The sequence below is a fragment of the Macaca nemestrina genome, chromosome 7, assembly GCF_043159975.1.
Source record: "Macaca nemestrina isolate mMacNem1 chromosome 7, mMacNem.hap1, whole genome shotgun sequence".
Taxonomy (NCBI): Eukaryota; Metazoa; Chordata; class Mammalia; order Primates; family Cercopithecidae; genus Macaca; species Macaca nemestrina.
In genome coordinates, this window is record NC_092131.1 from 128,828,087 (window position 1) to 128,894,823 (window position 66,737).

At 45.4% G+C, this 66,737-nt stretch overlaps 1 long non-coding RNA gene across 1 annotated transcript; it reads right to left on the reverse strand.

The window, feature by feature from the left end:
- Positions 1–9,564: 9,564 nt before the first annotated feature.
- LOC139364428 (uncharacterized) lies at positions 9,565–33,993 on the reverse strand. Its single transcript, XR_011626381.1, has 3 exons — positions 33,629–33,993; positions 9,881–9,982; positions 9,565–9,746 (listed from the first exon to the last, which is right to left on the reverse strand). It is a non-coding gene; the product is annotated as an uncharacterized lncRNA (long non-coding RNA).
- Positions 33,994–66,737: the final 32,744 nt, after the last annotated feature.

Genomic DNA, 66,737 nt, shown 5'->3' on the forward strand with positions numbered 1-66,737 from the left:
TTGGTAAACTCAATCACACCTGCAAAGTCAAGTGTGAAAGTTCAGCAGAGAAAGGCTCTCAGCTTTTAAGAGCTCAGGTGATTAGACTGGGCCACCCAGGTGACTGGGAGCCTTTCCCTGCTTAACTCACAGAGATGCAACGAAAGAAAAGGCAGGAGAAATGTAAACTGTGAGAGGACTCTACCCACCATTGGTGGCTTGGAAGATGGAGGAAGGGGACCACCAATCAAGGAATGCTGGCAACCTGTAGAAGCTGAATGTGACCCTGTGACCCTTAGATGGCAGCCAACAAAGAACCCTCAGTCCCACAACCACCTGGAGCTGAATTCTGCCAACAACTTGAATGAGCAAAAGCATGGATCCTCCCTTGAGCCTCCAGCAAGGAATGCAGCCTGCACACACCTCAGTTTTGGCCCAGGGAGACCCATATTGGACTTCCGCCCAGCAAAATTATAAGCTAAGAAGCAGATGTCATTTTAAGCTGCTGAATGTGTGATCATTTATTACAGCAACAATAGAAAAACTAATACACCCCTAACACACTCTTATCCCTACCAGAGATCAGGAGGTCAATGGGTGCTGGGAACCAAGCAGGAACCAGCCTGGGCTTTGTGGGCTCATACCTGACTGAAGTAGGTTGGGTGAAAATCTATACCCATGAAGGGGTTGGCTTCCTAGACTCCAGAAAGTGGGGATTTAGGCAAGATGAGAGTAGAATCAAAAGATGATCACCACCTTTACTTTCTATCCTTCTATCCAAATAGAGGGTGGAAGGGGTTCAGGAATGCTCCCTGATTCCATGGATGGTCAAGTGGTCTTTCTCCTCCTCACTGGTTTGAGTGCATCCTTTAGGGCTGCAATGATCCCAACTACACAGCTTCTCTCTCAGCTCTGGAAGCAGCCCATGCTGGGATGGGGGATTAAGATTCATGATCCACTGAAGAAGCAGGGAGGCTTGGAAAGGGTGCACCCCAGAATCCTTCCCCAGGCTCAGCATTCCTCCCATCCGCTCCGGGCAGGGAGGTTTTGATCCACCCCCAGAGATGAGAAAGGTTCTCATTCACTTGTTTCCAAGGGTGGGGGTAGGGTGGGCAGGGGAGGGAATCCCACAATGGGACTGTGACTAAGACTAAATACAGATCAAAGCTCAATTTATGTCTCCAGGCTGAGCACAAACAGTGCTGAGTACCAGGATGGTGCAGAACTAGCATCTTGGGCCCACGGGAGCAGCTGCAAAGCACCTTGGGAAGCTCCTTCTCCCCAGCCATGGCTGGGAGAAGCCAGAGGTCTGCTTCAGCCAGGTCTGCTGATGGCAGTTCTCTCCTTCCTTGAGTGTGTGCTAATGGCCTAAGCAAGAAGGACTGTTCCCAGGAGACACCAGGGGCCAAGCTCTCAGGAGACAGTGAGTCCATGAGCCAGGGGCAACCCCGTGGCCTAGAGTGCACACTCTCCCTGAGCCAGCGTAGGCTCCCATGACTCCTCCAGAGTGGCCAGCACTGGGCAGTTGCTTATCAAGCAGGGTGAAGGTGCTGTACAGTCACCTGAGGTCAGGTGGGGATGTCAGGACTTCTCCATCCTTTCCTCAGCTCCCAGAAAGTTGCACATTCAAGAACTTTCTCGCCCTTGCCCCAACCTCCCTCCTGGCCACTCCTTTGCCACGCTTGATTACTTCCGCCAATGTACCGTGAACACTAGGCCTCTCTGACTCCGCTTATGCCAGACCTTGTATAGAATGCCTTCCCTGTCTTGCCAAAATAAATGTGGTCTTCAAAGTCCAGTCCAACCATCACCCTCCCTGGGGAGCTTTCTCCAACTTCTCCTCATTTCCTACTCCAATTTAAGTAGAATTATTTCTTTGCTATTAAGAGTATTTATATTACTTGGCACAGACTTTATGGGTACATTTGTGGCAGACTAAGATTTTGAAATATTAACCAATGAATTCTACCCCTCTCCCCATATTTTCCTTCAGCCTGGATTTCTCTCCTGGTCCGAACCAGGTGAGTCATCACTCATTGCCTTAGGCAAAGGTTGACGCTGCAGAAGATGAAATCAATTCTCAGCCTTTGAGTTTCAAAAGCCTTGTCATAAAGAATTATGGAAACAATTTGGTTGCTAGAGGGATTTGGGAGAATGCACAATTCACAGAATTCAAAGCTTTCTGCCATTCCCTTCACTCCCTTCGGAGACTAGACCAGAGGCTGAACCAGGGCCACAGCTTAACCATGTCACAGTCTATGACAATGGTGCCTCCTAGAATTGTGCAACACACAACGTACATGACTATACACAGTGACCTTAGAACCAGGCCCTTATTTCCACCCATTCTCCTTAGCATCAAGTCCTTTATCACTGATCATTGATCATTCTTGCAGCCACATAGTTGCGGGACAGCTGTTGTACCCATTGGCTTTACAGTCCTGTTCCTGGTGGAAAGGAGAGAGAAAGGCAGAGAGCCCTTAGTGAGGACTTTTATTCAGGAAAGGATATCCTCTCTAGGGACTTCTGCCTTGATCTCATTGGCCACAACTGTGTGTCCTCTACAAGGAAACCTGAGTCTTCGTTTTCCAATCTCTATAATAGGAAGGCAAGGGAGAAGATTGTGAGCAGTCAGTTTGCTTTGTCTACACAAGGGGAGAACATTCCAGGCAGGAGGTAGAGCATGAGCAAAGGCTGGAGAGCAAGAGCATCACTGCTGGGATTGCAATGCCTGCCACTGCAGGGCATAGCAGGCACTCACCAGACACTAGCTGGAGGAGTGAACGGATAGATAAAATGAGATCATAGCATGGTACAAAGGCTACAAAAAGTTTAGCCTAGCTGTATTGTAGCACTTAAGACAAGAAGTGGCAAGACAAGAGGCAAGGTATTACATGGCAGCCAGAGCACCAGGGGCCTTGTGTTTGAGTCTTTATACAAAGAATAACAAAGAGCCTTGGAAGAAATGTCTATAGGGTGTAACTTGATTAGATTGTGTTTGGGAAGATCATGCTGCCTGTAGGGAGGGGTACATTTTGGAGGTGAATGAGACAAAAGGTAAGGAGTGCATCTGGAGCCTATTGCAATATCCAAGGTAGAAAAGAAGATAGCCTGGAAGAATATGTGGTAATGGGGACAGAAAGTGGTCAGAGTCAAGAGATATTTTGGAGGCAGAACTGACTGCATTTGGCAAAGGATTGAACATAGGTGAAAAGAGAAAAGTCAAAGACAACTCTGAATTTCTGGCTCAAGTTACTGAGTCTCTGGTGCTATCAATCATTGAATCAGGAAGCACAGAAAGAGCAAGTTTGTATTTGGAGTAGAGGGATGACGAATGCACTTTGGATGTTATACTAGGCCTTGTTATATACACACCCCAAGATTTGCTCATCTCCATCTACCCCACAGGTCTTAATCACTGGTCAATAAGGATCTCCAGCTGCAATCACGAGTGTACCCTCATCTCATCCCATGTCAAGCTGAACTTGGAGCAGTGCCATTTGGCTATTTGAACTGCTTATCATGCAGCCATAACAAGGACACTGCTTCTCATGTAGTAGACAGGAGGTGGACTTGGGTAGCAATGCCACCAGCACATTCTCCACATGTTCCATGGGCAGCTGCCACAAATGCTTAATTCTTTTCCAGCCCAGGTCCTGCAGCTCATCCACCAGGTTCCTAGGCAAAGCTGCATCTCTAGTTCTTTGTATACCATGATGTACTACAGCTTTTCTGCCTCATCCCACTCTGTCTGCATCAACAGCTCTTTCAAGCTCCAGTCGTCCCTGGGCTTGGCTGAACCCGTTGGAGACTACGGCTTCTCTGATCACTTTTTGGTTCAACTGAAGCACCAGACTGAAAGCTTGCGGTCTGGTTTCTCCAGTGGATCCCTGGTGGGGCCAATTAACACAACCCAGAAATGGGTGGGAGTTAACCATGAAGCAGACCTGGCCTATATGTACAGAAAGAAGCCACCAGATAAATCTTTTTCTCTCTACCCGCAACCCCAAAGAAGTGTTCCAAGGCATGGTTCTTCTGTTAGTTCTGTTTATAAAACATTCCACGTGACAAAGCAACAGGCCGCATTTTTATTTATTTTTATTTTTTGAGACAGGATCTTACCATGTTGCCCAGGCTGGAATGCAGTGGTGTGATCATGGCTCACTGCAGCCTCAAACTCCTGGGATCAAATGATCCTCCCACCTCAGCCTCCAGCCTCCAAAGTAGCTGGGACTACAGGCAAGCACCACCATGCCCTGCTAATTTTTTTTTTTTTTTTGTAGAGATGGAGATCTCACTATGTTGCCCAAGCTGGTCTTGAACTCCTGTCCTCAAGTAGTCCTCCTACCTCAGCCTCCCAAAGTTGCCTGCATTTTTAATGAAGTTGTGGCTAGTTTGGTGCAGTCACTTCCTAGCGCTGCCATAACGAAGTACCACAAACTGGGTAGCTTGAAACAACAGAAATTTATTCTTTCACAGTTCTGGAGGCCAGAAGTCGGAAATCAAGATGCTGGCAGGACCATGCTACTTCTGAGGGCTCTAGGGGAGAATCCTTTCTTGCCTTTTACAGCATATGGGGGCCCCCGGGTGTTCCTTGGCTTATGGAAGCTTTATTCCATCTCTGTCTCTGTCTTCACATGGCCTCCTCCCCTCTGCATGCCCTTTCCTCTTCTTATAAGGACACCAGTTATATCCCGTCTAATCCAGCTAGCCTTCCTCTTAATATAATTAACCACATCTTCAAAGACCCTATTTCCAAATAAGGGCACATTTGCAGTGCTAGGAGTTAGTACTTCAACATATCTTACTGAGGACACAACTCAACCCCAAACACTCAGTAACACACCATCTCATGTTTGCTTCCCTCCTCCTCTGCCCCATGTGCCTACTTCTCTTACACTTTGCTGCCCTGAATTTGTACCACCCAATATGGCCTTATCATAGGCACTTTGTCTAGGGATTTATTTTCTAGGAAATTTGTGTAAAGAAAGACTTGCTGAGTTTGCAACATCCAAATGAAGATATCTATAATTCTGAAATGCAGGGTAAAGGTCTGGACAGGAAAACATAAATAGGAGCTTTTATGGTAAATATCTGCTTTGTGCATCCTGTATTCCTCTCCCTTCTTCTGGCAGTAGTACTTTTTTCCTTTAGGGATCTCTTCTTCCACAATTCCATGTGGTCCGGAGGGGCTGGCAATTCTTACCACCGCAAATTCATTCAGCTCCTTTGAGTCAGCATGTAATTTCAGTTGAATCAACCACTGTCCTTTCCCAGGAATTGGGAGAAGTTCTGTCTTTCCTCCAGAGTAGTTATCTAGGATGCTAAAAGCCCTGAGTCATTTATGATCACTGCTGTGCCCTCCCCCAACTCCATGAGGAATCCTGTGCAATAGAAAGAATGAGACCAAGACAATGATAGAGACAGGGCTGGAGATGGAAATGGTGGGAGAGGGATATGTTTTGGCTGTCCCCCCACCCCCCCGCAAATATCACCCTGAATTGTAATAATCCCCACATGTCAAGGGCGGGCCCAGGTGGTGATAATTGAATCATGGCGGTGGTTTCCCCCATACTGGTCTCATGGTAGTGAATAAGTCTCACAATATCTGATGGTTTTATAAATGAGAATTCCCTTGCACAAGCTATCTTGCCTGCTGCCATGTAAGATGTGACTTTGCTCCTCATTCGCCTTCTGCCATGATTGTGAGGCCTTGTCAGCTATGTGGAACTGTGAGTCAATTAAACCTCTTTCCTTTATAAATTACCCACTCTAGGGTTTGTCTTTATTAGCAGTGCGAGAACAAACTAATACAGAGAGAAAGAGGCCTGACAACATCATTTGAGTCCTTAGATCCAGACATGCGAGTTTCACTCTACTTCTAAACTAGCCTATTATGCTAGCCAAACATTTCTCTTTAGTTTTGCTTGAGCTAGTGTGAATTGGGTTGCTGTCATTTGCAACCCAAAGTCCTGACTATATAGATGTCATCGTGGTTAGATGCTGACAGAGCCTGGTCAAAGTATGAAGGCTGACAAGAGCAGAGGGCCTAAGGAAGAATCCCAAAGGGCAGGAACATTCAAGCAGCATTCAGCAAAAGCATTAAAGAAGACGAAAAATTAGTGACCAGAGAGATGGGAAGAAAACAGGGAGAGTGATAGAAGACAAAGGAGGTGAGACTCGGAAGAAGGGAATTGTCCACAGTGCCAAGTGCAGCTGGTGGGTCACACAAACAAGAAATGGAAATGCCCATTGGATATAGCAGCAGCATGTCCCAGTGATTTTGAGGAAATCAATCTCAATGGACAGGAGGGGACAGAAATTTAATGACCAAGTATTGAAGTACTCCTGGAAGGAAGTGAGACCGTGAGGGCAGAAAACACTCAGGAAATGTGGTTGCAAAAGGAAGAAAGGAGATGACAAAGGGGGAAAGATGGAAAGTAAAGGAGAAAACTTGAGAGTTTTTCTTAAGATAATAAAGACTTGAACACATTGAAATGTTGATGGGAAGAGACCAGTAGAGAGGTAAAGCTTACAGATATAAGCAAGGGAGGGAAGAGTGGTCCCTGAAAAATGAAAGAAGGGCTCAGATTTATCCATGGTGTCAGGAGAGAGGAGGAAAATAAAGGTGCAATTTCAGAGAGGTTTAGGTTTGATGGCAGGAAGTTGGGGGATTTGCAAGGTTATTGCTGACAGTGACAAGGGCTGCAGGGTAGCAGGCAGGGGAATGGCAGGGTTGGAGTGTGAGAGAAGAATTGGAATGGCCTATGTGAAGAACAGGAAACAGAGGTCATTAGAGACATAGAAAGATTACTAGTCATGGAGGGAACCGTTGGAGACCATGAAGTTACAATGGCTCCAATGCACATGGCCATGGGAGGCTTCGGGGTAGTGCTCAGCTGTGTCAATATAGGCACAAAGACAGCAAATGGCTGGAGTATGACAGAACTGCAGGACAAGGAGTAGAGGCTCTTGGAAAGCTGAGTAAAGATGGAAGGGAAAACAGAAGGCAGCCCAGAGAGGCTCGAAGTAGAAGGTCTAGGACTCGAATAAAAGAGGGGACTCATACCTGGTAAGTTCCCATATTTTGCCTGGGATGCTGAAGAACAGGTGAGAAGGGCATGTGTCTGGGCTCAGATCACTCATGCAGACCCTGTCTGACATGGACCAGAGACTCACTGCCTGTCCCACTGCCGCCCGCACTGAGTCTGTCTTCACAATCTGTCCCTGATTTGACAACTTCTCCCCCCACACTCTGCACATGATCAGCTGTCTCCTTCCCTCCTCAGCCTACATTCCTCATCCTTACTGCCTCTGGGCCCTTCTTCATGGCCTCTCCATCCCAGCCCCCTGTATAACTTCTCCATACACACAAACACACACATACTTTTTGCCCATTCAAATTCCCTCTTACCCTCCAAGGCCCCGATCAATACTCTCTCCTTAATGAAGCTTTTATCAGCTATTCTGACTTCCTTTTCTGAATCCCTGGGGCATTTATAAACGGTATCTCAGCATAACTTCATAACAGTCTCATGGTATCTATTAATTGTCTCATTTGTGATTTTGGTCTTTGTAACTAGATTATGAGTTCCTTGATATACCGAGCTACTTGGCCACTGAAGATAGATGATGGATGGATAGATAGATAGATAGATAGATAGATAGATAGATAGATAGATAGATTGATTGATTTTTATTAGGGATTAGATAGGTAGATAGATGACAGATGATTTGCCTTATGGAAAATTTTCAATTTCTTTACCTATGGGGGGAATTGCCAGGTAGGAGTCCCCACTTTTATCGCCTTTATAGATGGGCCCCAACTTATGATGGTTGGACTTGAGATTTTTCGACCTTAGATAGGTTTATCAGGGTATTAAGTGCATTTTCAACTTACAATATTTTTGAATTACAATGGGGTTGATAGGAACATGACCGCATCATAAGTCAAGGAGCGTCTGTACACACAAACACACATAGACAAGTGAACATACAATGCGCTGGGTACAGGGCTCAGGGACGCAGAGACAGAGGCCATGTGAGGATTCAGCCCTGATTATTCTAAAGCCATCCCAACTCTGCTTTTCAAACAAGACTCCAGCCCCACCTGGTCCCCTCCCCAGTGAATGTCTGTGACTGCTAGTGCCAATAAGAACTTTCCAGACCTGCTCCCCGAGCTCTTGGGACGGAAGCAGTGGCTCCACAGAGGTGACAGGCAATGAACAACAGCCTTGGACCTGCCTATGGGAAGTGTCCAAGAGACAATCTTTCTAGACGACTGGCCTGTGCTGCTCATTTCCACAAAGGAGGGTCATGGGGCCTGATGGAAGAGCACCAATCTTCCCCATATTTTGCCTATAGAGAGCAGATTTAAGAGAACAAGGTCTGAGAAAGCAAGCTGTCCCTCAATTGTCCTTCCCAGGGAAGCCAGCTCTGGACTCCGAATAGCTTCATTAGGCCCAGGGCAAGGCAGGCCCTCTGGGTCAATGATAGGGAGAGAGGAGAAGAAATGCAGACTTTCTGGACTTTGACTTGTCAACGCCCTTCACTCCCCTCCCCACCCCTCAATAAAGGATACTGTGCTGCTGCTGGCAAATCTGCCTGGCTTACAGCCTCTAAAAATCAGCCAGTCTCCACACCAGAAATGTGAGCCTCTTCTGTTACAGTTTAAGTGGTGGTCCTACTTATAGAAACAACCCCCAGGGAGCCTGTGAGCCCTGGGCCAGCAGAGGCTCCCCTCCAGAGCCTGGGGAGGCTGGGACAGGGCAAGTGAGGCAACAGGGGAGGGGTGTGCACTGCCACCGCCCAATGCTGCCCTAGTGGAAGCTCCAGGCCGAGAACAGTTCTCTTTTATTTCCTCCACGCTGGCCAGGCCAGGCCTGCAGCTGACAGCAGGAGAGGGGCTGAGCCACAGAAGCACAGGCGGTCTTGTGTGGGGCAGACCTGGGCGGCTGGGGGGTGCTCGAGGGACAACTTCCCCTGCAATTGCCCACTCCTTGCTGCAGCTCCTTAGCCTTGACACTGAGTCACTGCACAGTTGGTAACTCTGGCCTCAGTGGTGACACAGAAATGGACAGGAGGGCCCATGAGGATGATGGGCTCAGCGACAGGCCAGGGGGTGGTTTCCAAGTGGGCCTGGCACTCTGGCCTGACACAGTGAGATTTTTGGGTGATATCCACCTGAGTGGGGTAGTAAGGTAACAAAAATAGAGAAAGGGAGAGCACCTTTCAGAATGTGTGTGTATGTGTGTGGGCGTGTGTGTGTGTGTGTGTGTGTGTGTGTGTATGTATGTATCGCTCCTGTATGCTTAAATGGTCGAGCTGTGTGGAGGGGCAGATCTGAATGTATTCAGTTACATGATGATGACAGGCTTCAGTGCATGATGGGCTGTCGGTGGTTGTGTTTCTCAGTCATCCATTTGTTGTAATAGTCATCTATTGCTGCATAACAAATGACCCCAATTTAGTGGCTTAAATGAACAACAGTTATCATTTTGTAGTGTCTGTGGGTCAGGAATCCGGCACAACTTACGTGGTCCTCTGGCTCTGATCCTCTCACAAAGCTCCAATCAAGGGGCTGGCCTGGTCTGCAGTCATCTCAAAGTTTGACTCATGGGTCATTGCATGAGTTCCTCATGGGTTAGTGGACTGAGGGTCTCAGGTCCTTACTGGCTGTCACCTGGAGGCTACTCCCAGTTCCTTGCCACACAGGCCTCTCCATAGAGCAGTTTACACATGGAAGCCAGCTGCATCAGGGCAAGCAACTTGAGGAGAGAGAGAGAGGACAGCATGGGAACCTGATCGCAGAGGCAACACTTATCCCCATTTGTCTTAGTCCATTTAGGCTGCTGTTGCAAAGTACCAGAGACTGAGTGACTTATAAACAATAGAAACTTACTCTCACAGTTCTGGAGACTGGAAACCTGAGATCAGGGTGCCAGCATGGTCAGGTTCTGGTGAGGGTTCTCTTCTGGGTTGCAGACTGTCATCTTCTCAAATCCTATATGGCAGAGAGGGCAAGAGAGCTCTCTGGGGTTCCTTTTACAAGGACACTAATTCCATTCGTGAGGACCCTACCCTTATGACCTAATCACCTCCCCAGGGTCCCACCTCCCAATACCACCCCAGCAGGAGTTAGGGTTTCAATATATAAATGTTTGGGGGAAACATTCCGTCCACTGTACCTTTGCTGTCTTCCATTCATTAGAAGTGAGTCATTCAAGGGAAGGGGATTACACAAGGGCATGAATGTCAGGAGGCAAAGAGCACTGACTGCTGTTTTAGAAGTTGTCTATCACATCCATTAATTCATTTGGCAATTATTTCATGAGGACCTGCTATGTACAAGACAACATGCTAAAGGTGGAAGATAGAACAAAACTGTCCTTGTCACTTGTAGGTTACGACCTGGGAGGTGAGGCATGTGTCAATTAAATATACAAATAAATATCAAATTCCAAGTACAGAAAACGCCTCAAAAGAGGGAGGCACATAGTGCCATGAGAGCCTTTAACCAGGGGACTGGGCCTGGGGGGCTCCCTGAGGATGACGATTGAAAAGTGTGCCAAGGCATGAGAGAGGACCAGGAGGTAGCCGGGCAGTATGGAGGGGAGGGGACAGAGAGGCAGCACTCCTGGCCCAAAGAACAGCATCATAGGTATATGATGGTGATGGATGACAGCCCAGAGCACGTGTGCATGTTCGTGTGCCTTCTGTGTCTGGGTGAACTTGTGTGTTTACACCGTGTGAGTGAATTTCTTAGTCGCACAACGCTACTGGTGCACTTAAGGACTCTAGAAAAGGAACAGGAAGGTGGCAGAGAGAACCAAACCTGAGCAGCCTCTCCGCACTTTCAGAATCATGTTCCTTCACTCTGCTTTCCAGTCTCCCACTTTCCCGATCCACTCTCTGTTAAGGTTTCTTTGGGGAGTCATATATGTCCTCATAAAAAGCAAAAATCTGCTGATGCCACCTAATGTAATATCCGGAAAGGCAGAGCTGTCTGCAAGGGCTGGCTCTGCACCCAGCCCAGCTTTGGAGGCTCCATTCTACAAACCAGCATCTCCCTTGTTAAAAAGATGGTCTATTGATTGAGGCTAAAGTAACTTTTTATGGGGCCTTCAGTCCAGAGACAGGAAAGAGACTGGGAGGAGACTGCAAGGCAGGAGCCCCTGGTGGAAGGAGGTGGGGAGAAGCCCTACAGCCAATGGGAAGGGCAGAGGGGGGTGGGAAGGGAGCTGGGAAAGCCCCTAGCCAGGACAGGACCCCTCTAGGTGTTAGGGGAGCCAAGTTTTGAGAGGGCTGAGGCTGGACACAGTGTGACATGTGGCCCAGCCCCATACACCTGTGTCTGAGGCTGACGAATCCCATGCAAGACCCAGTCATGTACAGACAAGCCCAGACCTGCTCAAATCAGCAAACATGTGTGGGTCGTGTCTTCAAGGCACCCAAGGAGGGGGCTTTCCTCCTTCCAGTAGCACCTTGATGAACTACGCAAGCCGACCCAGGACCTGGGATTCTAGCTCCACTCAGCCAATGACTAACGGCATGACTCCCACTCATTCCTCTCTTTGTTTATTAAAATAATTATCCATGCCCCTGTGCCAGGCACTGCATTAGCCTCTGGGAGCACAGGCATGGTCCTAGCACTCATGGGCCTAACAGTTTAGATAGAAAAGAATCATTAAGCAATATTCACATCACCATAGGATGACAGTTACGAGAGTTACATGAACGAAAAACACAGATCTAACATGGTTCGGAAGACATTATGGAGCCGGCGGGTGCTGAGCGCTGTAGAGGTGACTAGGCCTGTCTGAGTGTCAGCCTTGGCTCCCCCCTCCATTCCAGCAACAGTGTCCATTGCTGCATTTTCTCAGCAGATTAAGTGTATGATGGGCTACTTTCCTCTAACCCACCACCCAGTTTTGCAGTCATGGACCTAGTCAGTCCTCTGAGACTGAGCCTGTCTCTATCCTGCACGGGCCTGGAGCTGTCCTTCCCACTGTCTCTTGGGTTTCCTTGCCCCACAACACAGTGGGCCCCAACATCAGCCACTTGTGTGACCCCTCCCTGGTGCCCAGGAACATTTCCTCACTCCCTTCACACACTGCTGGAAGGGAAAGGGCCTCAGGGTGAGATGGACTGAGAGGATGCTTCAGGTCCTCCCTGCTTCAGTGTTCCCCCATTGATATTCATGGATTCTGGATGAAATGAGACAGCCTCCTCCACCTTTACATCCCAGCCCACCCCTAGTCTGAACCATGACATGGGGACTGAGGTGCCAGCCTCCTCCATGTCCTCACTGGTCCTCGTCTCTTGCCACCCAGCAGTACTTGTATCTCCATCTGTGTCATGCTCTGCTTTCTTCCCTTTTCAGACACCCATCGAAGGCCAGTCACCTAAACTTAGGATGTTCGGAGCCCGCACATGCTTTTTTCCACCCCCACAAAGCCTGGCTTTTACAAATTAAAGTCTAGCTTTTCTGACCATTGTCATTTCTATCACTTTAAAGCAGTGGTTCTTAACCTTGGCTTAACTTTTGTAGGGACCTGAAAAATTTCCATTCCCAGAACTTCTGATTTAATTGATCAATTGATCTTAAAGTTCAGTGGACTTAATTGATTATGAAATCGATTGTAATCAATTCTGCAAGGCAGGACTGATGATTCCACCTTGCAGCCAGGGCCGAGAACCGCTGCTTTAAAGAGTTTCATTTAAGAAGAGCAATGACTTCTTTGTTGCTGCAGATCCTGCCTTCCCTCCCCATGAAGGAAGCGAAGCCTCAGCAGGATGCACTGATTCAACACATATTAGTTGAGCCCCTTCTATGTGCCAGGCACTGTTCTAGGTGCTTGGGACACAGCAGTGAACAAAACAGACAAAAATCTCTGCCCTTATAGAGCTGTCATTCTAGCCAGGAGAGAGACAGGCAATGAGCAATAACAATAGCAAATCATAAAATTCACAGTATATTTATAGGTGATATGCACAAAAGGGAAGATTTTTTTAACAGTGTAATGGGTATCAGGTTGCCATTTAAAAAAGGGTGGTCAGTCAGACGAGACCTTGTATAGAAGGTGACATTTGAGAAAAGACTTGAAGGAGACGAGACAGCGAGACCACTCAAAATTCCCAGAATAAAAACCGTAGCAGGGCTGGGCGCAGTGACTCATGCCTGTAATCCCAGAACTTTAGGAGGCTGAGGTGGGTGGATTACCTGAGGTCAGGAGTTCAAGACCAGCCTGGCCAATATGGTGAAACCTCATCTCTACTAAAAATACAAAAAATTAGCCAGGCATGGTGGCGGGCGCCTGTAATCCCAGCTACTCCGGAGGCTAAGGCGGAAGAATCACTTGAACCCAGGAGGTGGAGGTTGCAGTGAACCAAGGTAGCACCGCTGCACTCCTGCCTGGGTGACACAAGTGAAACTGTCTCAAAAAGAAAACAAACCATAGCAGATAATTCAAAATATTATCCTGCTACACTTATTTAGGAGGGAGAATCAATAGGACTTGGTGATTAGAAGTTGAGACCAGGGAGGGATGAAAAAAAAGGCTCCATCAAGGGTGACTCTTGGTTTCTTGCGCAGCAGCTATGAGTATAAAGGGTCTTTGACGTAGCTGTGGACACTGAAATCTGGAGGTGTAAGTCCAGGGTGACATTTTAGCCATGCTGGTGTGCAACGTCTACAAAACATCCCAGTGAACCGACACACAGATGAAGGGACAACAAACTACAGCCTGTGGGTCACTTCTGGCTTGTCATCTGGTTTTTACATTTTTTAATTATTGAAAATAATCAAAAGGAGGATAATATTTCCTGATGTGTGAAAATTATATAAAATTATATAAAATTCAAGTTATATAAAATTCAAATTTTTTAATGGTTGAAAAAATCAAAAGATGAGTACTATTTTCTAACACATGAAATTTATGTAAAATTCTAATTTCAATGCCCGTAAACAAATTTCTTTGGAGCACAGCCATGCTCATTTGTTCTTTTAGTGTCTATGGTTGAGTTTGCACTAGAATGGCAGAGTTGAATAGTTGCAGAAGACACCATTTAGCATAAAATATTTACTATCTGGTCTATAACAGAAAAAAATTTGCCAACCCCTCTGTCGACAGTTGGATACATGGATCTGGAGCTCAGGGGGATCATGCAGGCTGGAGACATAAATGTGGAGGCATGTAAGCCATGGAAATGGGTGGGATTGGAAAGCAAGTATGGAAAGAGAAGGGCAGAGGTTCAGGCCAGGCCTTGAAAAACTTGGACATTTGAAGCTTGGATGGAGGAGAAAGAGCCCAAAAATAAGATGGAGAAAGAGTAGGCAAGAGGATGGAGGAAAATCCAAAGAGTATGTTGTCAAGAAAGAAAAGGAAAATAAGTTATCACGAGGGACCGAGAGGTTAACAGATCAATGCTGCTGAGAAATCAAATACTATGAGAATGGAAAGTGTCTAATGAATTCAACAATGAAAGGGTAACTAGTGGCCCTGGTGGGGCAGTTGCAGTAGAGCAGTGAGAGAGGAAGCCAGTTTGGAATGGGATGAAAAGAGGATGGGGAGGAAGTGGGGATGAGACATTAGGATAACTTTTTTCGAGTAGCTCAACTGAGAATAGGAGTTCATCAGCCCATAAAGAGAAAATGATGGTTAGAAGTAGATGAAGGTCAAGGAGGTTTCATTTTTGTCATTGTTGTTTGTTTTAGCTTCAGAATGATTGGAGGGTGTTTGATTGGAAAAGGGAACGAATGAAGAGGTAGGAGAGAGAATAGCCAGCAAAGCGACCTGACCCTATGAAAGCTCACTGACAGAAGCCCAAGAGCTCCTAGTTCCTGTGTGGCCCTTCCTCCACTGCTGTGAGCCCTTAGAAGTTGGGGAAAGCAGTTGGGGCATTGTGGCTCGCACCTGTAATCCCAGCACTTTGGGAGGCCAAGGCAGGCAGATCTCCTGAGGTCAGGAGTTCGAGACCAGCCTGACCAACATGGACATGGAGAAACCCTGTCTCTATTTAAAAAATACAAAGTTAGACAGGTGTGATGGTGCATGCCTGTAATCCCAGCTACTCGGGAGGTTGAGGCAGGAGAATCGCTTGAACCCAGGAGGTGGAGGTTGCAGTGAGCCGAGATCACACCATTGCACTCTATCCTGGGAAACAAGAGCAAAACTCCGTCTCAAAAAAAAAAAAAAAAAAGAAGAAGAAGAGGAAGAAGTGGAAGAGGAGGAAGAGTAAGAGGAAGAAGAGGATGACAAGAGGAAGAAGAAAGAAGAAGAAGAAAGAAGAGGATGAAGAATAAGAGGAGGAAGATGAAGAAGAAGAGGTAGAGGAAGAAGAGGAGGAGGAAGAAGAGGAGGAGGAAGAAGAGGAAGAGGAGGAGGAAGAAGAAGAGGAGGAGGAGGAAGAAGAGGAAAAGGAGGAGGAAGAAGAAGAGGAGGAGGAGGAAGAAGAAGAAAAGGAAAAAGAAGAAGAAGAAGGAGAAAGCCAACCCAGCCAGAGAAGCCTGCACCTTACCTTTCTCCTGTGGCAGGTGTGGTGGAAAAGGGCGACCCTCTGGAGCCAAACAATGCAGCTTAAAAATCCTGTCTCTGCCTCTTCCTGCCTCAAAGTGATCTTTGCAAGTGACTATCTCCAGAGTCTCAGTGTCCTTATCTGTGAAGTGGGGGACAAGCCTCTCTTGTTCACAAGACTTGTGAGGATCAGATGCAATGACCTTCACACAGCAGCCACAATGTCTAACACATCAGAGACACTCGACTAATGTTAGATTTCCTCCTCCTTGTCCCAAACCATCCCCAGCCCAGCTACTTCCAGACTTTGTCTTGGAAAAAGAGAAAAGAATCTCAGATAAAAACTTGACCTACATTTAGTGCCAAGTCTCTCGTCTTTCAGGAAGGGAAGAGATGCAATTCCAAGGATGCATTCAGCCAGCTGGCCTGGACTCAGCCAGATGCACTGCTTTGGAAACTCCCTGCTAAGGAAGGACTCTGAGATTCCTTCTTCCAATCAGATCTTGGCACGACCCCTCTGGCTATCTGAACTCTGGAAGCTTTTGTCAAAACAAGAATTTCTAGCCTGTTTTGCCAGGGTCCTAGTTTTATAGAAGGTTCTGTAGCATTATAGTGTTTGGAGCTTGCCTGGAATTGTCACCAGGCCACCAAACTTTCACCTCAGGAGATGATGTTTCTTTGTTTGTTTGTTTTGAGACAGAGTCTTGCTCTGTCACCCAGGCTGGAGTGCAGTGGTGCGATCTCGGCTCACTGCAACCTCTGCCTCCTGGGTTCAAGCAATTCTCATGCCTTAGCCCCCGAGTAGCTGGGATTACAGGTGTGCACCACCATGCTTGGCTAATTTTTGTATTTTTAGTAGAGACTGGGTTTTACCATGTTGGCAAGGCTGGTCTCAAACTCCTGACCTCAAGTGATCTGCCCACCTGGGCCTTCCAAAGTGTGGGGATTACAGGCGTGAGCCACCACACCCTGCCTAGGAGATGGTTTTTCTTTCAACTCCTGAGAGCCCACAGAGATCAACGGTTCCCAGCACAAAGGAGGGTGTGGCCAAGATCAGGAGACACGGCCAATGTAGGGTGAGGGACAGTGTGGGGTAGTGTCCACTGCTACCATGCTTGTGGGGGTCATCTGCACAGAGCACCTGCCTCCTCTCAGGCTGCAACCCAGAGCATCCTGTTCTAAGCCTCATCTCCCCAACCTGTTGTTTAGAAAACACAAAATGGATAGATTTTCCTGGCATTTCCTTGTCAAGCCTAGCAACATGACTTCAGCCTTGGCTTTACACTCAGTCAGGAAAGCGTTTCATCATTTTCTAGGACAAAAATCCTGTGAAGGGGACAAACCAGGTTGGTCTTTCATCATGAGAGACCAGCTCAGCAGGCCAGGGAGGGAGAGAAGCCATTTGTTCTGGGAAGCAAATCAAAGTATCAAAGATGCCTCCTGCAAGTATTTAAATTAAATATTATGTTTCACTGAATGTAAGATATATAATTAATAAAGGTTCCCCACCTTCTTTATAGTCCTACTGAGCTGCAGAGAGATCATTACCAAACAAACCTCTCCACAGTGCCCAGAATGATGGGTGTGTGCGTATGTTTGCATGTGTGAGTGACAATGTGTGCCTGAGTATTTCTGACAACCTGTGCCTCAGAAGTCATTTGACTACAAAAAGCCCACCCAAGCCAACTTATGTAAAAGAGAATTTGTTATAAGGAAGTGGGAACATCTCACTGTAACAGACAAGTTGAGTAATGCTCCTACTCTGTCAGTGTCTACACCTTCCGATGGGACCAAACCACTCCCCTCACCAACACCCACAGCTCACTGGACCGGGACGTCCAACCCATGCTGCCTCAGTTGGCTTCTGACTCCCAGAAATTTGAAACTGAGACCCAGACGTTCAAATTAGTTGGTGGTGCTGTGACTAGGAGGGCGTGTCTCAAAGGTGTGTGTCAGTGTTTGAATTATGTGCCTCCTTAGCACAATGGTTCTCAAACTTCTGCATGTCAAAGGAGCACCTAGGGCATTTGTTAAAAATGGAGTTTCTTTGGCTCCATCCCGGGAGATTCAGGGCTCTAAATTTTTAATAAATGCTTCTAGTGATTTGAATGTAGGTATTTCAGCAAGACAGAAGAGAGAAAGAAAAAAGAGAAGCAGATGACCGATGGAAAACCTTGCTGCCCCAGAATGTTTTTTAAAAAAAGAGAGAGAGAGAGAGAGAAACTAACTACCTCGGTTGAAGGTGGCTTCCAGTTTTCAGTTAAAGTCCCTCGTAAGACCCTTCCATCATTTCTGCCCTTGTGTTCTCTGGATACCTCTGATTCCTAAGAAACTCTAAGTTGGTTTCTGCTTCCTGCCACCAAAGAACTCCTAAAAGCACTGGTGCTTATGGAGCCAAGGGCAAGTAACCATCTGGTCCAATTAGAGGTGGCGGGTGGGAGCAGAGGCAGGACCGCTTTCTATAAACACAGCTACTTCCTCTGCCTCTCTCACAGGTACAGTGGCAGGTCCTCGCATCTACTACAGTGGACGTTTCTGAGCGTGTAAGGGCCCCTGAGTGTTTGTGTGCCTGTGTGTGCGTGCAGGTGCACAACTCTGGGTCTGCTGCCTGTGAGGTACCTGGGTATGGTGTTTTCTCAGAGAACAAGATTATAATTGTGAGTGGGTGTGTGTTACTGAATCTGTCTGTGCACATGAGTGGGAGAGAACCAAGCCAAGCTGCATTCTAGGTTATAATTGTCTACATTAGAGACTCATTAACTGTATCGCTGCATCTACCCATAATACGCCAGGATTATATTTCGAAATTAGCTTCTTAAAGAGAGAGAGCAGAGAGCCCCCTGTTATATGGGAGAGGGGAGTTCCAGACCATTTGGAAAAGGAAAGGTGACCAGTGTTGCACTCAGAATGACCTGGGGACTAGGCAGAGACAGACACTAAAGGTCTGCAGGGTCAACCCCAGACAGCCTGAGAAGGCACCAGGTTCCGTTGCCATGGTGTGGGAAGCAAAGTTAGAGCAGAGGGAACATGGCCCCAGAGCCAGGAGAAAACAAGGACACAACGTGCCTGGGCCAAAGTCCCCAGGGCGTTAAGAACCCAGTCAGTGATCAGAGGAAGCGATTTCCTCCCACCTCAGCCTCCCAAGTAACTGGGACTACAGGCACACACCACCACACGCAGCTACTTTTTTTTTTTTTTTTTTGGTAGAGGTGGGGTTTCACCAGGTTGCCCAGGCTGGCCTCTAACTCCTAGGCTCAAACGAATTGCCTGCCTTGGCCTCCCAGAGTGCCAGGATTATAGGTGTGAGCCACCATGCCTGACCTTGTACAGCATCTTAAGGGCACTTCTACATCTATGACAGTCACTACAGCAAAATTCTCATCACAAACCAGAGCGGAGAAGCAAGCTCTCTTTCCCATACAGCACCCCCACCTGTGGCACTTTATCTATCTCTCTCTGAGATCGTGTATTGCTTTCTGCCTCCTGCTTTATCGCATGCTGTACGGGAAGGAGAGGTTGCTTCTCCGCTCTGGTTTGTGATGAGAATTTTGCTGTAGTGACGGTCATAGATGTAGAAGTGCCCTTAAGATGCCCTCCTTGCCTTGTGTGTCTGTGCTCGGCCCATTCTCCTTCATCTTTCTTCTGCTCTGCAGGGCTGCATTTCTCAGGTTTCTCTATCATCTGGTTTTTTATTGTGTTTGGCCACTGGGGAGCATTGGCAGGAAATTGGGTGCCGGGCTCTTTCTCACTCTGCCTCTGCATTAAGAGGATCTCAGACAGTTGCTGTATGTTTTCCATTCCTACAGATGCTGCCAGACAAGCCCACTGTGGTTCCAGCTCTTGCTGGGTGACCCTGCAGCCTGGGGGAGACAGTGCTTCCTGCTGCTATTAACCTTGAATTGTCTCACTGTCCTCTGTTTAACTTCTCGGCTGGGCTCATTGTTCACATCTATTACCTGGCTATTACCTGTTTAACAAATTCCCTGCATTAAAGTCCCTCTGTTTATAGAGGATCACTGACAGAGGTGGAGGATAAAACCAGACAGCAGTGAAGGATAAAGCCATGGGAGTGGCAAGACTGATCACACAGAGGGTAGGAAGCTCACTAACTCACAAAGCAACCCATCCCAAATTAGTAAAAACTACTGTTTAAAATGAATTGGAATCCGCCTCACTGTAAGGTGCACCAACTGTTACTGCAGATCAAATCTGATTTTTTCCACATGCCTGTCCTTCGGGTTTTCAGTGAGGCATATCTTGCTCTCTTCCACATCTTCCGCTAAGATGACATCTCTGAATCTTCAGGCATTTCCTGGCAAGGCAGGGTTCCTGAGGTCCTTGCTCCCCTGCCCTGGTGACTCGCCTCTGGACATGATCCCATTTAGCCGTGCTCCTTACAAATAGGCTCCTATGGGGAAACACTGGTCTCTAGATGTCATCTCAACTTCCTTGCTTCAGAAGGAAGACACGAAACCTCTACAGAGGCATCCAAGGCTGAATTCCAGCCAGGCACAGTGGCTCACGCCTGTCATCCCAGCACTTTGAGAGGCCGAGGCAGGAGGGTTGCTTGAGTCCAGAAGTTCATGAGCAGCCTGGGCAACATGGCAAAACCCAGTCTCTCCAAGAAAAAAAAAAGCAAAAATTAACCGGGCATGGTGGCATGTACCTGTGGTCCCAGCTACTCAGGAGGCTGAGGCAGGAGGATCTCCACCCCAGGATGTAAAGGCTGCAGTAAACCGTGATCATGCCCCAGCCTGGACAACAGAGTGAGACCCCATCTCGAAAACAAACAAACAAACTGAGTTCCATTTTGGAGTTGTAATCCCAACGACCGGTTTCCTGTGGATTTGCAGACAGGTCACAGAATGGGAAAAAAGATAGGTCTTCTATTTAAGATAAACTCACCCCCTCCTGTCTGTGGTAGTTGGTTGGATAACTCAACATGCATTCTAATCTCCTTTGCCTGCCTCCACTCCAGAGACTGGGAAGATGAAATACTTTCTTTCCCAGCTTTCCCTAAAGCTGGGGGTGACAGGCCTATAACATAGTTCTGGCCAATTAAATCTGAATGTAAATCTGTTGGGGCTTCTGAGAAAGTTTTGCCTTCCTAATAAGAGACAAGTATCTCTGCAGCGAGCCCTTCCTGGTCCTACCTGCCTTTGACATAGTCATAATGTGACTGTGAGGGAAATGCCTGGAGAATCTCAGAAAAGCTGGCCCTGACACAGGGGACCATGGAGCCAGTGTGGACAGTCCCCACCTCTGGACTTCTTGCGTTAGGGAAAAAATCTGAACCAACACACTGAGGAAAAATAGTTTCAACTTCTATTACAAGGAGTTAATATTCCCGATATTTTAACAAAGTTCCTAAAATAGAAAAGACCTCAACTAGTTAGAAAAATAGGCAAGGCAGATGAACAGACCATTAATGGAAAAGAAATGCAAATCTCTCTTGACCATACGGGTTGCTCTTAATAAGAGAAACGTAAATGAAAACTGAGATCTCATACTCACCTATTACTGGTAAAAATTCAAAGCTTTGACAACATAATTCTGTTACTGCAGCTCTGGAGAATAGACACTCTCATACTTCGGTGGCAGGAATGCAAAATTATTATACAATCACCATGGAAAGAATTTGGCAAAATTATCTCTGTTTTCACTCTTTGTCTCAGCAATCTCACTTCTAGAAATATCTCCCAAATATGACCAAAAAAAAAAAAAAAAAAAAAAACGCAACACATGTGCAAGCTTATTCATTACAGAGTTATTTGTAAACGCAAAAGCTGTCCACACTGACCCACCCAACGATGGGGATTGTTGAATAAACTATGGTACATCAAAATCCAAAATGCTCCAAAATTCAAAACATTTTGAGCATGAACATGACACCACAAGTGGAAAATTCCACACATGACCTCATGTGACAGATGCAGTCAAAAGCAGTCAAAACTTAGTTTCATGTGCAAAATTATTACAAATATTATAGAAACTTACTTTTAGTCTCTGTGTTTAAGGTGTATATGAAACAAATGAATTTCATACTTAGATTCGGGTTCCATCCCCAAGATATCTCGTTATATATATGCAAATATTCCAAACCACCCCGCAACCCCCAACCCCCCGCCAAAAAAATCCAAAATCTAAAACACTTCTGGTCCCAAGCATCTTGGAAAAGGGGCACTCAGCTTATATAGCTATATGATGGAATTATATGCAGCTGTAAAAAGGAATGAGAACCATTTCTGTACATGACTAAAGAGGAGTTTCCAACACATGTAAGTACATAAAGTAAGATGGCAAACGTGTGTATAGTATGCTACCACTTATCCAAAAAGGGGAAGGATACAATTATATTTTTAATGGAAGGTTTTTTTATTATTAAAACATGGCTACTAAAGAGGCAAGAAAGAGACCAGGCGCAGTGGCTCACGCCTGTAATCCCAGCACCCTGGGAGGCCGCGGCAGGCGGATCACTTGAGGTCAGGAGTTAGAGACCAGTCTGGCCAACATGGCGAAATCCCAACGCTACTAAAAAAAAAAAAAAAAAAAAAAAAAAAAAAAAAAATTAGCCCGGTGTGGTGGCGCATGCCTGAAATCCCAGCTACTCGGGAGGTTGAGGCAGGAGAATCGCTTGAAAGCAGAAGGTGGAGGTGGCAGTGAGCCGAGATCGCGCCACTGCACTCCAGCCTGGGTGACAGAGTGAGTTGTGATCTCAAAAAAAAAAAAAAAAAAAAGAAAGAAAGAAAGAAAGAAAGAAAAAAGGGCAGGAAAGAAAGAAAAATAGTGGCAAGGGCAGGGACGGAGCTGGACTTCTTAGACTGCCCCTGGTTTTATAGATTTGACTTTGGAACCATGTAAACATACTCCATAATGATAAAATTTAATGTTAAAAATGATATCTAAAACTCAAAACTAAAATGAAACAAGTAAAACAAAAATGAATCTCTATTTCAGTAAGAAAAATTCTAATATTAAGTCAATCTTGCATTCCTAGGATAAATCTGATTTGATCATGATGTATTATCTTTTTTACCAGTGTGGAGTTCTGTTTACTGCTGTTTCGTTTGGGATTTCCACTTTGTTACCCACTCAAAATTACCCTATAATTTTCCTTTCTCATACTATCCTCTCTGTTTTTTTTTTTTTCTTTAATCAAGCCTGCACAAGTCTCCTAAAAGTTGTTTAAAGGTATGCTATCGTGTTCTATATGCTGGCAGAATTTACATGGCATTGAAATTATTGTTCTTTCACTGTTCGGTAGAATTTAGCCACATGAGGCCGGGCGTTGTGGCTTACGCCTGTAATCCGAGTACTTGGGAGGCCAAGACAGGTGGATCACTTGAGGTCAAGAGTTGGAGATCAGCCTGGCCAACATGGTGAAACCCCTGTCTTTACTAAAAATACAAAAATTAGCTGGGCGTGGTGGCAGGCACCTGTAGTCCCAGCTACTAAGGAGGCTGAGGCAGGAGAATCGCTTGATCCTGGGAGGTGGAGGTTACAGTGAGTTGAGATGGTTCCACTGCACTGCCAGCCTGGGTGACAGAGAGAGACTCTGTCTCAAAAAACAGAAAAGAATTCAGCAACATGAAACAACCATGTGAAACAATGGTTTTCAAGGCACTGGATATCAAGCAATGAAAGACAGGTCTCTCTCAGAGACAGGAAATAAATAGGGTCAGCCATCCTCTTACCCCAACTTCCTGCTGCAAGGGAATTTCCAGACTCAAAACAGGGATGGGTCTCAGGCAGAGCCTGATAGACACCCCAGCTGGAGGAGATGGAGATGATAGTCTAAGAACATCAAAAGTCTTTTGAACTGAATGAAAATGAAAACATATCAACATACCAAAATTTGTGGCTATAGCTAAAGCAGTACTTAAAGAGAAATTTAAGCAGTAAACACCTATATTAGAAAAGAAAGGCTGACATAGAACTGTAGTTTTGAGGAAAAAAAAAGAAATGATTACAGCTTCCACCTTAAGACACTAGTAAAAGAAGAGCATATAAAACGCAAAGTAAGCCAACAGACATGAAAAAATGCTCATCAACACTGGTCATCAGAGAAATGCAATCAAAACTACAATGCGATACCATCTCATGTCAGTTAGAATGGCAATCATTAAAAAGTCAGGAAAAAACAGATACTGGAGAGGATGTGGAGAAATAGGAACGCTTTTACACTGTTGGTAGGAGTGTAAATTAGTTCAACCATTGTGAAAGACAGTGTGGCGATTCCTCAAGGATCTAGAACTAGAAATACCATTTGGCCCAGTGATCCCATTACTGGGTATATACCCAAAGGATTATAAATTATGCTATTTAAGGACGCATGCACATATATATTTATTGCAGCACTATTCACAATAGCAAAGACTTTGAACCAACCCAAATGTCCATCAATGATAGACTGGATTAAAAAATGTGGAACATATACACCATGGAATACTATGCAGTCATAAAAAAGGATGAGTTCATGTCCTTTGTAGGGACATGGATGCAGCTGGAAACCATCATTCTCAGCAAACCGTCACAAGGACAGAAAACCAAACACTGCATGTTCTCACTCATAGGTGGGAATTGAACAATGAGAACACTTGGACACAGGGCAGGGAACATCACACACCAGGGCCTGGCAGGGGGCCGGCGGCTGGGGGAAAGATAGCATTAGGAGAAATACCTAATGTAAATGACCAGTTGATGGGTGCAGCAAACTAACATGGCACATGTATACCTATGTAACAAACCTGCACGTTGTGCACCTGTACCCCAGAACTTAAAGTATAATAATTTTTTTAAATGCAAAGTAAGCAGAAGAAAGAAAAAAATAAAAATCAGAAGACCAATGGATGAAATGGAAAACAATAGAAAAAAAATCAACGAAAGCAAAAGCGATTTTTTTGAGAAGATAATAAAACTGATAAACCTCTAGCTGGGCTTCTAAGGAAAAAAAGAAAAAAGACAAAAATTACCAATATCAGGAATGAGAGATATGATATCACTACAGATTCTACAGATAAAGCAAGGATAATAAGAGAGTATTATAACAAACTAATATTATGACACCTTAGATAAAAATGAAAAAATTCTTTAAAAGACACTAATTACCAAAACTCCCTCAAGAAGAATAATCTGAATAGCCATACATCTATTAAAGACATTTAATTTGTTAATTAAAAATTCACACACAGAGGCTGACAACAGCAGCTCATGCCTGTAATCCCAGCACTTTGGGAGGTCGAGGTAAGAAGATTGCTTAAGACCAGGAGTTTGAGACCTGCCTGGGCAATATAGCAAGACCCCTTCTCTACAAAAAATTTAAAAATTAGCCAGTTGTGGTGGCATGTACCTGTAGTCCTAGCTACTCAAGAGGCTGAGGCGGGAGGATCACTTGAGCCCAGGAGTTAGGATTCAACGTCACCGTGAGCTATGATTGCACCACTGCACTCCACCCTAGGTGACAGAGCAATACCTTGTCTCTGAAAAAATCAAATTTAACTAAAAAATTTAAAAGTCACACAAAGAAAACTCCAGCCCAGGTGGTTTCACCAAATATTATAGGAGGAAAATTTCCTTCAAACATTATGCCACAGATTAAGGAGAAAAATTATCAATTCTGCACAAATTCTTTCAAAACATTGAAGAGCAGGGCATATTTCCCAACTTATTCCATGAGACTAGCATTACCCTGATACCAAAACCAGACAAAGACTTCAGAGGAAAAAAAAAATGGTAGACCAATATTCTTCATGAATATAAACACGTAAGTTCTAAACAAAATTTTAGCAAATCAAATTCAACAATATGTAAGAAAGGATAATACATCATGACCAAGTGGAGTTTATCCAAGGAAAAGAAAAAAAGGCACCAGTCTTTATTGGCAGGTGACATGATCCCCTATGTAGAAAATGTGATGGAATTTACAAAAATAGCTACTACAATTCATAAGTAAGTTAGCGTAGTTGCAGGACACAAGATCAATATATAATAAATCAATTCTACTTCTAAATACCAGCAATGAACAATCAGAAGTTGAAATTTCTAAAACACCATTTACAATAGCATAAATAAATATGAAATACTTGGGAGAAAGATATGAAAGATCTGAGCACTGAAAAATATAAAATATTGCTGAGAAAAACTAATGACAACCTAAATAAATGGATATCATGTTCGTGGGTTGAAAGACTCAAGATGTTTGTTCTCCCCAAATTTATGTATAGATTCCAGTGAAAATTCCAGCAGGCTTTTTTGGTAGAAATTGACAAGCTAATTCTAAAATTTGTGTTGAAACACAAAAGACCTAGAAAAGCAAAACAACTCTTTGTGAAAGAACAAAGTTGGAGGACTAACACGGCCTGATCTTAATAATTATTTTAAACCTACAATTATCAATATAATTATTGCTGTAAAGACAAAAAAATAGATCAGTGAAACAAAAAATAGAATTTAGAAATAGATACACAATTTCCTTTGCAATGGTGCAAAGGAAATTCAATGGAGAAAAGATAATATTTTCAGCAAATGATGTAGGAACAACTGGACCATCCACAGCCAGGAAAATGAACTTCAATCCAACAACTTGCACCGTTTACAAAAATTAACTAAAAATGATCCTAGATTTAAATGTAAACACTAAAATTATAAAAAACTTTAGAAAAAAGTATAGAAGAAAATCTCTGTGACCTTGACTGAGGCAAGGATTTCTTAGGTATAACACCAAAAGTACAATCTGTAAAAGAAAAATTGATAAATTGAACTTCATCAAAATTGAAACATTATGTTCTTTGAAAGACACCATTAGAGAATAAAAGACAAGCTACAGACCAAAAGAAAATGGTTATAAACTGTATGCCTGCCAAAGGACATGTATCCAGAATATACAAAGAATTTTCAAAACCAAATAACCTGTTAAAAATGGTCTAAAGATAGACACTTTACCAAAGAAGATATGTGAATAGCAAATAAGCATGGACAGATTTTTAACATCATTAATCATTGAGGAAATGCAGATTAAAACCATAACAAAATAGAGCTACACAGCCACAAGAATGGCTAAAATAAAAAAGCCTGACTATATCAAGTGTTAACAAGGAAATAGAGAAACTGAATCTCTCATGCACTGCCTGTGGGAATGTAAAATGGTTCAGTCACTTTGGAAAATGGTTTGTCAGTTTTTTTAAAAAGGTGAATATATACCTACCATATGCTCTAACCTTTCCACTTCTAAATATTTACACAAGAAAAATGAAAGCATACGTCCATACAAAGACTTATAGATGGAGGTCCACAGTAGATTTATTTGTAATAGCCCAAAACTATTAATAAATGGCTCAAATGTCCATCAACAGGTGAATGAATAAAAAAATCCTGGTGTATCCATACAAATACTATTCAGCAATAGAAAGAATGAACTCTTGATAAATGCAACAGCATAAATGAATCTCAAAATAATTATGCTGAGCCTAAGAAGATAGACAAAAAAGACTACATACCGTATGATTCCACTTATGTAAAACTCAAAAAATGCAAACTAATCTGTAGTAACAGAAAGCAGATCAATAGTTGCCTATTGTGGTGGGTAACCTCTAAAATGTCTCCCTGCGACATCCACCCCCTGGCACTCACACCCTTGTGTAACTCCTTCCCCTTGAGAGCGGGCAGGACCTTGCAACCCACTTCTAATGAATAGAATATGGCAAAAATGATGAGATGTCGCTTTTGAGATTAGGTTTCAAAGAGGTGGTGACTTCTGTCTTGCCTATAAAATGAAATCACAGCCCTGGCGGATCCCATGGTTACAACCTTGGGAGAGACCCTGAGGCAGAGTCACCCAGGTAAGTTGTGCCCCACACTCCTGGCCCACAGAATATGAGAGATGATGAACATTTGCAGTTTTCAGCTGATAAATGTTGGGGTTATTTGTTATACAGCAATAGATAAGTAATACATCTGTAGACTGGGTATTACTATTAATTACTATTACTATTAATAGTAATTAATAATACATAATACTTATATAATAAATAGATTATATTATATGGATTGCATATAATAAAAATATAAATTATATATAATAAATAGATCCAATTTTATAAATAGATAAATAATACATCTGTAGATTAATATTATTAATTACTACTACTATTAGGTATTGCTATTAATACTCAGGTATGATAATTGGGGGGAACACAGGTGTGAGAGGCAGAAGAGAGGGGTTGCAAATGGGCATGAAGAAAGTTTTGGAGGTGAAGGATAGAGTCATTACCTTGATGACCATGATGGTTTCATGAGTGTATGCATATGTTGAAACTTACTAACTTCTACGCTTTAAATATGTGTAGTTTGTTATATGTAAATGGTATCTCAAAAAAAGTTGTGTTTTAGAAAGGTGCTGTGAGGTCCAAGAGAGAACTAAGAATTTATCAATGGGCCACGCACGGTGGTTCATACCTGTAATGCCAGCACTTTAGGAGGCTGAAGTGGAAAGATCACTTGAACCCAGGAGTTTGAGACGAGCCTGGGTAACATAGGGAGACCCCAGCTCTACAAAAAATAAAAAATTACCTGTGTGCAGTGTCGTGTGCCTATAGTCCCAGCTACTCAGTAGGCTGAGGTGGAAGAATCACTTGAGTCCGGGAGGCAGAGGTTGCAGTGAGCCGAGATCATGTCACCGCACTGCAGCCTAGGTGACAGAGTGAGACCCTGTCTCATATATATATATTTATGGATGCAGCAATGTGGAAGTCATTGATCTAGGGTGACCTCCAGTCTGGATTTGCCCAGGACTGTGGTGGTTCCTGGAACACAAGAGTTTCCATTTTAAAGCCTGGAAATGTCCCAGGCAATCAGGATGAGCTGGTTATTCTGCTGCTGATGCTGACGGGATGAGAGGGGCATCTGTCGTGGAAGTCAGTGGCAACCTTGACAAAGGCTGTTTCAGTGAGACTCTGAGGACAAAAACCTTTTGGAATAGTTCAAGACAGAATGGGAGAAGAATTGGGGATGCTGAATATAGACAACTCTTTCGAGAATTTTTGTTGCAGCAGCAAGGAGAGAATTGTGGCAGTAACTAGGCAGGCGCGGTGGGTATGCTGTCCAGCAAGTTAAGTTTTAAGATGGGCGTGATTACAGCTTGTGTGTGTGCGAATGGAAATAATCCAGTGGGGAGAAAGTTTTTGATAATGCTGCACCATACAGACAGAGATCACTGCAGGAGAAAAGCCTCCAGCAGCCGACCTACTTGTCAAAGCAGAGTTCCCACATGTGGTCTGTAGCTCCCTGCCAAGCCACAGGAGCTCCCACAATGGGTCACAGTGACCCCTCAAGTCTCTTCTTCACTTCTTACAGGCAAGTGACTCCTGCTTCTATAGACACTCATAGTTTTGGCTTAGAAGGGTTACTTACTAGTAACCTAATAAGTGAGTCATGAAAAGTTACTGAAATGTGCTATCCATAAACTAAAATTACCTAGGACTCTGGCTGTGTCCTTTGCTAAAAAACCTGGCTGCCACACAACACTTGGCAACATTGTCAAGCTCCTGCCCTGCAGCACACTTGCAGATGGTTAGAATTTCACAACTTTCCAGAAGGGCTCATGGCTACGACTTCATCAGTGTTGCCCACTGGCTGTGGTTTTGTTTCGTTACCGATAGCCTTGCTATTTTTATTATAAAAGCTTCTTTTAGTTTAGCTTTAATGTTACCATTCACCTTTTTGTGGGTTGCTAGGTTTATTTCACAGTCTACAAAAATCCACATTGGCATCGATAATACTTAACCTGCAATTTTCCTATATTTCATCAAGGCCATCTAAGTTTGGTGTCCAACCCTTAATCACTCATATCCCTATGATGGGCTGTTTGCAAATATCAGCTACTTTCATAAGTAAAACAAAACTATTGAGAGTTATTTTTAAGTTTTTAGGAAATTGTTTTATAGTACAAAAATGCTTTAGTATGTTCATATTCTTTTTTTTTTTTTTTTTTTTTTTTAGATTGTCCAGGCTGGAGTGCAGTGGCACGATCTTGGCTCAATGCAACCTCCACCTCCCAGATTCAAGCAATTCTCCTGCCTCAGCCTCCTGAGTAGCTGGGATTGCAGGTGCCTGCCATCACGCCCAGCTAATTTTTTGTAATTTTAGTAGAGACAGGGTTTCACCATGTTGGCCAGGTTGGTCGCGAACTCCTGACCTCAAATGATCCACCCACCTTGGCCTTCCAAAGTGCTGGGATTACAAGTGTGAGCCACCGTGCCCAGTCTAATATGTTCATATTCTAAAGAAACTACTAAGTGAATCATTTATATATTGCTAGCAGCATGACAAATCCAATGTGTTTTATTTTTTTTCTATTCATTATAATCCTTGAGTTCTTTCCTGAGTGGAAATTTGAGGGGAGGGGAGAGCACGAAGTCTTATACCCTGCCTATGAATGCCACAATCAAAAGGTTCAGGGGCCCCAATTCTACAATTCTAAAAGGAGTTTTAGGGCTTTTTAGGAAAGACCTTCGTGCCAGCGCAGGCAGAGTCTATAGCTCTCCAAATCCTGTGAGCAGCAGTTTTCCTAACTCCAGCCTGGCTCCCACAAGTGCCCACAGCCATTCCTTCCTTCTTCTTAAGAGCCAGCCCAGAGTAGGCTGTGGCTGTGCGTGACAGGGAATAACATCCCATTTTTCTGGTCTGCATCTTTCATTTTTTTCTTGTCTCCTTTGGCTTCTCTCTTCTCCTTGCCACAAGATTTAGACTTACTGCTCTAAATATAGCTTCCAACAGGTGTGCAGCCAGGGCGGGGAGGCTGTGGTCCAGCTGTCCCCAGACACATGGATTCTCTCCAACCGCCTTGCTGGGTCACAGCATTGGGAGGGACAAAAGGAGGCACAGCTTCTCATTCCCAGAGCAAAGCTAAGCCCAAGAGAGTGTGCAAGCTACCTCCAGACTAGGGAGAACTACTCCGGGTCAGCACGGAATCAGGAATTAGGTCCTATGTTCCCATTCATGGCAGACACTGCCAGATGTCTACTCAATATACGCGTCCTCCTTTCTTGTTAGTATAAACCCCATTTGGCAGGAAGATGGGAGTAGAGAAAGGGATCAACAGAACTAAGAGTCCCAGCTAAAGACAAAACGAAATTAAACAGACCAAGCACAGTGGCTCATGCCTGTAATCCCAGCACTTTGGTAAGCTGAAGCGGGCAGATCACTTGAGGTCAAGAGTTCAAGACCAGCATGGCCAACATGGTGAAACCCTGTCTAGATGTGGTGGCGTGTGCCTGTAATCCCAGCTACTTGGGAGGCTGAGGCAGGAGGACTGCTTGAACCCAGGAGGTGGAGGTTGCAGTGAGCAGAGATTGCGCCATTGTACTCCAGCCTGGGCAACAGAGCAAGACTCCGTCTCAAAAAAAAAAAAAAAAAAAGACTAAATTTAACATTATATTTTCTAGCCTAGCTCTGGCCAATAAGACATACATACATTAAAGGTTTCTAAGAAAGACTTGCTTTCCTCTCTTCCTGCCCATGTCCTGATGACTGGAGCTGCAGCAGCCATCTTGTGACTACGAGGAAAAGGCCAAGAGAAACAGAGACTGCAGACCCAAATCTTTGAACCACTAAAACACCACCACTACTTATCTATCTTTCTTGTGTGGGGTAAAAAAATAATAATAATACATCCTTAAGGTTTAAATTCCATCTCTCGACCGAATGCAAGTCCTAATGGATAAACCATCTGATATGGTATGGTCTGGCTCTGTGGCCCCACCCAAATCTCATCTTGAATTGTAATCCCCACAAGTTGAGGGAGGGACCTGGTGGGAAGTGATTGAATCATGGACACGGTGAGGGAGTTCTTATGAGATCGCATCGTTTACAAGCATGGCATGTCCTCCATGTGCTGTCTCTCCTGCCACCTTGTGAAGAAAGTGCCTGCTTCCCCTTCGCTTTCCACCATGATTGTAAGTTTCCTGAGGCCTCCCCAGCCATGCGGAACTGTGAGTCAATTAAACCTCTTTTCTTTATAAATTACCAGTCTCAGGTAGTATCTTTATAGCAGTGTGAACATGGACTAATGCACTATCTTTCACCCAGGGCATGGGGCTGGGCAGGTAACTGAGGACACGCCTGTTTGATATCATCCTTCCTTCCTCCCCTGCTCCTTTTCCCCCTCCTCCCATATCTCCTCCCTTTCCCCCTTCCCCACTGAGTCTGTACTCTGCACCAAGCTCTGGGCCATGCCCTGAGAGAAAGTAGTGAAGCTTCAGGTAGCCCTGGGGAGAGCCTGCCACCTGCTCTACAGGGCTGATCTTCTCCCGAGATAAGCTTGAGTCTCCTAGGTGATTTCTATGGCTTCTCCCTCTGCATATGGTTTCTTTCTCTTCTTAGGGGGGCAGGTGGTAGAGAGGGAAGAGCATAAATCTCTGTGTCACAGCCCTGTGTTTGAATCCCAGCTCTGCCCCTGTTGGCTGTGAGATCCAGGTGAGTCACTGAGTACAGTTTAAGGGTGAGCTCCTCTGAAAAATGAACTGCCCTAAGGATTAAATGACACAGCAAGAGTTTACCCTTAGTGGGTGCCTACTCTGGGCCAGATGACTTTTAGACATGATTTTTGATCTTCAGAGCCAGTGCTTTTTAAATTTGAATGTGCAAAGAATCACAAGGATCACAGGGAATCTGCAAGGATCTTGTTTAAAGGCAAATTTGATTCAGGAGGCCTGGGGTGAGGCCCGAGATTCTGTACTTCTAACAAGCTCTCAGGATGCAGCTGGTCTACAGACCACTCTCTGAGTATCCAGGCTTACGTATAAATACACGAGGCAGGTCAGAGGTCAAATAGTTCCAGGGGGCCAGCAGCAAAACTCACTCTGAGCAAGAGGTGCTGGTGGGACCATGGCAAACTGAAGCAGGGATAGCTTGTCTGAAGGAGGTAGCCGTCTGCAACCTCCAAGAAGGTGGGCTCAGCACTGCTAAATATTTCCCTTCTTTTCTCCCAAAGAAACCAACATTCCAGCGTTCCTGATTGTAAAAACAAATTCAACTTTTTGTTTTTTTGGTTTTTTGGTTTTTTTTTTTTACAAATGCAACTTTTAACAGCTTCATTGAGGTATAACTGACATATAACACACTCCAGGCCGGGCGTGGTGGCTCACGCCTGTAATCCCAGCACTTTGGGAGGCCGAGGCGGGCGGATCACAAGGTCAGGAGATCGAGACCACGGTGAAACCCCGTCTCTACTAAAAATAGAAAAAATTAGCCGGGCGCAGGGGCGGGTGCCTGTAGTCCCAGCTACTCGGGAGGCTGAGGCAGGAGAATGGCGTGAACCCGGGAGGCGGAGCTTGCAGTGAGCCGAGATTGCGCCACTGCACTCCAGCCTGGGCGACAGAGCGAGACTCCGTCTCAAAAAAAAAAAAAAAAAAAACACACTCCAGATATTTGAAGTTTACAAGTTGGTAAGTTTTGATATTTGTAAACACCCATGAATAAACTCAATTTTTTCAAAAAACCACTCCAGTCAGCTGACTAAACATAGTTGCAGATTAGATACAGGCTATAAACCTCCAGTTGCATCCTCTGAAATAGGACTAGTACTTCCACTTTAAGATGTGGTCATTGAGGACCAGAAAGGTGAGGTGACCATCGTAAGGTCACACAGCCTGCAAGGAAGGTGTCAAGGTTCAATCCTGGATCTGACTCCACCGTTCATGCCCTCCTCCTTCATCCTCTGCCACCAAGGAAAGTCTCTCATGTCTCCTGTCTCTGGGACTATAACAAATGAAGGATGACTCCCTGCCCCCTTCTCCACTTCTCACGCTCAGGAAATGATCTCTAAAGTACAAAGGCTCAGCTCACACATGTAACCCCAGGAGAAATAATAAAATAGGTTCTGCTGAAATCATGAACCCTCCTAGAGAATGGATCCAACTCTGGAAGTCTCTGCTCTGACGCCCAAAGCACAGCTCTGGGGGCTCTCTGCAGCCTAACGACTCCTGGGGGAGAGCCCAGGTCCCCAGAACACACGTAGAGGGCAGGAACTGACCAAAGCACTCAGGGAGCAGATTCCAAATCAGGGAGAATATTACTTCAGCTACAAGTAACAGAACACCTCAACTCAAAGTATCTTAGCACGTAAGGGGGTTTATTACCTGATAGATCAAGAAACCCAGAGTTGGGAAGACAGGATTCCAGACAGGCTACTTCAGCACTCAGACTCTCTTCTCAGTGGTTTTCTGAGAGTTGCCCCACGCTGGGTATTGACTGGAAGCAAGGTGGCCACAGAAATTCCCAGGCATCACAGCTGGATAAAGAAGAAAAACCATTTTTCTTGAGCTATTTATTAGAAGCGAGGAAACCTTTCTCAAAAGTCCCCCTGCAGACTTCCCCTCATGTCTCCTGTAGTCTTTCCATGGTCTGAGCTTCCTCACACCATGGAGATTAGGTTCCAAGGGCAAGCACTGAGAGGGAGAGAGAGAGAATAAATATGCAAGTGGGACAGACATCACATCTCCTTTCATGACCTAGCCTCAAAGTCATGCAGTGTCACTTGTGCCACATTCAGTTCATCAAGGCAGTCACAAAGGGCCACCCAGCTTCAAGGAGAGGAGACACAGAATGCACATCTTGATGGAGCAGTGGCAAGTTCTCAAAAAACAGGAAACAGATTGTGGCCACTTTGGGAAAATATAATCTTCCACATAAAGGGATCTCATCCCTGTTTGCACAGCCGCCCTCACACAGCTCACTCCCATATCCAAGTCTTACTGGGCAGGATGGAGACCATCTGCAGAACCCTCCTGCAGGGGTTCCCTTGTCAACACCCACATTTCCCTGGAATGAATGGCTGGTTTCCCTCAGGACTAAAGTTCCAACCATGGCTGATGTTGAGAAAATCTTACGTGTAAATCTCCTGAAACAAGGGGCTAATATTGACCATGGCACTGGAATTTAACACTTCTGTCTTGAACTAGACTCTGTTGTCTATTCTTCTCAGTCTCTGTATTGTACCTGGGAATGAACGTTCTCATCTCAGAGGCCAGAGTCTCCAATTTGGTTCGTTTAGTGCCAAGTTTGTCCAGATACTGTTGATACTAGTCTGTTTCAGAATTTTACACTTATTTTAACATTTACTTACTTTTACTAATCTCTACTGCTAAACTCTGAGCAGTTAATACTCTACGTAATATCTAGGTACCAAGGTGAGCTTTGTCTTGTAATGATTACAGAGGATTTATGAAAGAAGGCTTTTCCTCTCTAGCTGGCTAACAAGATATATATGTGCAAAGGGGAAGTATAAAACACACTGCTTCTTTTTCAAAGTCCTTGTCACAATTGTAAATAATTATTTGGAATAATTATGTGTTTAAGACGGTCGTGCATAGATTCTAAAATCCCTATCTGTCTCGTTCAAGTCTAGTTTGGCTGGAACATGGAAGGTGTTCAATAGATGTTTGCTGAATATCACAGGATAGAATGAAGCAGTAGAAATTAGGAAGGTAGCAGACCCTGTTGGTCACTTCCCTGTCAGTTATTCCTTCTTTCTTAGCTGTGGCAGGCACTGTAAGCCTGTGTGGGATAACCACACAGGGCTCCATCAGTAGCTAAAGCAAGTGCTGGGTTGATGACATTGTAATATACATTAAATCATATGTTATTTCCTCAATTAATAGAATGAAGGTAGGGGAATAAACAGCACAGCCTCACACCCATTCTCTTCCTCTCTGATGTTTCCTTCTTAAGAAACAAACACATGGCTTCATTACCAACAAGCTCAGGATAAATTAATAGGAGCTGAAATCCGTGAAATTAGATTCACTTTTCTAATTAGCTGGAGAGTTCACAGATACCAGGGCGGTCTTTATCACGGGCTCTCTTCTTGGGATGGGGATAGCCATTTGTGATCTCAGAAAATTAAACCCTCCCCTCTTACATTCTACAAAAAAATATCTGATTGAAGTGTAAATGTGAATTTCCTTTGGCCACCTGGAAGATCATTTTGAAGTTGTGACTCTTGAGCAAATTGCTCATTAATTCCACCCTGTGGTTGGGAGATTGTGTGATACAGCAATTTCCATTTTCAAAGGAATTGTCTTTTACTAATAATGTCCTCAGATTAGTTGGCACCCTCCATGGAGTTCAAAGTGATTTTGAGACTTTTTGTCTTTAATTCCCACATGCCAAAGAGAGAAAACAGGGGGCCAGGAGAGAAAGTAACTGCTTTCCAGATAGCCAAGTGAAGGAGGCTGAGGTCAGAGAGCCAGGGGCCAGGAGAGACAGAACAAAGTTGTCAACATGACCCAGTGGGTCAGCGGCAGCCCCAGAGAATCCCAACTCTTATTTTATTTCCTCCTCCAGCCAACCAACCACCCCAATTATTTCCTAAGATTCTGAAACTGTCCAACAGACCCATAAGGCTCAAAGCAAGGACTCTGGAGGCCTTGCTCTGCCTCTTTTAAGGATTCACTAAATGACTTAAAATGGCAAAATTTGCCCAGTGAAAGAATGGGCTCCCTATCCACAACAGCTAGATGCCCAGTTTCCAGGAGTTCTTTCATTCACACTTGCATTCAGTTATATGACGACTTTTAATTGAGCACCTACTATGTGCCAGACACTGTTCTGAGTGCTGAGAATATAGAAGTGAATACATGAACAAAAATCCTTACCCTCCCAGAGGTTATCCCAGTGGGGAAAGCAAACAATGAACAAAAGAAATAAGTAAAATATAAGTTTTGTTAATAGTGATAAATGCTAGAAAGAAAATAAAGCAAGGACAAGGTACTTAGTGTCAATCCCAATAAGGGTACCAGAGAGGTTGAAATTTTAGTTGGGGTAACCAGGGAGCACTACACTGAAAAAGTCCAGGAGAGAAGAAAGGTCACAATGAATATTATGGAGGATATCACAGCCTTGGGCCAAACATGGAACCAGGTGTTTCCTACAGTCTCTTTTGAAATAAATTCATTCCTCTGTCACGCATCTGTGCAAGTATTCTTCAGAGGGTTGTAGGAGTTAAGAAATTAATTAATGTTTGTACAGGGTTGAATAGTGTTCCCCCTCCAAAAAAAATGCATATCAACCCCAGGACCTCAGAATGTGACCTTATTTGGGAATAAGGTCTTTGCAAATGTAATTTGCTAAAATGACATTATATAGGATTAGGGTGGACCTTCTGGTATCCTTCTAAGAAGGCCATAAAGTGACACAGACGACAAACATGAGGAAGACAGTCATGTAAAGATGGAGACAGACATTGGAGTGATGCAACTACAAGACATGAAATGCCAACGGTTGCCAGTAACCACCAGAAGCCAGGGAGATGCATGGAATGTGTTCTCCGTCACAACCTCCAGAAGGATCCAACCCTGCTGACAGCTTATTCTTGGACTTCTGGCCTCCTGAACTGTGAGACAATAAACTTCTATTGGTCTAAGCCACCTAGTTGGTGGTGATTTGTTACCACAGCTCTAGAAAACGGATACAGATTTTGGTACCAAGAAGTGCTGCTGCCTAAAATGTACAAGGGCTTTGGAATTGGGTAATGGGTAGAGGCTGGAGGAATTTTAAGCCTAGATTGTTGAAAGAGATTATCAGTACAAATATAGGCATTGAAGTATATTCTGGTGAGGGCTCAGAAGGAAGTGAAGAGCACAGCAGAGAAAGCCCCTATCATCTTAGAGAAAATGTATATTGTCATGAACAGAATATTGGTTGAAATATGAACATTAAAGATGTCTTTGGTGATATCTGAGATGGAAATAAGGAGCTTATCATTGAAAACTGGAGGAAAGAGTGGCAAAGAACTTGGCTGAGTTGTGTGCTAGTGTTGGGTGGAAAATAGAAGTTGTAAGTGATGAACTTGGATATGTAGCTGAGGAGATTTCCAAGCAAAATATGGAAGGTGCAGTCTGGTTTCTCCCTGCTGTTTTTAGTAAAATGCAAGGGGAAAGAGATAAATTGAGAAGGAGCTACTAAGCAAAAGGGAACCAGAACTTGATTTTTGGAATATTCTCAACTCATCCATATTGTAAAAGATGCTAAGGCATACTCTGCAGAGAACACCAAGGGTGTGGCTGAGCAATCTTCTGCTGGAGCCATTATATGTACAAATCATGGATCCAACCAACCATCTCAGCAGGACCTGGGAATAGAGATGGGGCTACCGAGGAAGGATCTGCAAAGAACTCTGTGTCTAATGAAGTGGATCCTCTTAATATACACAGGAGACCCACAAGGATTTTGAGAATGTCATGCCACCAACAACACTACCAGCTTGCACTAAATGGAACAGAGACAGGAAAAAATGAAAGAAAGCTGCCATTATTCTGGGATTCTATAGGCAGGAAATCAGCCAATAGAGTGATTCAGCTGTGAATATGTATTATCCTTCAAAAAAGGAGAAGATGACTGGCGGAACCCATCAGGGCTGCCTGTGCTTCCCCTATAGAAAGTGTCACCCAAGATATTAGGGCTCCTGTGCAGCAATTCTTGTTCCCTACATACAGCCCAGAAGCAGGGGAACATCAGCGAACCACAGAAGCAGAGACTGATGGGGGTCCTTAGGTGTAGTTCCGTGGGTAGAGGTTATGTTAATCCAAAGACTTAGGAATTAAAAAGACAAGTTATTTGACCTTGACACACTTACCATAACGAGATGGGGATAGGATATCCCCAAGAGAAACCCCCATCTAAAAGCAGAGGTAGGCTAGGCACAGTGACTCATGCCTGCAATCCCAGTATTTTGAGAGACTGAGGTGGGAGGATCACTTGAGGCCAGGAGTTCAAGATCAGCCTGGGTAACACAGCAAGATACTGTCTCTACAAAAAATAAAATAAAATAATAAAAAAAAATTATCCAGTCATGGTGGCTTGTGACTATAGTCCCAGTTAGGAGGATCACTTGAGCCCAAGAGTTCAAGGCTGCAGTGAGCTATGATCCAGCCACTGCACTCCAGCCTGGGTGACAGAGCCAGGCCCTGTCTCTAAATTAATTAATTAATTAATTTGACAAAGGGGAGGGGCAAGTGGGAGGTACATATATTCACTATTCCATAGTGATTTTCAAATCTAGCTGGGCACATGTCTTCAGTTCTCTCAACTCTGAAGGCAAGGTGTTTTCTTTGACTAGGACCTATTTTCTGCTTCCTGGGTGTGATTTCCTGATCTATTGTTCTCTTTGGTTCTGGCTTCATACTCTAGGTTCCACCATCTGAGACATCTTTCCTTTTAAAAACTGAATAGATCGGATTTACAGCTGGATCTCTGTTTTCTGTCTGTAAAAAGTTGGAAGCCTGGAGATCTTTTTTCATTTTGTTGTTTCTGTCTTTCTATGTTTATTTTTTGAGACAGAGTCTTTCTTTGTCACCCAGGCTGGAGTGTTGGAGTGTAGTGGCGTGATCATAGCTCACTGCAGCCTCGAACTCCTGGACTCAAGCAATCCTCCCACCTCATCCTCCCAAGTAACTGGGACTACAGGTGCATGCAACCACAGCTGGCTAATTTAAAAAAAAAAAAATTTTTTTTTTAGTAGAGACAAGTTCTCGCTATGTTGCCCAGGCTGCTGGTCTCAAACTCCTGAGCTCAGGCCATCCTCCCATCCCAGCCTACCAAAGTGCTGGGACTACAAGCATGAACCACCACACTCAGCCTCTGTTCTTTTTAATCCAAGTTAGTATTTTTTTTTCTAAGACAATTCTCTTTCTTATTGTGGATTTCCCATGAATCTGGCTGGGAGTAACTCCATTCTTCAAAAGCCACATTTATAATACTTTCCAAGCTACATCTCTTTCTACTTTGGGTTGGTGTCCGGATTGTTTTAGAAGCTACTTTGTCTAGCTAAGAGGATCTATGAGTTACTGGCTTAAATCTTTCTGAGGTCTAAACAGAGTCCTATAGCCACAATATTGATTCGTTCTTTACCCTGGGACCATTTCTTATTTTGAGTATCTTTTGCTGGAGAGACTGTCCTGGACTGTCTATATTGCCTCTAGATTTTGCTTGAAAATGGAACGGCTCCTTCTTGAATTCTTCTCTCCCTTATAATACCTTGTCTTATGCTGCTAAAAGAAGCCAATAGATCCTTTCAATATTTTCACTGGAAATCTCCTTAGCGAGATCCACAGGTTTGTTAGCTACATTTTCTATCCTCCAAATAACACTAATTGTATTATATAACACAAGTTGCCTTTTCTCCAGCCTCCAATAACAGCTTCCTCACTGTTCCCCCATTGTCCACTAACAGTTTCTCTGTCATCCTTCCATCATCCAGCTGCCACGAAGTCCCAAAGTCTATCCGTGTATTTTATTCTTATTTTATTTATTTACTTACTTATTTTTAGAGACAGAGTCTTGTTCTGTTACCCAGGCTGGACTGCAGTGGCAGGATCACAGCCCACTGCACCCTCAAACTCCTGGGCTCAAGTAATCGTCTTGCTTCAGTCTTCCAAGTATCTGGGACAATAGGGATGAGCCACCAAACTCAGCTAATTTTTTTTTATTTTTTTTAGAGTTGAGGTCTTGCTATGTTTCCCAAGCTGGTCTCGAACTCTTAGCCTTAAGCGTTCCTCCTGCCTCAGCCTCCCAAAAGGCTAGGATAGCAGGCTTGAGCCAGTGTGCCCAGCTGCCATGTTTTAAATTTTTGCTACAGTAGCACCTCTACTCCTATTTCGAATTTCTATTTCAGTTAGCCTCTGCTACATGAAAAAAAAAAAAAAAAAAAAAAAAAAACTATTCCAAAACTTAGTGGCCTAAAATTAGCAATCTGGGCTGTGCTCAACTGAGCAACTTGTCTCTGCAACAGACGGTTTCAGCTGACTCACTCATGCACTTGCAGCCAGCTGGTACCTCAACTGGAGGTGGAGGAACCAAGACGGCCTCACGCACCTGCCTAGGCCCAGCTGGGATGACTGACATGGCTGAGAGTGGGCTAGGCCTCACTCTCTTTCCATAGGGCTTCCTATCTTCAAGGATGTTAGCATGGGCTCCTTTACAGGGAGTCCTAGGGCAACATGAGACTGAAAGCAGAGGCTATAAGGCTCCATCGTGCCTCAGAACTTGCACGATGTCCATTTTGCTGCATTCTGTTGCCCAGGCAAGCCACAAGACTGGCCCGGAATCAATAAGGAGAGAACTACAGAAGGGCAGCAATTCAGGACCTTCATTTCTCAATATTCCAGAAGCCTCAAAGATTGAAAATAGTCTGGGTTCCTCTGGGCCAAAGGAGAGTCTCTAGCCCAGAATAAGGGCTCAGTCAACATTAGACGAACAAGCCAAATAAACATGTGCAATGTGCTCTCCTCACTGGCTGAAGAGTCACTTGTACCAGGAGGGAGGCGTCATCTAGCCCCGCCCTTGTGGCATCCTCATCCCCTCAACGTGAGCCCTAGCATGTGGCTCCCTCCTCTACCCGCTCACCCCCGGATGTATGACCAAGCCCAGATGGATCATCTAGGTAACCACAGGTTCCTGCCCACTCGCTTCTGGGGTGTCATGAGGCTGGACTATCCCGATAGGAAGGGACTCTTCTGCAAGGCCCACCAGCACAGCAGCCTCACTCTTGTGGGGCAAATCACAGAAAGGGGGAGGAGGGGAAGAGTATGCACAGGGGTGTCCCCACTTTTCCTGCTCCCAGAAAGTCCTTACCGGCCCTAGGATCATAAATGAGCAGACCAGGAAGGGCCCTATCCACTGCACAGGAGGAAATAGAGGCACAGAGAGAGGAGCCTCTGGTCAGAGGTCAGTGGCAGAGTCACACCCCAGGATCGGGGACTAATCTCAAAGTTCATCAGTTTTCTCAGGCAGTCACACAGCAGACACCCACCCAGATGGGAAGACCTGCACGGATTGCCCGAGACACTGAGGAGACAGTGCAGGGGAAAGGTAAGGAAATAGAGAGGATTTGTCCCTTCCCCAGGGTAACCCCCAAACAGACCCTTTCCCCACCCAGGGCCTTCTGACAGCAGGGCCTGGCAAGTAGGATCAGGGCTGGGAGTGTCTCTAGGTACTGAGCGCGCCACATTCCTCCTCCTGGCCCATCAATAAGGAATGGGGCCCCGGCCCACCCTCAAGGCTCACCCATCATCCCCAGACTCTTGCCCCAGCTGCCAACTGAGGCAGCTCCAGCACAACTTCCACCAGGCCAGTTCCCTCAACCCTCACCTCCCCTGACCCTCCCACCTCTTCCAGGCTGCAGCCCACCCCCACCAGTCTGCCTGCCTGTGTCAGCCCCCACGGTGCACAGCCTGCCAGCCCCTGAGCTCATCTGTCACTTACTCTACTTGGTGCTGGGCCCAGGAGACAGCGATGACTCAGGTCCAGCCTGCCCTCGGGTCCTTCCAGACAAGGGCAAATGGCCATTTTCCCTTTGACAAGCAGATTGATGCTTTTCTCTCAGGAGAAGCTCTTAAAGCCTGGGAAATGTTGTCCCCTATGGCTCCAGAGAAGCTCTGAGGCCAACGCGACGATAGCTGAGGGTCTCCCTCCCCCGCCACCACCTCCACCCTGGAATTTTCCAGAAATCCTTGGGTAAAAAGGATTAAGAAGAGAGAGAGGACTAGAGAGAGGTGCACAGTCTCAGGCATCCTCATGCACACATAGGCACAAGCCCCACACACGTCCCACTGGGACATGGGCACACACACACCACGAGCGTGCACACACACAGAGACACAGGCACACAAACACCATGAGCATGTGTCACCCATAGACATACACATGCACACAGGCACACATGTACCATGAACATGCATACACAAATGCACATGCCATGAGCATGCACACAGGCACACATGTGCCATGAACATGCATACACAAATGCACATGCCGTGAGCATGCACACACACAGTGAACATGCACACACAGGCATACAAGCACACAAACATGAGCATGCATGCACACAGGCACACCCATGATGAGCATGCACACAGACACATGCCATAGCATGCACACACACAGATACACACGCACACAAACACCATGAGCATACACACACAGACACATTCACCATGAGCATACACACACAAACGCGTGCCAGGAACATGCACACACACTTACACACATGCACACAAACACCGTGAGCATGCATGCACACAGCAATGCAAACACCAGACACACAACCACAGATACAAACACACCAGCATACACACAGACACACATGCATACTTAGACACACGAACACCTCCATGAAGTCACACCCAAGTGAACATGCATGCATAAACACACATAGAAGCCCACGAGCACCCACCTCATCACACAGGATCATGTGCAAACACAAACATGACATGGAGGCCCACACATGCTGCAGCCACGACACACAGACACACGCAGGCATTCACATGCAGGCAAGTTCGCATGAGGTCCCCAAAGTCTCATGATCATGATATGAGGTGAGTGCATCACATTGGCTCCAGTCCACTTTGCTCCACCTGGGGCTGGGTGGTGCCCCTGCCTACAGTCTGGGGTTTTGCTGCCGTCCCTACCTGGATGGGCTGCAGCCTACTGACAGGAGGATTAATGGAGATCTGGGGGCATCTTTGAGAGGAGGAGAATGCCCTCTGAGGGAGTCCTCAGCCAAGCTGGGGCAAATCAGTGGCCCTGGGTGGGCTTCAAGGGTGGGCTTCAAGAGTGTCAGATGTCATTACAAGCCAGGCTAGCCACACTTCCCCAGTTGCAGATCAGGAAACTCCAACACAGGACCCAAACCACGAGGCTGCTCCCTGGAGAAGTGGGGAGGCTTCAGCATCCCTCCACTTGCCTCTGCTGAGAGGGAGGGAACCAAAGCCACCCCAGCCCCTGCCCTGCCCATGCCCTTCCAGCTAGGAATCCCAGACAGGCTTGCTGCTCCAGCAGATTTCCGGAGATAGGAGTAGAGGAATCGATGATGCTCGGAGTTTATAGCCAGTGGGAAAATCGCCCTGGGCCTCCCTGACACCAGAAATAAATGATTCCGCGAACAGAAAACCACTCAGACGCAGACGAATGACCCACTGGAGAGTGCTTTCACCTTGAGAAATTGCAGGCACTGGCGGCAGCCAGGGCTATGAGCTGGGTGGTCTGTGCAGCACAGGGTCAGATCACATTGCATCCAGGCCCCAAGACCCCGACAGCCCAAGCCACAGCCACCAACAGTTCTGCCGGGCAGCCTCTCATCTCTGGGGTACATGTGACGCAGGAACCTACAGGCCCAGCCCTTCTACAGAGCAGCTGCTTAGAAGGATCCGTCTGTGGACAAAAATGGGGGTCTGTTTTCTTCAACAGAAAACCTGGTTTCTTTTTCTTCTCATGTCATTCCAAGGCCGCTGACAAGCAAATCTCCCCCATCCAAAGTGTTTCTGGGAGTACCGGCAGGTGTCCCACATGTGTTCATGGACATGGCTGGTCAGTTGCTATATGACAGCTGATGTATTTCTCTTCTGCTGGGAACTGTGTCCGCCTGACACTGGCGCTTCTGCTGGGTACTGCTGGGTCCACCTGGCACCACTGTGGGGCCAGGGCCCATTCCTCCAGATGCAAAGCTGCGCCCCCAGCAGTTGAGAGCAGAGCAGAACCTCCCTCCTCCCGTGCCACTCTATCAAAGGGATCTGGAGCAGGGCTGTTTGTGCCTCACTGCCTCACAGAATTTTAGGAAAATTACTTTTGCAATTCCAACCATGCCACCCATCTGCTCTCCCATACCTTAGCATCCAGACATGAGTCCATGGAAGTCAGTGATAGAGACAGAGGCAAGGCTAGACCCAGAACTTTCCTGTCCCCTAATGACCTCTGCTGAGCAAACCTATTGGCCTGGCCGCCTATTCCCCTAGGTGAGGACTCTTCCCAAAGGACCATAATCCACACAAAAGAGGATCCTGTCCCACTGGTTGCCAGAGATATCTAGCCTTACCTGAATTCAAGAGATGGACACTGGTTTGGCTCAACAGAACCCTGTTACACCCAAACATATGTTCAACCTGCAAAAGCAATGACGACACCCTAACAATGATGGGGCAAGATCCGGGCTTGGGACTGTTTACCACCAATTCCACCTGCAATGGCTCAAAAGGCAAGAATATTGTCCACAATGGGCAGATACTTGTGCTCTGCTGAGGGCTAAAATGGGACCATGACCTCCCAAGGTCTTGGTGTTTCCCACTCCCATGACCCTCACCCCACTTGCTTCTTTTCCATATAAAGTGAAGACTACTGGTGTGGAAGAAGGGAGGGAATACTAACAGCTATGGTCTCAATGTTTGTTTTCCCCCCAAAATTCATATGTTGATATCCTAATCTCCAAGGTGATGGTATTAGGAGGCGGGGCCTTTGGGAAGTGATTAGGTCATGGGAGTAGAGCCCTCGTGAATGAGATTAGTGCCCATATAAAAGATGCCCTGGGCTCGGTGCAGTGGCTCATATCTGTAATCCCAGTACTTTGGGAGGCCAAGGCAGGTGGATTGCTTGAGCCCAGGAGTTCAAGACCAGCTTGAGCAACATGGCAAAACCCTATCTCTACAAACAATAAAAAAAATTAACTGGGCATGATGTGTGCCTGTAGTCCCAGCTACTCAGGAGGCTGAGGTGAGAGGATCACTTGAGCCCAGGAGGTCACATCTTCTGTGAGCTGTGATCCCACCGCTACACTCCAGCCTGGGTGACAGAGCAAGACCCCGTCTCAAGAAAAAAAAAAAGGCAAAAAAGCAAAATATAAAAGATGTCCCGGAGAGACCCTTCCTTCTTCCACCAAGTCAGGACACAACAGGAAGTCCATCTAGGAGGAAGCAGTCCCTCATCAGACATCGAATCTGCCAGCACCTTGGTCTTGGACTTCCCAGCTTCTGGAACTGTGAGAAATACGTTTCTGTTGTTTATAAACCATCCTGTTTATGGTGTTCTGTTACAGCCTGAAAAGACTAAGACACTGATCCATGCTAGAAAACAACATTCTTCCTCCCCAAGCTTCCAGCTCCAGCCTTCAGGACACTTGCTGAGTCTTCCCAGCCCCTGCACTGCTTCTCAGAGACAGGCCATGAGGACTAAGGACCCTGCGGTTTTGGGAACTGACCTCCCCAGGGGACTGCTTACACTCCAACCTCATTACCCCTTCAGACTGGTCTGGAGTGATTCTGTTCTGAAAGGCTTAACCCTGTTACCTTTGGTTTCTGCATTTACTGGGAAGTTCCAATACAGAGCCACAGGACATCACCCAAATATCCACACTCTTCTTGAATATGATGCTAACAACATCCTCAGTGGTGTCCTTCTCAGGCTCGAGCAGCCTGACGAGGCTTCCTAGGAGAGAAGAGGCCTCTGGAAGAGTAGAATTGTGTTGCAGCCAGCACAAAGAGAGAGGAAGGCCTCACAGTCAGCGGATCTCCACCTCTGAGGACATGGAGACAGCCCAGGGCTATGATCCCCCAGCCTTGAACCAGCTGAGGACCATGATCCCCAAACCCTGAGCACCATGGGGACCAGTCCAGGGATATGATACCCCAACCCTGAGAACCATGGGGCCAGCTCAGGGCTATGACCCTCCAGCTGCCCTGAGGAGCAGACTGTGGAGACCAGCTTGAACTTAACTTGGTTAATCTCTGAGACTAGCACTACAAGGGACATGGAAAGTGCCCTAAATATGAGGAAACAACACCCAGGGTAGGGCCCTCCACTGTAGCCTGTGCTGAGGCAGTAGCCTGCCTTTGGGTCAGCCCAGAAGGGGAACTAGGAAAAGCTTCCAAAAGGCAAAGCCCAAAAGGGGAAGCACGAACCAGGAGGGTCATGGAGAACAGGGACAGGAGGGACATGGAGAACAGGGACAGCAGGTCCCATGTAAACTGCGCAGAAAGAAAGGCGCTTGGCTGTGGCCTTGAGGAGATTCATGCATGAAGGTGAAGGCAGGAATCAGGAGCAGCAGCAGACCAAGAGCTCTTCCAGACCTGAAGGGGAGACATCTCTCATCCTGGGGTGGAAGCACCAGACATTCCGTCTACCTGACTCCACATTCAGTCTCTACCTACAGACACAGAGAAACTGCTGGCCACACACGCCTTCCTGGAGTCATGCATTCTAGTAAATCAACCCAGCAGCTTCTAGTTACAACCTGTTCCACCTGTACCTCAACCACAGGGAAGAGATGCCTGATGTTTCTCTCTCTCAATCTCTCTCTCTCTCTTTCTCTCTCTCTCTCTTTCTCTGTCCCATTCTGATTTTGTGTGTGTGTGTGTGTGTGTGTGTGTGTGTGTGTGTGTGTGTGTCTTTTTAAATCTCACTGCAGTTGGAGATGGTTGTCCTAAGAGGATGATAGAAATCCTCTGAGGGAGAAAACTGCTCCTTTGTTTGGGAAAACACCTTAATGGATCTTTTAATTATGCAAAGAGAGGCCCCAGGGCTCGTTTGGACTGGAGAGGATGAGACAAAGAGGAAGCTAAATCGCACTGCATAATAAACTCGCAGAAATTTTGGAACTATCCCAGGAGGTAGCCTGAAGAAAGGGGCCCCCAACAAGAGGAAAACTCAGGGGCCTGAGGAAAAAGGTGGCCAGTGAGGAGCACAGGCTTCCCCCACCACCCTGTTCCCTGCCGATGGCACCGCTGCGGGCAGCACTGGTTTTCCCACAGCAGGCTGGCATCCTTTACCTAGATGTTGGTGGAAAGGGCACCCTAGGAAGCTGGAAGGCTGAGATGTTTGGATTACAGATTTCAACTATTCACTCTTGGGTCTGCCCATTTTTATGAACAGCAATAAACTGATGTTCCGGCACCCACCTCAACCTGTCTGGGAGGCAGCATGGGGAATGATGAGCTGGAGATGAGGTAACTGGAGATGAGGTCACCACGGAAAAGTTCACAGTCACGGTGAGGGGGGTTCACTTTAGTTCTGTTTTATGGTTTACAAGGCCACTGTCTACCCCATTGCTTCACCAAATCATCAGTGAAATCTGCATTACTTGCTAATGATTTGCAGAATCCTGTTTGACTTTTGGGGGATGTGATCAAATGTCAAATCCTGCTCCAGCGTGGATGTGGGAAATAACAGACTCAGTCAGTTACACCTGGGTCCCACTTAAAGCTAAATGTGGTCCATTCAAGGGCTGTCCTTTATCTTAGATTATGCCCTTCCTATTTTTATGAAATGATGGAATGATGTATTTTTCATGTCCTTAGTTGGCAAAATAAAAATTTTCAACCTAGTATTACCTCCCTTTTTAAAAACATTTTTTACTTGTTTTTGAAATCCCGAAGTCTGACATTGTTAGCAGTGGTAGATCCAAACAGGTCTGCAGCAGCCTCAATTCTTGCCTTCTCAGAAGCACGAATTCGACCAACGGGCCTAAAGGAAGAGAAACCGAGGCAAGTTTAAGAGCAACAGTAAAAGCTTTAGGTCCAGCATGGAAAGAAGTAAAGTATACTTGGAAAAGGCCAAGCGGGCAACTTGAGAGAGTCAAGTGCTCTGTTTGAGCTTTGACTTGGGGTTTTATACATTGGCATACTTCTGGGGTCTTATGTCTCCCTTCTCTCCTGATTCTCTTCTTGGGGTGGGCTGTCCACGTGCACAGTGGCCTGCCGGCACTTGGGAGGGGCTGCATGTGCAGTGTTTTCACTGGAGTTGTACGCATGCTCACTTGAGGTGTTCTTCTGTTCCTAGAAGGTCATATACCAGTTAAACTCAGCCATGTTGCCTCTTGGTGCACATGCTTGAATCCACTGGCCCAATTCCTGAGATCTTATTGGGAAGCTGCTGATTACCAGTTTCTGTCTATTAGGAGACTGCTTTTCCCTGGAGCTTGCTATGACCAAATATTATTTTAGAGAGACAGTTAACAACCACCTGACCATCACCTGATGGTCGCCTGACATTCTTGGTTTGTGGGGAGCCCTCTCCTGCCCTGCTCCTGTCTGACTAACTCCCTACCGTAACAACTTGAAGCCACACTCCTGAAGGCTCTGCCTTGCCCAAATCTTACCCAGGTGGGAAATGCAGAGACCCCTTCCAATGAGAGAGGCTCTCCTTTTCCTAAAGATTTCTGCAGTGTCTGTGTCAGCACACAGCTGTATTACTCACTATGGCATCAGGAAGGCAAGCACAATCTTTCGATTAAAGCAACCCGACCTTACAGGCAACAAACAAGGTTTTATAGACACTTTATGTCCTTGGGCAAACTTCTTGAGTTTTTCCTCAATAAGCATCAGACTTAGAGGCACATGGATTTTAGTTTGGTGCTCAGTTCCACGATCGTAGAGTTTTTCATGTCTTTGATCATGCTTAAATGCTTCCTAGTCTTTATTATACTTCATGGTGGGGAAAGCCTTTTCATGGCCCCTTTTATTTATTTATTTTTTTCGTCTTTGTCATGAAGTGCAGTGGCCTTTGCTTGCCTCTCATGTTACATATCTCTACCTCCCCAGGCGCCCGTAACTCAGCTAGCTCCCTGCATCTCCATCCGGACCTCTTGCATTCAAACTGTCTGGGCAGCCTATTGAGTGCCTGGCTGCCTCCTGCAGGGCTCAGAACCAGCTAGCTGAGACCCAGCTAGAGCCAGAGATAGAAGGGACCTAAAGTATACAGATCCATCCAGTCCGACAGAGCCTTAGTGGGTGACCACTTGTAGCAGGACTCCTGGTGGCACATTTATCCCCATCACATCTTTTGAGAAATCTTCTCACAGCCAAGTTATCTAGTGCCCTTTTCTTCTCTCCTCCACAATCAGCAAGAGCCTGTCTGCTGTGTTGCACGGGATCTTTGCAGCTTTTAGGTGCAGGACAGTTCTCCAAGTGTCCAGGTGGCCTTGGATTGAGCCAGTTCTCCCCGCTTTTTCGCTTAAAATTTTCATATTAACTGTAGAGGCCAGGTGCAGTGGTTCCAGCCTGTAATCTCAGCACTTTTGGAGGCTGAGGCAGGCAGATCACTTGAGGCCAGGAGTTCAAGACCAGCCTGGCCAACATGGTAAAACCCTGTCTCTACTAAAAATACAAAAATTAGCTGGACATGGTGGCAGGCACCTGTAATCCCAGCTACTCAGGAGGCTGAGGCAGGAGAATCACTTGAACCAGGGAGGCAGAGGTGGCAGTGAGCCAAGATCGTGTCGCTGCACTCCAGCCTGGATGACAGAGCAAGACGCTGTCTAAAAAAAAAAAAAAAAGAATTAAAAAAAGATTAACTGTAGAATGTCCTGGGAATGACTCACTGGAGCAAGATGGCCGAATAGGAACAGCTCCAGTCTCCAACTCCCAGCGCGAGCGACACAGAAGACCGGTGATTTCTGCATTTTCAACTGAGGTACTGGGTTCATCTCACTGGGGAGTGCCGGACGATCGGTGCTGGTCAGCTGCTGCAGTCCGACCAGCGAGAGCTGAAGCAGGGCGAGGCATTGCCTCACCTGGGAAGCACAAGGGGGAAGGGAATCCCTTTTCCTAGCCAGGGGAACTGAGACACACAACACCTGGAAAATCGGGTAATTCCCACCCCAATACTGCGCTTTAAGCAAACAGGCACACCAGGAGATTATATCCCACACCTGGCCTGAAGGGTCCCACGCCCACGGAGCCTCCCTCATTGCTAGCACAGCAGTCGGAGATCTAACCGCAAGGCAGCAGCAAGGCTGGGGGAGGGGCGCCCGCCATTGCTGAGGCTTAAGTAGGTAAACAAAGCTGCTGGGAAGCTTGAACTGGGTGGAGCTCACAGCAGCTCAAGGAAACCTGCCTGTCTCTGTAGACTCCACCTCTGGGGACAGGGCACAGCTAAACAACAACAAAAGCAGCAGAAACCTCTGCAGACGCAAATGACTCTGTCTGACAGCTTTGAAGAGAGCAGTGGATCTCCCAGCACGGAGGTTGAGATCTGAGAAGGGACAGACTGCCTGCTCAAGTGGGTCCCTGACCCCTGAGTAGCCTAACTGGGAGACATCCCCCACTAGGGGCAGTCTGACACCCCACACCTCACAGGGTGGAGTACACCCCTGAGAGGAAGCCTCCAAAGCGAGAATCAGACAGGTACACTCGCTGTTCAGCAATATTCTATCTTCTGCAGCCTCCGCTGCTGACACCCAGGCAAACAGGGTCTGGAGTGGACCTCAAGCAATCTCCAACAGACCTACAGCTGAGGGTCCTGACTGTTAGAAGGAAAACTATCAAACAGGAAGAACACCTTCACCAAAACCCCATCAGTACGTCACCATCATCATCAAAGACCAGAGGCAGATAAAACCACAAAGATGGGGAAAAAGCAGGGCAGAAAAGCTGGAAATTCAAAAAATAAGAGTGCATCTCCCCCGGCAAAGGAGCGCAGCTCATCGCCAGCAACGGATCAAAGCTTGACGGAAAATGACTTTGATGAGATGAGAGAAGAAGGCTTCAGTCCATCAAACTTCTCAGAGCTAAAGGAGGAATTACGTACCCAGCGCAAAGAAACTAAAAATCTTGAAAAAAAAAGTGGAAGAATTGATAGCTAGAGTAATTAACGCAGAGAAGGTCATAAACGAAATGAAAGAGATGAAAACCATGACACGAGAAATACATGACAAATGCACAAGCTTCAGTAACCGACTCGATCAACTGGAAGAAAGAGTATCAGCGATTGAGGATCAAATGAATGAAATGAAGCGAGAAGAGAAACCAAAAGAAAAAAGAAGAAAAAGAAATGAACAAAGCCTGCAAGAAGTATGGGATTATGTAAAAAGACCAAATCTACGTCTGATTGGGGTGCCTGAAAGTGAGGGGGAAAATGGAACCAAGTTGGAAAACACTCTTCAGGATATCATCCAGGAGAACTTCCCCAACCTAGTAGGGCAGGCCAACATTCAACTCTAGGAAATACAGAGAATGCCACAAAGATACTCCTAGAGAAGAGCAACTCCAAGACACATAATTGCCAGATTCACCAAAGTTGAAATGAAGGAAAAAATCTTAACGGCAGCCAGAGAGAAAGGTCGGGTTACCCACAAAGGGAAGCCCTTCAGACTAACAGCAGATCTCTCGGCAGAAACTCTGCAAGCCAGAAGAGAGTGGGGGCCAATATTCAACATTCTTAAAGAAAAGAATTTTAAACCCAGAATTTCATATCCAGCCAAACTAAGTTTCATAAGTGAAGGAGAAATAAAATCCTTTACAGATAAGCAAATGCTCAGAGATTTTGTCACCACCGGGCCTGCCCTACAAGATATCCTGAAGGAAGCACTAAACATGGAAAGGAACAAGTGGTACCAGCCATTGCAAAAACATGCCAAAATGTAAAGTCCATCGGACTTTAGGAAGAAAATGCATCAACTAACGAGCAAAACAACCAGCTAATATCATAATGACAAGATGAAGTTCACACATTAACAATATTAACCTTAAATGTAAATGGACTAAATGGTCCAATTAAAAGACACAGACTGGCAAACTGGATAAAGAGTCAAGACCCATCAGTCTGCTGTATTCAGGAGACCCATCTCACATGCAGAGACATACATAGGCTCAAAATAAAGGGATGGAGGAAGATGTACCAAGCAAATGGAAAACAAAAAAAAGCAGGGGTTGTAATACTAGTCTCTGATAAAACAGACTTTAAACCATCAAAGATCAAAAGAGACAAAGAAGACCATTACATAATGGTAAAGGGATCAATTCAACAGGAAGAGCTAACTATCCTAAATATATATGTACCCAATACAGGAGCACCCAGATTTATAAAGCAAGTCCTTAGAGACTTACAAAGAGACTGAGACTCCCATACGATAATAATGGGAGACTTCAACACTCCACTGTCAACATTAGACAGATCAACGAGACAGAAAGTTAACAAGGATATCCAGGAATTGAACTCATCTCTGCAGCTAGCAGACCTAATAGACATCTATAGAACTCTGCACCCCAAATCAACAGAATATACATTCTTCTCAGCACCACATTGCACTTATTCCAAAATTGGCCACATAATTGGAAGTAAAGCACTCCTCAGCAAATGTACAAGAACAGAAATTATAACAAACTGTCTCTCAGACCACAGTGCAATCAAACTAGAACTCAGGACTAAGAAACTCAATCAAAACCGCTCAACTACATGGAAACTGAACAACCTGCTCCTGAATGACTGCTGGGTACATAACAAAATGAAGGCAGAAATAAAGATGTTCTTTGAAACCAATGAGAACAAAGATACAACATACCAGAATCTCTGGGACACATTTAAAGCAGTGTGTAGAGGGAAATTTATAGCCCTAAATGCCCACAAGAGAAAGCAGGAAAGATCTAAAATTGACACCCTAACATCACAATGAAAAGAACTAGAGAAGCAAGAGCAAACACATTCAAAAGCTAGCAGAAGGCAAGAAATAACTAAGATCAGAGCAGAACTGAAGGAGATACAGACACAAAAAACCCTCCAAAAAATCAATGAATCCAGGAGTTGGTTTTTTGAAAAGATCAACAAAATTGACAGACCACCAGCAAGACTAATAAAGAAGAAAAGAGAGAAGAATCAAATAGATGCAATAAAAAATGATAAAGGGGATATCACCACCGACCCCACAGAAATACAAACTACCATCAGAGAATACTATAAACACCTCTACGCAAATAAACTAGAAAATCTACAAGAAATGGATACTTTCCTGGACACTTACACTCTCCCAAGACTAAACCAGGAAGAAGTTGAATCCCTGAATAGACCAATAGCAGGCTCTGAAATTGAGGCAATAATTAATAGCCTACCAACCAAAAAAAGTCCAGGACCAGATGGAGTCACAGCTGAATTCTACCAGAGGTACAAGGAGGAGTTGGTACCATTCCTTCTGAAAGTATTCCAATCAATAGAAAAAGAGGGAATCCTCCCTAACTCATTTTATGAGGCCAACATCATCCTGATACCAAAGCCTGACAGAGACACAACAAAAAAAGAGAATTTTAGACCAATATCCCTGATGAACATCGATGCAAAAATCCTCAATAAAATACTGGCAAACCGGATTCAGCAGCACATCAAAAAGCTTATCCACCATGATCAAGTGGGCTTCATCCCTGGGATGCAAGGCTGGTTCAACATACGCAAATCAATAAACATAATCCAGCATATAAACAGAACCAAAGACAAGAACCACATGATTATCTCAATAGATGCAGAAAAGGCTTTTGACAAAATTCAACAGCCCTTCATGCTAAAAACGCTCAATAAATTTGGCATTGATGGAACGTACGTCAAAATAATAAGAGCTATTTATGAGAGACCCACAGCCAATATCATACTGAATGGGCAAAAACTGGAAAAATTCCCTTTGAAAACTGGCACAAGACAGGGATGCCCTCTCTCACCACTCCTATTCAACATAGTGTTGGAAGTTCTGGCTAGGGCAATCAGGCAAGAGAAAGAAATCAAGGGTATTCAGTTAGGAAAAGAAGAAGTCAAATTGTCCCTCTTTGCAGATGACATGATTGTATATTTAGAAAACCCCATTGTCTCAGCCCCAAATCTCCTTAAGCTGATAAGCAACTTCAGCAAAGTCTCAGGATACAAAATTAATGTGCAAAAATCACAAGCATTCTTATACACCAGTAACAGACAAACAGAGAGCCAAATCATGAATGAACTTCCATTCACAATTGCTTCAAAGAGAATAAAATACCTAGGAATCCAACTTACAAGGGATGTAAAGGACCTCTTCAAGGAGAACTACAAACCACTGCTCAGTGAAATAAAAGAAGACACAAACAAATGGAAGAACATACCATGCTCATAGATAGGAAGAATCAATATCATGAAAATGGCCATACTGCCCAAGGTAATTTATAGATTCAATGCCATCCCCATTAAGCTACCAATGACTTTCTTCACAGAATTGGAAAAAACTGATTTAAAGTTCATATGGAACCAAAAAAGACCCTGCATTGCCAAGACAATCCTAAGTCAAAAGAAGAAAGCTGGAGGCATCACGCTACCTGACTTCAAACTATACTACAAGGCTACAGTAACCAAAACAGCATGGTACTGGTACCAAAACAGAGATATAGACCAATGGAACAGAACAGAGTCCTCAGAAATAATACCACACATCTACAGCCATCTGATCTTTGACAAACCTGAGAGAAACAAGAAATGGGGAAAGGATTCCCTATTTAATAAATGGTGCTGGGAAAATTGGCTAGCCATAAGTAGAAAGCCAAAACTGGATCCTTTCCTTACTCCTTATACGAAAATTAATTCAAGATGGATTAGAGACTTAAATGGTAGACCTAATACCATAAAAACCCTAGAGGAAAACCTAGGTAGTACCATTCAGGACATAGGCATGGGCAAAGACTTCATGTCGAAAATACCAAAAGCAACGGCAGCAAAAGCCAAAATTGACAAATGGGATCTAATTAAACTAAAGAGCTTCTGCACAGCAAAAGAAACTACCATCAGAGTGAACAGGCAACCTACAGAATGGGAGAAAATTTTTGCAATCTACTCATCTGACAAAGGGCTAATATCCAAAACCTACAAAGAACTCAAACAAATTTACAAGAAAAAAACAAACAACCCCATCAAAAAGTGGGCAAAGGATATGAACAGACATTTCTCAAAAGAAGACATTCATACAGCCGACAGACACATGAAAAAATGCTCATCATCACTGGCCATCAGAGAAATGCAAATCAAAACCACAATGAGATACCATCTCACACCAGTTAGAATGGCGATCATTAAAAAGTCAGGAAACAACAGGTGCTGGAGAGGATGTGGAGAAATAGGAACACTTTTACACTGTTGGTGGGATTGTAAACTAGTTCAACCATTATGGAAAACAGTATGGCGATTCCTCAAGGATCTAGAACTAGATGTACCATATGACCCAGCCATCCCATTACTGGGTATATACCCAAAGGATTATAAATCATGCTGCTATAAAGTCACATGCACACGTATGTTTATTGCGGCACTATTCACAATAGCAAAGACTTGGAATCAACCCAAATGTCCATCAGTGACAGACTGGATTAAGAAAATGTGGCACATATATACCATGGAATACTATGCAGCCATAAAAAAGGATGAGTTTGTGTCCTTTGTAGGGACATGGATGCAGCTGGAAACCATCATTCTTAGCAAACTATCACAAGAACAGAAAACCAAACACCGCATGTTTTCACTCATAGGTGGGAACTGAACAATGAGATCACTTGGACTCAGGAAGGGGAACATCACACACCGGGGCCTATCATGAGGAGGGGGGAGGGGGGAGGGATTGCACTGGGAGTTATACCTGATGTAAATGATGAGTTGATGGGTGCTGATGAGTTGATGGGTGCAGCACACCAACATGGCAGAAGTATACATATGTAACAAACCTGCATGTTGTGCACATGTACCCTAGAACTTAGAGTATAATAATAATAATTAATTAATTAATTAAAAAAAAAAAAAGAATGAGGATGAGTGAGCCCTTAAGAAGAGTGCATTACTGTGATTTATAATAAGAAATATGTATTTGGTCTTCATCTAAATACAGATGACCCTTGAACAATGTGGGTGTTAGGGCACTGACCCCCCATACAGTTGAAGTTTCACTTAACCACATACAGCCCACTGTTGACTGGAAATCTCACTAGTAATATAGTCAATTAATACATATTTTGTACGTTATATGTGCTATATACTGTATTACAATAAAGTAAGCTAGAGGGAAAAAAAAAAAAAAAAAGAATGTCCTGGGAATGCAACATCCTGAGATAGGGAGGAAGTGGCTGTAACAGTTCTGGCTCTGTTTTTCTCCCTTGTAGAACAGGATATCCTTTAACACTTTATCCCAGCAAGTCATGTTACCATGGGGTAGAAAACCCAGAGCAGGCTGCGTTCAGGGGTCCCTCAGCTGCGGTGCAAGTGGAGCACACTCAGACAAGACTCCATCCAATTTTGCTTCTTTCCTGAGCCATGGGGATTGGCTCACCATGATCCTAGGCTTCTGTTGTCCCTTGCTGCCTATCTGTAAGTAATAACCTACTCCATGTAACTTGTTATGTGAGAGTGTCCTGTCTCACTGGACTCAAGTAAGTGATGGAAATTGGCCAAGGTGCAGTAGACAATGTGATTGATACTGGTGCATAGTGTTATCTGCCTTGCCTTGGGTATTTAAGTCCACGGTCCAGCAGGCAGTTTCTCAGCTGCTTGACTCTGCCCAGAGTCTCTTGAGAGGTACAAGATCAAAAAGACCAGTCCAGCCCCAGAGTTACCCCCCACCCACAAGACAGCTTCCATTGGCCAGATTTGCAGTCCCCTCACCCCCAGCCAACCCTGAGACACTCTGCTTCCTGGACCATCTCATTCACATGCACTTAGGAGAATAGCCCCAAGCCAGGGTAAGGGTAGTGCAAGACCTGGAAACTCAACGACCAAGATGCTACAACATTAGGAAGCAATAGTCTGAAAGGGGTCTTCCTGGGAGGAGACAGGCCAATTCTAGAGTTTTATTTAGCTCTGTCAGAAAAGACTGAAGAGAAGTCCAGGAGACACTGGGCTGGGAGTGGAGGGAGTTTGGAACCAAGGGTTCCGGTTCCTTGTCCCTGCTCAGGCCTCTGGCCTCTGGAATGAGATAAATTATCAAATATTTACCTCCCTGCAGAACACAGGCTCTGGGTTCTCTCAGAAGTGAAGGCAGGATTGGACCACCATGAATGAAACCTCCACACCAAGAAGGATGGAGGACTGTGTGGCCTTTCACATTTAACCCAGAACCACTCCCTCCACTTTGGGAACACACGCAACATGCATGGGGCATATGAACATGTTGGGGCTCAGGAAATGACGCCTCAAAGTGAAGACCTCAGAAGCAGCCTCAGAAGCAAAGTTTCTCTGTGACATTCCCCTGCCCTCCTGTCTCTTGCCCCTCATTCTCTCCTGAGGCCAGCCATAGAAACTAGAAGCCCTCTTCCCCCAGGTGGGTCATTGAAGAAACCAGAACCCCCTTACCCCAAAGCCAGCCATAAAACCTAAAGCTATGACTCTTACCTTCCCCCCACCTTTCGATGTAACAGCTGGCCATAAAGAAATTCTCTGACCTACCTCGTTTGGGAGTCATAAGATCCCTATTCCAGAAAGGGTCCTATCCTATAACTGGGAGAGGGGATGCTGCACAGAGAGGCCCAACAAGAATCTGGACAGACAGGCCCTGCTGGGTTTCCTCACTCAGTCTATTAACATGAGATCATACCCTTTTTGCGCAATCCTATTTCTACATGGCTGTCCCAGCTTCATCAAACCTAAGCATAAAAATAGATCATTTTCCCTGTATTTTGAAGACTTCATTTCTGAAGTCTCCCATGTCACATAAAACTTTGATTAAACGAATCTGTTGTGCTTTTCTCTTGTTAACCTGTCTTTTGTTGTAGAAGTGTCAGCTGTGAGCCTTATGATGGTGAAGGAAAGATTTCACATCTTTTCTGTTCATACATGTGTATAGCCATGTGTGTTGTGGGGGCATATACTGCTTTATTGCGATGTTGGTGTGTATCTACGAACTTACATAGCATGTATGTGTGTCTCATAATGTGAAAGTGATTGTAGGAACATGGCCGTGCACAAGCATGTGTAGGTGTGTGCAACTCACATAAAGGATAAGGCAGAATGAAGTGCCACCATGTGATAAATGAAGAATATGGAGAGCTCATAAGGAAAGAAGAAAAAGGAGTTAAAGTTGTGTTTTCCCCTTCTCTTCCATGATTCCTTCTCTGACTTTTAACACATGGTGACTCAGAAAAGCTCTGAAAATCTCAAGGTTGGAATGAACCATCTAATGCTGGAAACATTTCTGCAACCTCCCCAACAAGTCACTGTCTGTCTTCTCTTTAAGCACCCCTGTTGCTGTTTCTGGTGCTCACTGCTGCTCCAGAGAGTAGACCCTATCATCAGTGGCTCTAATCACTGGAAATACCTTCCTTATATTGCTTGAAATCAGCACCCCTGTAAATTTCGCTTACTGATACAGCTCCTCCTTGATGCATTTCATAAACCCAGGGTCTCTTCTCTGTCCCAGACTCATCATGGCCTCTTAAGATATGAACCTCAGGCCGGGCGCAGTGGCTCACGCCTGTAATCCCAGCACTTTGGGAGGCCGAGGTGGGTGGATCACAAGGTCAAGAGATCGAGACCACGGTGAAACCCCGTCTCTACTAAAAATACAAAAAATTAGCCGGGCACGGTGGCGGGCGCCTGTAGTCCCAGCTACTCAGGAGGCTGAGGCAGGAGAATGGCATGAACCCGGGAGGCGGAGCTTGCAGTGAGCTGAGATCGCGCCACTGCACTCCAGCCTGGGAGACAGAGCAAGACTCCGTCTCAAAAAAAAAAAAAAAAAAAGATATGAACCTCAGAACTCAATACAGTTCTCAGACTAGACAAATCAGAGTAAGCAGGACCATTGAAAAGTATTTGCCTTGTCCAAAACCAGGTAGAGATAGGGACATCTAGGAAATTCTAAGAACTCCTGAAAATTAACACAAAAAGACAAGCATCTCAATAGAACAATGAGCAAAGGATAATTACCAGACAATTTATGGAGTAGAGACAGTAGCATTTGAAAATATGCTCAGGCGAGGAGCAATGACTCACTCCTGTAATCCCTATACTTTGGGAGGCTGGGGTGGGGGAATCACTTAAGCTCAGGAGTTTGAGACCAGCCTGGGCAACATAGGGAAAACCTGTTTCTAATAAAAATTTTAAAATGTGCAAACCACATCAGTAATCCAAGAAATGCAAATGAAAACAACAGTGAAATATGACTACACCTGTTACACTGGCAAAAACAGAAGCTAAGTAACAAGTATTGGCAGCAGGGTGTGGGAACAATGGAACTCTAACCATTGTGAGAGTGTTGAATAGTGCACCCACCTGGGACAACCACCTAGCACTGTCCAGGTACAATAAGGATGGACTAGCCTCTGTTCCAGCAGATCCTCACCTGAGCATATATCTCAATTCCATTCTCATTCAGATTCATAAGGCACATGTATAAGGATGTTCATCACAATTGTTTGTGGTTGCAGGAAATTGAAAGCGATCTGGGTGTCCATCACCAGGAGCATGGATAGGTAAAACATGGGGGGATTCAGCATTTAGAAGCAATGAAGTTGGTATACTCATGGCAACGTAAGTGGAAATTTAACAACAAAACGCTGGATGAGAAAAATAAGAAATAGAATGTGGTCCATGACACCACACCATTCACACAAATTCAAAACTACAGCAATACAAACTTTGTAAGCATAGGAAGGCATGCAGACAAAAAGAATGTATTCCGTATGGGAATCGAATGGAGATAAAAGGAACACACAAACAAACAAAACAGGAAAGGGATAGTGTGTGGACTAATGATGGTGGTGTGCCAAGCATCAGAGTTTAAACAGTAAAGAGACAGGGAGAAACAGTATATTTCCATTAATGTGGCCCAAGATTATCTTAGCATTTTTAGGTAGCCACATAAAGACAACTAAACATCTTTTCCAGATACTCCTACCACCCCCACCCTATACCCAAACAAATGCTTTTTAGACTTCAATATCGGGCTCCACAGTTAGTTCTATTTCAGTTCATCTTGACAGATTTGGTCCATTTTTCCAGGCTACTGAGCTCTTTATAGATTCTCATTCGGTTATCCATGATCCTGGCTATTCTTCCTACCTTGATGGCATGCAGGATTTGGGCCCATGTGACATCCACATTCTCCTTATAACTTCTCTCATTCAACACTTAATAGGGACCCACTCTAGGCCAGACCCTGTACCAGATACAGGCAATACTGAAATGTAAAGAGAGAGTCCTTGTCTTCAAGGAGCTCACAGTCTAGAAGGGAGAGTCATGAAAGCCCCAAGTTACAATGTAGCAGCATCACTGATGCAAAGCAAAGGACCCTGGGAACAGCAGGAGGAGGGGCCTCCAGGTCTCTGGGGAGCTAGGGAAGGAGGCCCCAAGGAGGCAGCATAGAAGCTACAACTTGACAGAGGAGTCAGTCAGTGGGGAGAGCTGGAAAGAGAGCTGGCAGGAGGGGCAGTCCTGTAAGAAAGGAGGATTCGGTGCTCGCCTGTGTTGGCCAGCCCATTCTCCATTCCATCTGCTCCTAGAGTCACTTCTCCATTGTTTCTGGGGAAAGCTGCCCTGCCCCACTCTTATTCTACGTGCTTTGGGAAAAGCTGATTCCAACCCCTGCTCTGGGGACGAGCATATGATTCAGACCTGGATTACCAGAGCATCGCCTTCCTCTGAACACTGTGACTGTTTAAGGGATGGGCACCTGACCCAAGGCAAGCCGATCAGGTCCAAGCAAAGGTAATCCTGGTATTTGGTTTGAGCAGCAATGGGAGAGGGATACTCTTTCTGCTGGATTTGTTCCTGTGAGGAGGTAGCAGTCTAGAGCTGCTGGCAGCTATCCCACCACAACATGAAAAGAAGCCTGCCAGAGAATGGAGCTAACAAAGCAAAAAGCAGAGCTGAGAGATGGAAACAGCTTTCTGATGACATTGCTTGAGCCCTTGGATCCAGCCATGCCTGAAACTGAGCCAGATCTATCCCTGGATGTTCAGTTGTGTGAACCAATATATTTCCTTTTTGCTTAAGTCAATTTGAGTTGGATTTTCTCTTCCTTGCAATGTTGAGTCTTAACTGGTTCAAAGTGACAGAAAATGAAGTTAGACAAGTCAGCAGGCACCAGATGGGCATTTAGATGATATCCAATGGAAGAGATGTTGTGGAAAGTGGAGAATCCAGAACAAGGAGTATAATTTTGTGATCTGTATGGTTCACATCAGATATCAGTACGCTGACCAGGATGAGGGGTAAGACTAGAGGTGGTGAGACCAGTTAGGACACCAATACAGTAATTCAAGCAAGTGAGGATGGCATCCCAGGCCAGGGAGAGGAAGAAAAGGGAAGAAAGGATCTGAGAGAGATTAAAGAAGTGGGATCTATTGGATTCAGGAACAGAGTAGAATGGAAGGAGATGTGAGGGTAAAGGAGAGGGAGGATTCTAAAGTAACCCTTGGGTTTCTGGTTCTGGTGACTAGTCTGCTGTATTTAGAAGGATAACTCCATAGTGCCCTGCCTGGAAACACAGAGCATGGAAGAAGAAGCAGGTTCACAGGAGAAGAGAGGGAAGGGATGAAGGTAGAAGGGAGAGGGCAATGATGCATTTGGTTTGGGACATGCTGAATTTGAGGTTCCTGTGAAACATCCAATGAAATGTCTGATATTAATGAGTGCACAGGTCTGGAGCCCCAGAGACGAATCCATGACTGTGGATATCGACACGGGGTCAGAGAAGACTTCCAAAAGGGAGTTGCAGTTGAGCTAAGAACCCAAGCACGACTTAAACAGAGCCTGGTGGCTGGGCGCGGTGGCTCATGCCTGTAATCCCAGCACTTTGAGAGGCTGAGGCAGGCGGATTACCTAAGGTCAGGAGTTCAAGACCAGCCTGGTCAACATGGCAAAACCCCGTCTCTACTAAAAACACAAAAAAAAATTAGTTGGGTGTGGTGGTGCATGCCTGTAATCCCTGCTACTCAGGAGGCTGAGGCAAGAGAATCACTTGAACCTGGGAGGCAGAGGTTGCAGTGAGCCAAGATCGCACCATTGCACTCCAGCCTGGGCGACACAGCAAGACTCCATCTCAAAAATAATAATAAAATAAAATAAAATAAAGTAAAAAGAGCCTGGTAAGAGGAAGGAGAGAAGGTATTTTAGGTAAAGTCACTAGGTATGCAGAGGCACTGGGTACACAGAGGCCCAAAGGCCCAGGAAGGCTTGGCCTCTACTCTAACAGTCTGATCATCCTTTTGAAGATAATGAAGAGAATGGAAACTCCTGGAAAATGCAGTACATTCACCTTTGCACATATCTGCTGCTGGTCCCTAGGAGGGTTGGTAGAGAGAGCACAGCTGGTATATGAGAAACCAGCCATGGGAGCTAACAAGCAGAGGTATTTTCTTTTCAACCTTGAGCAGCAAGGTGACAGACATAAGCAAAAAATAGTTGAAGCTGTTGCAAGAATGACATTCCTTTGAAACATCACAAATGAAAAACAAAATCCTCTTAACCTATTGACAGTTCCCAGTGGAATAAAACCTTTTCTCTGAAATTACCTCCAAATTAGCAAAACCATAATTAGGATTACTAAATGAATAGATCAGAATTCCATAGAGAAAATATTTACTCCGGCTAAACCTCCCCAGTTCAATAGCTCTTTCAATGAATTTTTTCTAAAGTTTTGTATTTCCATTGACTAATCTGCTGTATTTAGAAGGACTTGTAAGCCACTTGCCAAGTAGTTAAAAGATCTAAAATGTCTTTGCCAGGAAGCTCTTTGGGAACCTTAGCAAGAACATACAGAGAGGCAGTGGATTGTCCGAAATGCATCCCTGCAGCCAACAGGACACCACTTTCCCCAGTGCCAATCCATCTGCCACTGGGGTACACGCCTTATGAACCATCCAGAGCAGCCTAGGATTGCCCAGTGCCATGGCCAGTTCCTAAGACGGTGGTTGCCCCTGCAGGTGGGAGCCTTCTTACCCATAGAACTGAGGGTTCCATTTGGAAGAAGGTAATGGATTATAAGAGACAATATGCATTGCACAATGAAGGTGAATTGTGTTGCTTTGAATGTGTTACTGAATCAAGCCTGGGCCACATGGTGCATTGAGGTGTATTTGGATTACCCTAAGATTTTGAGTGGTAGGTCAGCTGAGAGGACCTCTGATGTGGAAGATAAGCAAGGCCCTACCTGGAGTCCTAACCTACTGTTATGAGTGGAATGTTTGTGTCCCCGCAAAATTCATATGTTGAAACCCTACCCCCCAGTGTCATAGTATTTGGAGGTGGGGGCCTTTGAGAGGTAATTAGGATTAGGTGACTTCAAGAGGGTGGAGCTCTCAAGAATGGGACTAGTGCCCTTATAAGAATCCCGAGAGAGCTTGCTTCTCTCCGCTCTCCACCGTATGAGACTACAACTAGAAGTCAGCAGTCTGCAACCAGAAGTGGGCCCACCGCAGGAATTCAGCCACCAACCACGCTGGCACCCTGACCTTGGATTCACAGACTCCAGAACCATAAGAAACAAATTTCTGTTGTTTATAAGCCACTCAGTGTATGGTGCTTTGTTACAGCAGCCTGGATGTACTAATTCATCTATTAACACCATCTTCTGCCTCTGTTCCTCACCCCATTTCTCAACAGACTCACACACATTCCCCACCTGCTCTGGTCTCTCCCTCTCTCTCCAAACTCACCTTTTTCTCTGGTCATGCCCTCTACCTGAAATGTTCTTTTCCTTAAAGAAGGGAATGGCTAGACTGGAGAGCATAGCATGGAGGTACCTTGTGCTCCATGTAACCCTGAACCCAGTCCTGGCAGCTTCCACTGGGAGCCTCTGATCCACCCCTCACCAACATCGAAGCAAGATTCAGCATTTCTCTTCATTCCTTTAAAGAAAACCCACTCCACAATGCATTAGAATAAGAAACTGATAGTGTTCTGAAGTGTCAACAGGAGAGATGTAGTAAAGGATCACATCGCATAGCACACAGCAAACTCCAACTTTTTTTGTAACTCTCCCTGCAAAGTTTCTCCCCAGCCATGTGCATTCCCCTCCCAATTGGTCCTCCTCCACGAAGCTTCAGCCTCTACTTCCCACCCCTCCCCATACATATCCCTCTCCTTCTGCAGAGCAATTTAACTCTTCCCCACATCGCTTCCAATTTTGTATTCTCCCTTCCATGACCTTCAACAAATAGTCTTGGGGCTTCATTTTCTTTAGAAGGCAATGAGGGGTTATAAATAACAAATATTCTATTTCTACATCACACCTTTTCCATGGTGAACAAGCTCTGGGAGGAGCACAGTACATGGCCTGGGCTGAGGATGAGTGAACAGCTTGAGTGGTCACTCTGGCCACCAGGCCTTCCAGAAGCCACCTAGGCATTTCTGTCCTGGCAGCCCAAGACAGACATGAGGCTGCCCAAAGGTCCTTCTGAAGACCTCAGCAGAGACAGCCCTACCAAAAGTGTTCTCAGGCCCCACATGTACAGAAGTCTCACCAGACCACAAGAGCAGAGTCCCAGACTAAAGCAAGAAAGTAGAATAATCCATTTTTACAGGAAAAGACGTTCATGTTTCAGTCATCTGAGGGCAGTTCTGTAAACGAAAATAAGTCATAAGACATGCTGGCTGGTTAGCAGTTGGCTTCCCACAGACTGTGGAAAAAGGCACTAACCACACCCTTCCCCTCCTCTTCAAGCCTACCCATCCATTTCTGTGTGAGTAAGCTGGGGTTGCCATGCTGATCCGAGTCAGGTAACACACTCCCTCCAATATGTCTGTTTCCACAGGGGTGGGCCTGAGAGCTGCTGGCAGTAGAATTAAGCTGAGCCTTTAGTATCTAGCCTTTAGTGTAGTTTGCACCACACATTGCTATGGGACAAGCACAATTATCATTCTTGCCCCTTTGAGGACAGAAAAATATGTCTTATGGACTGGGGCAGCCCCAGACAGAGCCTCATTTCAGGAAGAGACAACAGTACTCCTAGGAGGGGCTCACCTTAATGCCACCTGAACTGAGGGCTGTGAGTTAGAGCTCCCGGGGCCTGGGGAAAGAGTAGGCAGCAGTAGCTTGGAGTCCAGGCTAGTGGGGAGTAGCTGAGTCTCTGCCCCACCAGCAGAATGCAGATAGCTGTAAAGTGTCATTTTCTCCAGAGCCATCAGGATCATTCTGAGACCTGGACTTTGCCTGAAATTTCACCCTTACTTGACTTCCTCCCCTTCCCTGTCCTGCTCCCCTGCTTCCTTCCCGTTTCTCTTGGGAGCACTTCCATAACAAATTGCTTGCATAAGAATCCTCATCTCAGGGTCTGCAACAGGGAACATTTCAACTACACATCCTAGTCTCACAGGGAGCAGACTTCAGTGAATGTATTAGAACAGACGGGATTGAGTAGGAGAAAACAGGGTGGAAAGGGAGACCCTGGGGACAGACAGCTCTTTTGAGGGGTTTTGCTATAGAGGGGCTAAAATCTGACACAGTCATTGGAGAGAAATGAAGGTTGTATTATATTGCTATGTAACACGGACTTGTTATCTCATAGTTTCTGAGGGTTATGAATGCCTCAGAGCAGTCCTGACTCAGTTTCTCATGAGGTTGCCATCAAGACGCCAGCAAGGGCTGCTCTCTCATCTGAAGGCCCAGTGGGGGCTGGAGGACGTGCTTCCAAATACTCACATGGTGGCCGGCCAGAGTCTTCAATTCCTCTCCATTTGGGCCTCTCCACAGGGCTGCTCATGATCCTGCTCCCCCAGTTTGAGTGATAAGAGAGATAGGTATTTTGAAATGTGTAGGCAAGAACTGGGAAGGACACACTGTTAATAGTTGCTAAAAGTCCTTAACTCATGGAAGTAGGATTGAGGAGCACAGGGCTTAAGTGAATTGGCAGTAGTTGGTAATGAGTACAGCTACATCTACTGGAAAAATATCAATGAGAAGGAGAGATAAGGGCAGGAAATTGGAATTGGGTCATTAAAAATGTGGGTGACAAAAAAGATACATGGATGATTTTAGAAATATGTACGATTTCCTGGGAGCACGTGGTAAGCTCTGGAACTGCTGCTGACCCCTGGCGGAGTGGGAGTGGGAGTTCCTATCTCTGCTAAGAAATCCCAAGGCCTTCTGGAGAGCTGCCTCATCCTTTCTGTTTTCCCACTGCAGGAAGGCATCAGCTCTACGTGGACTCTCTGGTGCTGACAGCTAAGCCCAGGAGAGGTCCTGGCTGGGTGCAAGGCCACATCACATTCTCAGAGTTGAACCCCGGCTCAGAAGCTTCCTCTCTCGGCGTGGCATTCAAGGCCCTTCATCATACACTGATATGGGGCCACTCAGGAAGGAGCAGGAGCAGCAAGGCTGGTGGAAATGGAGGGGCCATAGGGAGCTCCACTTGTATCGGGACAGTAAAGAGAACGTGGCGTGAAATGAAAGCCACATGGCACAGGCGAAAGTGCTCACACAGAGACTGAAAAATATTGTGGGGCAGGATTCAGCCTCGTAGTTACTGGTACCACTCTTAGACAGCGGCAAGAGGGGTCCCTACCCTGAATCTGGTGACTCCAGTGACTCTGTGGTCGGTGGACCTGTGCCAGCGCACACGTGGCCTGTTACTTGTTCTTGATGAGTTATACACAGAAACTAACAGTAAAGTTATTATCTGTTGAATCTTTAAAATTTGGGGCTTGTAACTTGTATAGATTTTTTTTTTTTTTTTTTTTTTTGAGACAGAGTCTCACTCTGTCGCCCAGGCTGGAGGGCAGTGGCGTGAT